The 68,919-nt window shown below is 44.3% G+C and overlaps 3 protein-coding genes across 6 annotated transcripts; 2 read left to right on the forward strand and 1 right to left on the reverse strand.

Annotated features, from left to right (window-relative positions):
• Positions 1 to 1,788: 1,788 nt before the first annotated feature.
• On the forward strand, positions 1,789 to 46,258 carry LOC134338723 (zinc finger protein 850-like). The gene is made up of 3 exons (XM_063034765.1): positions 1,789 to 3,239; positions 34,127 to 34,308; positions 44,200 to 46,258. The coding sequence occupies exons 1-3, from the start codon at positions 2,237 to 2,239 to the stop codon at positions 45,520 to 45,522; spliced, it is 2,508 nt and encodes an 835-aa protein (XP_062890835.1). The 5' UTR covers positions 1,789 to 2,236; the 3' UTR covers positions 45,523 to 46,258.
• Positions 17,203 to 44,257, reverse strand: LOC134339033 (zinc finger protein 239-like). Of its 3 annotated transcripts, none has more exons than XM_063035297.1 (2): positions 43,970 to 44,257; positions 17,203 to 19,876 (listed from the first exon to the last, which is right to left on the reverse strand). In XM_063035297.1, exon 2 carries the CDS (start codon positions 19,056 to 19,058, stop codon positions 18,489 to 18,491), a length of 570 nt encoding a protein of 189 aa, XP_062891367.1. In that variant the 5' UTR covers positions 19,059 to 19,876; positions 43,970 to 44,257; the 3' UTR covers positions 17,203 to 18,488. The 3 variants fall into 3 exon arrangements, with proteins under 3 accessions (XP_062891367.1, XP_062891366.1, XP_062891368.1); XM_063035296.1 differs by lacking the exon at positions 43,970 to 44,257 and adding an exon at positions 29,035 to 29,293; XM_063035298.1 differs by lacking the exon at positions 43,970 to 44,257 and adding an exon at positions 28,515 to 29,023.
• On the forward strand, positions 37,328 to 59,374 carry LOC134339032 (zinc finger protein 420-like). Of its 2 annotated transcripts, none has more exons than XM_063035294.1 (2): positions 37,328 to 37,362; positions 54,637 to 59,374. In XM_063035294.1, exon 2 carries the CDS (start codon positions 55,389 to 55,391, stop codon positions 56,727 to 56,729), a length of 1,341 nt encoding a protein of 446 aa, XP_062891364.1. In that variant the 5' UTR covers positions 37,328 to 37,362; positions 54,637 to 55,388; the 3' UTR covers positions 56,730 to 59,374. The 2 variants fall into 2 exon arrangements, with proteins under 2 accessions (XP_062891364.1, XP_062891363.1); XM_063035293.1 differs by lacking the exon at positions 37,328 to 37,362 and adding an exon at positions 51,999 to 52,053.
• The last annotated feature ends 9,545 nt before the right edge of the window (positions 59,375 to 68,919 follow it).

Raw genomic sequence — 68,919 nt, forward strand, 5'->3', positions numbered from 1 at the left:
AGGCTCCGGCTGAGGGACCATTGCTGTGAGCTCCGGACACACCGCAGCTCCGCATCCCGGGACAGTCCCGGTCCTTGCCCTCTCTCTCAACCCCAGAGCTTTCGGCTGATGAGCGTATCGCTGGGACCTTGGGGTATAAATGAGTTTCTCGTTCGCCGATGTTTCTGGGTAAAGAGGCCGCCCTGGGTTCCTTTTCCAGCGATTTCCCAGCCAGTTCATTGGGCGTGGTGGGGGTGGGTGCGTGGAGAGAGAGGGAGAATGAGAGCGGGTAGATCTCACAAACACTGCCGAGCTCCAAATATCTAAATTCAAGAAATAGGAACTAGGAACAAAATTATAGTTAATCTCGGATGAAGAGTCTACCTCCCAGTCAGTGAAAGTGTTAATCAGTGCTGCATGGGAAAAATAGAACAAAGTTGTGCTATCACCTTTAGTCCTTTATTCCACCTCTTTTGTTTTGGACCTTTCTACCCAGGAGAACTTGTTTTATACCATTCTCTTTGGGTACATACTGATATCAAGCGCCTTTGAGACGGTAGGATGTGGGAGCAGAATTAGGCTAGTTAGCTCATTGAGTTTACTCTGCCATTTATTTTTTTTTCCCAGTTGTGTGTACCAATAATTGGCTGAGCAGGAAATTTTTACTTGGCCTGAAAACTGCATCACTTTAAATGATCAGTATATGAAAAAAAATGTCTACTGCATGGTAACAAAGGCTATGTACGCAGCAGCATTTCAGTTACTTTGTGGCCGCACACCCGTGCAGCCTAGAGGGAACTAATAATACTAGTGGAGAGAATCAAACTGAGCCAAATCACAGATTGAAGATGGACAGAAAGGAAGACTGTCAGAGAATTTGATGGTCAGTCCAGATACTGGCACTGGCCCAGTTACAAGATGACTTCCTCCCTCAACTCGGGTTGAACCTTGCTGTAACAGTGTGATGTTAGAGCTCAGCATAAAAACTAAAATCTTCCTCATGATAGAGGATGAGAAAATTATCACATAAGACTGTAAGATATAAGAGCAGAATTAGGCCATTTGGTCTGTGAAGTCTGCTTTGCCATTTCATCATGGATGATTCATTTTCCCTCTCAGCACCAGCCTTCTGCCTTCTCCCTGTATCCCTTCATGCCCGGCTAACCAAAAATCTAACAACCTCTGCTAAATATACTTAATGACTTGGCCTCCACAGCAGCCTGTGATAATGAATTCCACAGATTCACCACTCTCTGGCTAAATAAATTTTTCCTCACCTCCATTCTAAAAGGACATCCCTTTATTTTGAGGCTGTGTCCTCTGGTCTTGCTTGCCCCCGCCCCCATAGAAAACATCCTTTCCACATCCATTCTATCAAGATCTTTCAATATTCCAACAGTTTCAATGAAGTCCCTCTTCTGAATTTCAGTGAGTAGAGGCCCAGAGCCATCAAACACTCCTCATATGACATGCCTTTCAGACCCAGAATCATTTTGTGTGCTCCTTTGAACTTAATGTTAGCACATCCTTTCTAGATAAGGGGCCCAAAATTTCTCACAGTACTCCAAGTAAGGCCTTACTAGTGCTTTGTAAAGCTTCAGCAATATATCCTTGCTTTTATATTCTGCATTTGTCTTCCTCACCACAGACTTAACCTGCAAGTTAACCTTTAGCGAATCCTACATGAGGACTCCCAAGTGTGAACTCTTTGTGCCTTAGATCTTAGAAATTTCGTCCCATTTGAAAAGTAGTCTGAACTTTTATTTCTTCTACCAATGTTCATGACCGTACACTTACCAAAATAATGTCCTTTACCCATTGATGTCTTTTGTAAATCTTTTTGCAGGTTGGAAATGACAAAAATTGGTGATTTGGAGTCTCAAAGTCAGTGACATGTCAGTTTTACTGTCTCTGTCCAGGTTTTTAAAGAGTGACCAGATACTTATTTTGTGACACTTATATATCGGTTGTTGATCCTTGGAGACAAAGAAGTGTGTCATCTCAGCTGGAAATATGTTTTGAATCTGAAATGAAATTTTCTGTTGTAACTCAGTGAAATCCACTGGAACCAGGGAGCTGAGAACATAGCAGCATTTGTTCACTAGAGATCAGTTCTTCAACTGCATTAATTGATTGTGTGAGGGATTTACTAAGTCTGACTGATTTAGCGAATTGACGGAGAATTGATATTAAACTGTGAAAGGGATTCATTCACTCATCCCACCTACAGACACACCAACGATTTCACACTGAGGAGATGCCGTTCACCTGCTCTGATTGTGGGAAGGGATTTACTCGGTCATCCAACCTACAGAGACACAAACGAATTCATACTGGGAAGAGGCCATTCACTTGTTCAGACTGTGGGAAGGGATTCACTCAATCATCTGCCCTACTGGCACACCAACAAATTCACACTGGGGAGAGGCCATTCACCTGTTCAGTATGTGGAAAGGGATTCACTCAGTCATCTGCCCTACTGGTACACCAGCGAATTCATACTGGAGAGAGGCCATTCACATGCTCTGAATGTGGGAAGAGATTCAATCGGTCATCTGAACTGAAGGTACATCAGCGAATTCACACTGGGGAGAGGCCATTCACCTGCTCAGACTGTGGGAAGGGATTCAGTCAGTCGTCCAACCTGCAGATGCACCAACGAGTTCACACTGGGGAAAGGCCATTCACCTGTTCAGATTGTGGGAAGGGATTCACTCACTTATTCAGCCTACAGAGGCACCAGCGAGTTCACACTGGGGAGAGGCCATTCATCTGCTCAGACTGTGGGAAGGGATTCAGTCAGTCATCCCACTTACAGACACATCAACGAGATCACTTTGGGGCGTGGCCATTTGTCTGCTCAGACTGTGGGAAGGGATTCACTCAGTCATCGCTCCTACAGATGCATCAACGAGTTCACACTGGGGTGAGGCCGTTCATCTGTTCGGCATGTGGGAAGAGATTCAGTCGGTCATCTCACCTACAGACACACCAGTCAGTTCACACTGGGGAGAGGCCATTCACCTGTTCAGTCTGTGGAAAGGGATTCAGTCACTCATCCAGCCTACAGAGACACCAACGAGTTCATACTGGAGAGAGGCCATTCACCTGTTCTGTATGTGGTAAAGGATTCACTCAATCATCTGACCTGCTCGTACACCAGCGAGTTCATACTGGGGAGAGGCCATATACCTGCTCGGACTGTGGGAAGAGATTCACTCAGTCAACCAACCTTGTGGCGCACTACCGAGTTCACACTGGTGAGAAAGTTTAAAGAAACTGCACGCTGGATATTTAACCATCATGGTTGCTGAATCCAGAATTAAGGTCAAAAGTGACTGCTGGTGTCGAACTCTGCAATTATTGCTGTTGCTCATCACATGCAGTTCTGCACCCTGGTCACCGAGCATGGAAGGAGTTTCTTCTGCTGGTGTTGGACAGATCACATTGAGATGCAACATCACAATAGGATTTAAACTTTGGGCACCTGTAGACCAGAGGCAGAACAACTATTCTCTGCATTTGGAGGAGGTTGGTGGAGATAAGATGTGTTGGAATGCCTCATTAATAACTACAGATTTAGCTGATCCTTGGTTGGTGATATTGAGATTTTCCCAGTCCCAAGGTGACAAATCCGGTCCTTGGGTCTTCCTGCTCACCAATCGAGCCAAGACCTAGCCAATTTGGATCTAGAACCTCATTGTGCCGAAAGGGCTGATCGTGTACTCGGGAATTGTTCCCCTTGTTGGGTTTTATTTGTGGCCTCAAATTCTTTTCATGAACTGGATCTTCTGTCTGAAGGGAAAGGAGGAAACCGGCACAAGATGAAGAGAATTCCAGCAACTGTGGAGCAATGTACCAGTTCCTTCTATTCATTTAGGAGGCGATGTTTAGGATTGTCTTAAGGAGGAATGATAGATTAGTTGTTGGGATTTGATGGGGGGACAACTCTGGAAAAATATATGTAATTACTGCTTGGGCCAACTGTCTTTATTGATCCTGGGTCTTTGCTAAGGAGCTGCTCACAGGGTGATGTCAACAAAGTTCGTTTAGTGACCCCTTGGGTCTGTCTGAAGATGGTGCCCAGTGTCCAAATGCAGACCAGGAAACTTGATGCCTTTAATACTCAGGCAGTGTCTGAATCCATCCAGATCTGGAAGTACAAACGGTCTTGTCATCCTGTACTAATCTGATGTTTGTCACGTTTGATTTGGAAGAGAATATTGAACAATTAGTGAGGTTGTGGATGACACCAAAACTGGTGTGTGGTGAAAGTGAGAGTTATCTAAGGTTACAATGGGATGGAGACCAGCTGTGAAAGTGGACCAAGGAATGGCAGGTGGAACTTAACAGGACAAGTACAATATAGAACCATAGAACACTACAGCACAGAAAACAGGCCATTCAGCCCTTCTAGTCTGCGCCGAAACATTATTCCGCTAGTCCCATTGACCTGCATCCAGTCCATAACCTTCCAGTCCTCTCCCATCCATGTACCTATCCAATTTATTCTTAAAACTTAAGAGTGAGCCCGCATTTACCACGTCAGATGGTAGCTTGTTCCACACTCCCACCACTCTCTGAGTGAAGAAGTTCCCCCTAATGTTCCCCCAAACCTTTCCCCTTTCACCCTAAAGCCATGTCCTCTTGTATTTCCAGTCTAAGTGGAAACAGCCTATTCACATCTACTCTGTCTATACTCCTCATAATTTTGTAAACCTCTATCAAATCTCCCGTCATTCTTCTACGCTCCAAGGAATAAAGTCCTAACCTGTTCAGTCTTTCCCTGTAACTCAACTCCTGAAGACCCAGCAACATCCTAGTAAATCTTCTCTGCACTCTTTCAACCTTACTGATATCCTTCCTATAATTAGGTGACCAGAACTGTATACAATACTCCAAATTTGGCCTCACCAATGTCTTATATAACCTCCCCATAACATCTCAACTCCTATACTCAATACTTTGATTTATGAATGCCAGGATGCCAAAAGCCTTCTTTACAACCCTGTCTACCTGTGATGCCACTTTCAGGGAATTATGTATCTGATCTCCCAGATCTCTTTGTTCCTCCGCACTCCTCAGTGCCCTACCATTTACTGTGTATGTCCTACCTTGATTTGTCCTTCCAAAATGCAACACCTCACACTTGTCTGTATTAATTTCCATCTGCCATTTTCTGGCCCATTTTTCCAGTTGGTCCAGATCCCTCTGCAAGCTTTGAAAGCCTTCCTTGCTGTCCACAATGCCTCCAATCTTAGTGTCATCAGCAAACTTGCTGATCCAATTTACCACATTATTAGCTAGATCATTGATATAGACAACAAACAACAATGGTCCCAGCACAGATCCTTGAGGCACACCATTAGTCACAGGCCTCCAGTCTGATAAGCAATCATCCACAACCACTCTCTGTCTTCCCCCACACAGCCAGTTTCAAATCCAGTTTACAACCTCTCCATGGATACTTAGTGTCTGAACCTTCTGAACTAACCTCCCATGTGGGACCCTGTCAAAGGCCTTATTCAAGTCCATGTAGACAACATCCACAGCCTTTCCTTCGTCTACTATTGTCTATCTATGAAGTTAAACCTGAGCAGAACATACAGAGTGAACAAGAGGGCCCAGGAAGAGTTGTGTAACCACCCCTCTTGCCTCAAGGCCATTTTCATCTCAACTATCCTGCGGCCAGAGAGTTGACCCTTCCACCTCTAAACTTGATTCATTTCTAATTTTAAAAGTTACCATTTCTGTGTCGATGGATGTTTATCATCCTGACCAGTTCTGCCTGAAGTTGTTTGGTCTAATTGTTTCTTGGTGAAATTTGACAATGGGTTCTCCTCTGGGTTGGGCCTTCAGGTCCACGTCAGCAGTAGGAACCGACCCAGCTCCAGCTCCAGCTCCAGCTTCGGCCTCAGCTTGGCATTATTCGGAGGTACTGTTCTGGCACTGGAGAGGGCCCAGTCACTGACCTCCCAGGCCACACAGTCAGGTAAACCCCAGTACACACTGGCACTGAGACTTTCCAGAATAGCAGAAGGGTCCTTGTCTAGCACCAGCTGGCTCTGAGACATCCCTGCCCTCCCATGCCAGAATCAGGCTGATTCCCCCAAGCGCCAACAGCTGTTGTTGATATGTGCACACATCATGCTCTCTGGTGGCACCAACCCAGCTCTAGGACCCTGGCCTCTGGTTGGCATAAGCTCATTTGGGGGAATCACCCTTTTGGACCTATTCAGGGGCACTGGTGGTGTAGGGGGGGTTAAGCTTTAGGGAGTGCAGTCACAAATCTTGATTGTGCCTTTATATGATTCCCCAATCTTCGATGTGGACCTATTCACGGCCTCTCTCCACAATTCCCATGGGGCTATCTTTGTTTCTGTGTCTGGCACACCTAGGTAAGGTATATGGGACCCAGTGGCATATTCTGGAGTTAGGATATATAGCAAACATTTACAGCAACCAACATTCAGATCGGAATATGAATTGTAGATTAAATTTAAAATGCAGCCTGTATCAGTAAATTGCATGAGTAGGACTGAGAAGACAGCACTCAAGAGTCAATTGTAGACCAGGAAACAGCCACTTGATTGATATATGACTGCATCTCTATCTATCTATATCTCTCTCTCTATCTATCTCTCTCTCTCTCTCTCTATCTCTCTATCTCTCTATTTCTCTCTCTCTCTATCTCTGACTCTCATCATTCCAAAAGGCTGTCAGTTTACATTTGTGTGTATCAAATAAAAGACTTCTCTATATCTGCAGGCTGCGCCTCTGGTGACTTTGTTCATATTACAACAGCACCTCCCCTGAGTGGCAAGGGCTCATGGCAAAGTTTGAATTCCTTCGGCCCCTGTAATATTCAGCTCTCATTCCTATTCCTAGGAATTCTCTTTCAACCTTCCCTACCGGTTCACACCAAGGAAGCTTCCCAAGTGCCCCTCGCATTTTGAAGCCCACTGGGAGCCTGAGTCGGTCACAACCTCCTGTTGATTTGGCCGATGTACTGAACACAAGGGTGATCTGAATCTGGAACTGAGTGTTCATTCTCTCAATGCTCTGTCCCGATCTGCGCCCTTCAGCAGATCAGGTCGTGCAGGTAAATTGAAACAATAACCGCTACCAGTGTGAGAACCAACTTCCCCGAGTTCCCACTGGGAACTTCAATTAAGGAGCAAGAGCTCTCATCCTATCCACCCAAAGTCACTTCAGGTCTCCTCCGGGGAACGGGGACCGGAGTGATAGTGCTGAGGATGGGGCAGCTGGTATACAACTAGCTGCAGTGTGCAGTGAGACTGAGGAAGGACAGGCAGAGATGATAGGGCAAAATTGCTGTCAGTGGGATGAGATACAGTGTCAAATGGGGACAAAATTGAAAAGGGTGATGAATACAGGACTGTAGGTATTATATTTGAATACACAAAGTATACGGAATAGGATAGATGATCTTACAGCGCAGTTAGAATTTGGCAGGTATGTCATTGTGGGCATCACTGAGTCATTCCCGAAAGAAGATCACAGTTGGAACTTAACATCCAAGAATGCACATTGTATGCACAAGGATATACAGGGAGGCAGAGGGGGTAGGGTGGCTCTGCTGGTAAAAATGAAATCAAATCCTCAGAAAAAGGTGACATAGGATTGGAACATGTAGAACCTTGTGGGTAGTGAGTTATATACAGGCCCCCTAACAGTAGCCAGGATGTGTAATATACATTTCAGCAGGAAATAGAAAAGGAGAAAGTAGGAAAAAGGAAAAACATCATAGGGATAGGATAATAACATTTGGAAACCCATGCCTAATTAGGAAGACACACAAAAAATGCTGGTGAACACAGCAGCCCAGGCAGCATCTATAGGAAGAGGTACAGTCGACGTTTTGAGCCGAGAGCCTTTGTCGGGACTAACAAAGAAAAGATAGTAAGAGATTCGAAAGGGGGAGATCAGAAATGATAGGAGAAGACAGGAGGGGGAGGGATGGAGCTATGAGCTGGAAAGTTGATTGGCAAAAGGGATACAAGGCTGGAGAAGGGAGAGGATCATGGGACAGGAGGCCTAGGGAGAAAGAAAAGGGGAGGGGAGCCCAGAGGATGGGCAAGGAGTTATAGTGAGAGGGACGGGGGAAGAATGAATGAATAAATAAATAAATAAATAAATAAGGGATGGGGTACGAGGGGGAGGAGGGGCATTAACGTAAGTTAGAGAAGTCAACGTTCATGCCATCAGGTTGGAGGCTACCCAGACGGAATATAAGGTGTTCCTCCAACCTGAGCATGGCTTCATCTTGACAGTAGAGCAGGCCGTGGATAGACATATCAGAATGGGAACGGGACGTGGAATTAAAATGTGTGGGTTTTTTTTGCACGTGACAAATAACTATAATCTTTAAAAAAATATTAGAGTTGAAGGCAACAGACAGGATTTAAATATAAGAACATAAGACATATGAGCAGAATTAGGCATTTGGCTCATCAAGCCTGCTGTCTTTTTATCATGGCTGATGCATTTTCCCTCTCAGCCCCTGGCCAATCTCTTGCCTTCTCCCCATATCCCTTCATGCCATGACTAATCAAGAATTTATCAACCTCTGTCTTAACTATACCAAATGACTTGGTCTCCACAGCCACTTGTGCCAATGAATTCCACAGATTCACCACTCTGGTGAAAGAAATCCCTCCTCTTCTCCGTTCTAAAAGGATACCTCTCTATTCTGAGGTTGTGCCCTCTGGTCTTAAGACTCCCCCATAATAGGAAATACCCTCTCTACATCTACTCTATTGACATCTTTTTACATTGAATAGGTCACCCCTCATTCTTCTGAATTCCAGTGAGTGGAGGCCTAGAGCCATCAAATGCTCTTCGTATTACAAGCTTTTCAATCCCATTTTCTTGAACCCCCTTTAAATACTCTCCAATATCAGCACATCCTTTCTGAGATAAGGGGACCAAAACTGCTCACAATACTCCAAGTGAGACCTCACCAATGTTTTATAAAGCCTCAATATAACATCCTTGCTTTTTGTATTCTAGTCCTTTTGAAATGAATGCCAAAGAAGGAAGGAAGAGAGAGTTTTAAAACACAAGAAGTTCTGCAGATCCTAAACACAATAAATTCTACAGATGCTGGAAATCCAGAGAAACATGCACAAAATGCTAGAGGAACTCAGCAGGTCAGGCAGCACATACGGACAGGAGTAAACAGTCAACTTTTCGAACTGAGACCCTTCTTCAAGACTGGAAAAGAAGGGGAAAGATGCCAGAATAAAAAGGTGGGGGAGGAAGAGAAGCTAGAAGGTGATAGATAGGTGAGTGGGGGATGAAGTGAGAAACAGAAAGAGATACTGTGGATGCAAAACCTTTAAGAAACAAGGCAGTATTCGTGTTTTGTAAAGATAGTGAGCAATGTGAGGAAGCTTAGGGGTTAAAAGCTGTGAGAGGAAGCAAGGTAACACCAAGTAATCATATTGAGTGACAGTGGCTTTGGGGAATAATCACATGAGTAGCTCTATACCTATCCATTGACCAAATTAAAAATCAGTTAGTTGGGGGGAAAAGTTATGGATGCTAAATGTTTAAAATGGTTTCATGGCCATGTAAGAACAGATAGCTTATCGGTGTTGATTGCATTTAGATTAGATTATGAGGACACTTAGTCCTCGTTTATTGTCATTTAGAAATGCATGCATTAAGAAATGATACAATGTTCCTCCAGAGTGATATCACAAAACAGGACAAACCAAAGACTAACACTGACAAGACCACATACAGTAATTATAACATATAGTTACAGCAGTGAAAGGCAATACCATAATTTGATAAAGAGCAGACCATGGGCATGGTAAAAAAAAGTCTCAAAATTCCGATCGACGCCCGATAGTCCCGATAGCAGGCGGCAAAAGGGAGAAACTCTCCCTGCCATAAAAACCTCCAGGCACGGACAACTGCCAATGCATTGGAAGCACTCGACCACAGCCGACTCTGAGTCCGTCCGAAAACTTCGAGCCTCCGACAGCGAGCACCATCTCTGCCGAGCGCTTCAACCCCATTCTGGCTGCCGAGCAACAAGCAAAGCCGAGGACTCGGGGCCTTCTCCTCCAGAGATTCTGGATCACACAGCAGCGGCAGCAATGAAGGTATTTCAGGAGTTTCTCCAGATGTTCCTCCATACTCTCACGTCTGTCTCCATCAAATCAGGATTATGCACAGCACCCTACTTGACAGATAACAGACATATTTGACGGGGAGAAAAAAGTTGCTGGATAGTGTTAATTTAAGTGATATGAGTCATATGGTTCAAATCTATGTGCTGTTCATTCATATGTTTTCAGTGCCAGAAGTTCAGTCATGTAGCAGCTGTATGGAGGAGTAAAACACAGTGTGGAGAAGGTTTTAGGCCAAAATGTAGTAATTGTGGAGGGGACATAGAATTGCATATGCATGGGGTCCTGTACATAAGAAAGTTGTAGAAGCGCAGTGTGTTCAGGTAGAAATGGGCGTATCATACACAGAGGCTCTACAGGAAGTGCAGAAGACAATGTCAATGGGACCTATCCAAATAGAGCAACAACCTTAGAATATAAAGCAACACTTTTATATTCTGCCTGGATAACCTCCAACTTGATAGCATGAATATCATTTTTTCCCTCCTCTATTCCCCAACTCCAGCCTCTTACCTCTTCTCACCTGCCTATCACCTCCCATCTGAGTCCCTTCCTCCTTCCCTTTCTTCTATGATCCACTCTCCTCTCCTATCAGATTCCTTTTTTGCCAGCTGTCAACCTTTTCCACCCACTTAGCTTCACCTATCACCTTCTCCTCACCCCTCAACCTTTTTATTCTGGCATCTCTCCCATTCCTTTCCAGTCCTGAAGGGTCTCATCCTGAAACAAGCCTGTTTATTCATTTCCACAGAGACTGCCTGACCTGCTGAGTTCCTCCAGCATTTTATATATGTTGCTCTGGATTTCCAGCATATGAAAACTTTCTGCTGTTTAAGATCAAAGTCAGTGTGTAAAGTGCATGATATTATAAACAAAGGATTCATTAATTTGCATCTGTATTTATGCAGGAGATGGACACAAAATCTATAGAGTGAGGCAAATTGGCAGAGGCGTTGGCTATCCAGAGGCAAAGATTTGCTTTTTAGACTTTTTACTGCATCTGTCGTGCTGTTTTTGTAGTTTAATCACAAATTTTGTGATTCTTTTGATTAGTAAAAGGTTTTACTCATCTCATTAACTCTAATCACTCATTTCTGTCAAATCCACCACATGGTCTTATTTCTAAATCAATAAGAGCCATTTTCTTAGACTTATCCCATACTTTCACATCAGGAGCCACATTTCAATAATACGTAGAATAGTACAGCACTGTACGGGCCCTTCGGCCCACAATGTTGTACCGACCCTTAAACCCTGCCTCCCATATATCCCCCCCACCTTAAATTCCTCCATGTACCTGTCTAGTAGTCTCTTAAATTTCACTAGTGTATCTGCCTCCACCACTGACTCAGGCAGTGCATTCCACGCACCAACCACTCTTGAGTAAAAAAACCTTCCTCTAATATCCCTCTTGAACTTCCCACTCCTTACCTCAAAACCATGTCCTCTTGTATTGAGCAGTGGTGCCCTGGAGAAGAGGCGTTGGCTGTCCACTCTATAGTCATAATCATAGTCATAGTCATACTTTATCGATCCCGGGGGAAATTGGTTTTCGTTACAGTTGCACCATAAATAATAAATAGTAATATGTAAATTATGCCAGTAAATTATGAAATAAGTCCAGGACCAGCCTATCGGCTCAGGGTGTCTGACCCTCCAAGGGAGGAGTTGTAAAGTTTGATGGCCACGGGCAGGAATTACTTCCTATGACGCTCTGTGTTGCATCTCGGTGGAATGAGTCTCTGGCTGAATGTACTCCTGTGCCCACACAGTACATTATGTAGTGGATGGGAGACATTGACCAAGATGGCATGCAACTTCGACAGCATCCTCTTTTCAGACACCACCGTCAGAGAGTCCAGTTCCATCCCCACAACATCACTGGCCTTACAAATGAGTTTGTTGATTCTGTTGGTGTCTGCCACCCTCAGCCTGCTGCCCCAGCACACAACAGCAAACATGATAGCACTGGCCACCACAGACTCATAGAACATCCTCAGCATTGTCCGGCAGATGTTAAAGGACCTCAGTCTCCTCAGGAAATAGAGACGGCTCTGACCCTTCTTGTAGACAGCCTCAGTGTTCTTAGACCAATCCAGTTTATTGTCAATTCGTATCCCCAGGTATTTGTAATCTTCCACCATGTCCATACTGACCCCCTGGATGGAAACAGGGGTCACCGGTACCTTAGCTCTCCTCAGGTCTACCACCAGCTCCTTAGTCTTTTTCACTTTAAGCTGCAGATAATTCTGCTCACACCATGTGACAAAGTTTCCTACCATAGACCTGTACTCAATCTCATCTCCCTTGCTGATGCATCCAACTATGGCAGAGTCATCCGAAATCTGCTGAAGATGACAAGACTCTGTGCAGTAGTTGAAGTCCGAAGTGTAAATGGTGAAGAGAAAGGGAGACAAGACAGTCCCCTGTGGAGACCCAGTGCTGCTGATCACTCTGTCGGACACACAGTGTTGCAAGCACACGTACTGTGGTCTGCCAGTCAGGTAATAAGAATCCATGATACCAGGGAAGCATCCACCTGCATCGCTGTCAGCTAATCTATTCCCCTGCCAGCTATCTATTCCCCTTAATATCTTGTATACCTCTATCATGCCTCCTCTCATCATCCTTCTCTCCGAAGAGTAAAGCCCTAGCTCCCTTAATCTCTGATCATAATGCATACTCTCTAAACCAGGCAGCATCCTGGTAAATTTCCTCTGTACTCTTTCCAATGCTTCCACGTCCTTCCTATAGTGAGGCGACCAGAACTGGACACAGTACTCCAAGTGAGGCCTAACCAGAGTTTTATAGAGCCGCATCATTACCTCATGACTCTTAAGCTCTATCCCTCGACTTATGAAGGCTAACACCCCATCTACCTGTGAGGCAATTTTCAGGGATCTGTGGACATGTACCCCCAGATCCCTCTGCTCCTCCACACTACCAAGTAACCTAACATTTACTTTTTACGCTGCCTTGGAGTTTGTCCTTCCAAAGTGTACCACCTCACACTTCTCCAGGTTGAACTCCATCTGCCACTTCTCAGCCCACTTCTGCATCCTATCAATGTCTCTCTGCAATCTTCGACAATCCTCTACACTATCCACTGTGAGGGGATCCTGGAGTGCCCCTATTAACTGTTTGGAGAGAGACATTTATCATTGATGGTTTGTTTGGAAAGGAGAGAGAGACAGTGTTATTTACCACTGATATGTTGCTTTTGAAAAGAGAGTGAGAGATGAAGATTAACGGTTGGACTGTCACTTCAAGGCATTGGAAGTAACTTTGGATTTTTACTGAGTTTGGTGTTGGAGACAGCACCGAGCAGCTCAAAGGTTGCTATGGTGACCAAAGGCAGATTGTTGATATTTCTTCAAGGACTGGTTGCCTGCTTGTGCACTCCTTTACAGACAAAGGAGGGAGGGACTCTTTGAATGACAGGTGATGCTCAGCCTGGTGAAATAAATGGGAGGTCAGATGATACAGACGTCAGGACACATGATCTGGACACTGAATGAGCATTGTTGTGCCCGCTGGAAAAGTGGGTTTTGGAGGATCGATCAGGTGGATTGATCCAAGTTGCTATTCCAGTTTGAGGAGAAGGGGTTGACTGGTGGAGAGTTATCTATGTGTCCACCCTCACCTGGGTGATAGCTCCACCACAGAAGACTGGTCCTCCTGGTTAAAGTCACAGTCGGTGACTTGTAAAGGATTTCGGAGGACGACGAGAAGATCGACGGCATCAACTCACCTAAAGACTCAACTCACTCTCTCCATCACTACTCAACTAAATACCACGAACTGAACTGAACTGAACTTTACTCAACATCGTAAGACTATATCTTTTTACCCCTAGACTTAAAGAAGCTTGGTTTTTTCATACATATATATTCCACACTTACTTTTATATATAATCATTGCTAACCTGTTTGTTTTATATACATTTATATTACTGTATTGCGTAGTTATTAATAAATATTAGTTTATAGCAATACGAGACTCCAAAGTGTTTTCCATCTCTGCTGGTTTCTTTAACCCCTGTCACGGGGCATATGACACCACAACACCACCATCCTTTGTGTCGTCTGTAAACTTGCCAACCCACCCTTCTACCCCCACATCCAGGTCGTTAATAAAAATCATGAAAAGTAGAGGTCCCAGAACAGATCCTTATGGGACACCACTAGTCACAACCTTCCAATCCAAATGTACTCACTCCACCACGACCCTCTACTTTCTGTAGGCAAGCCAATTCTGAATCCACCTGGCCAAACTTCGCTGGATCCCATGCCTTCTGACTTTCTGAATAAGCCTACTGTGTGGAACCTTGTCAAATGTCTTACTAAAATCCATGTAGATCACATCCACTGCACTACCCTCATCTATATGCCTGGTCACCTCCTCAAAGAACTCTATCAGGCTTGTTAGACATGATCTGCCCTTCACAAAGCCACACTGATTGTTCCTGATCAGACCATGATTCTCTAAATGCCATAGGTCCTATCTCTAAGAATCTTTTCCAACAGCTTTCCCACCACAGACGTAAGGCTCACTGGTCTATAATTACCCAGACTATCCCTACTATCTTTTTTGAACAAGGGGACAACATTCTCCTCCCTCCAATCCTCCATTCCCGTGGACAACGAGGACATAAAGATCCCAGCCAGAGGCTCAGCAATCTCTTCCCTCACCTCATGGAGCAGCCTGGGGAATATTCCATCAGGCCCCGGGGACTTATCCGTTCCAATGTATTTTAACTCCAACACCTCCTCTCCCTTAATATCAACAGGCTCCAGAACATCAACATCACTCATATTGTCCTCACCATCAAGTTCCCTCTCATTTGTGAATACCGAGGAGAAGTATTCATTGAGGGCCTCACTCACTTCCACAGCCTCCAGGCACATCCTCCCACCTTTATCTCTAATCATTCCTACCTTCACTCCTGTCATCCTTTTGTTCTTCACATAATTGAAGAATGCCTTGGGGTTTTCCTTTACCCTACTCGACAAGGCCTTCTCATGCCCCCTTCTTGCTCTCCTCAGCCCCTTCTTAAGCTCCTTTCTTGCTTCCCTATATTCCTCAATAGACCCATCTGATCCTTGCTTCCTAAACCTCAATTATGCTGCCTTCTTCCACCTGACTAGATTTTCCACCTCACTTGTCACCCATGGTTCCTTCACCCTACCATTCTTTATCTTCCTCACCGGGACAAATTTATCCCTAACATCCTGCAACAGATCCCTAAACATCAACCACATGTCCATAGTACATTTCCCTGCAAAAACATCATCCCAATTCACACCCGCAAGTTCTAGCCTTATAGCCTCATAATTTGCCCTTCCCCAATTAATAATTTTCCTGTCCTCTCTGATTCTATCCTTTTCCATGATAATGCTAAAGGCCAGGGAGCAGTGGTCACTGTCCCCCAGATGCTCACCCACCGAGAGATCTGTGACCTGACCCGGTTTGTTACCTAATACTAGATCTAGTATGGCATTCCCCCTCGTCGGCCTGTCAACATACTGTGACAGGAATCCGTTCTGGACACGTTTAACAAACTCTGTCCCGTCTAAACCATTGGAACTAATCAGGTGCCAATCAATATTAGGGAAGTTAAAGTCACCCATGATAACAACCTTGTTATTTTTGCACCCTTCCAAAATCTGCGTCCCAATCTGCTCCTCGGTATCTCTGTTGCTACCAGGGGCTGACAGAATACTCCCAATAGAGTAACTGCTCCCTTCCTGTTCCTGACTTCCACCCATACTGACTCAAGGGGATCCTGCTACATTACCCACCCTTTCTGTAGCTGTAATAGTATCCCTGACCAGTAACGCCACCCCTCCTCCCCTCCCCCCCCATCCCTTTTAAAGCACTGAAATCCAGGAATATTGAGAATCCATTCCTGCCCTGGTGCCAGCCAAGTCTCTGTAATGGCCACTACATCATGATTCCATGTATGTATCCAAGCTCTCAGTTCACCACCTTTGTTCCTGATGCTTCTTGCATTGAAGTACACGCACTTTAGCCCTTCTACCTTTACACCCTTTATTCTGCTTCTCTTTCCTCAAAGCCTCTCTATATGTTAGATCTGGCTTTACTCCATGCATTTCTTCCACTGCTCTATTGCTCTGAGTCCCATCCCCCTTGCAAATTAGGTTAAACCCTCCTGTACCATGCTAGCAAACCTACCTGCAAGGATATTGCTCCCCCTCGAGTTCAGGTGCAACCCACCTTTCCCAGAAGAGATCCCAATGATCCAAAAATCTAAAACCCTGCCCCCTGCACCAACTCCTCAGCCACACATTCAACTGCCATCTCCTCCAATTCTTACCATCACTATCACATAGCACTGGCAGCAATCCTGAGAACACCACCCTTGAGGTCCTGTTCTTCAGCCTTCTGCCCAGTTTCTGAAACTCACATTTCAGGACCTCATCCCTCTTCCTGCCTATGTCGTTGGTGCCAACATGTATCATGACTTCTGGTTGCTTTCCCTCTCGTGCCAGGATGTTGTGCACCCGGTCAGAGACATCCCGGACCCTGGCACCCGGGAGGCAACAAACCATGCGGGTGTCCTTCTCACGTCCACAAAATCTCCTGTCTGCTCCCCTGACTATAGAGTCCTCAATGATGACAGCTCTCCTCTTCTCCATCCCACCCTTCTGTACCACAGGGTCAGACTCAGTGCTGGAGGCCCTGCCACCGTGGCTCACCTCTGGTCAGTCATATCAAAACTATATCATAATCATATCAAATCTATATATCATAATCATATCAAAATTAAACATCTCATTTAAGAGCTCTTAGTATATTTCACAACTTCAGCCATGGTTTTGATCCAATTTTAAATACGTACATATATTTTACTTTAACCATGATCTTGAAATTTTGACAGGTTGTCCTGCAACCAGAACTTGTTCCCCATCCCCACATGGTCTGCTAGTTTGCACAAATTCTTCTATTTTTTTTTAAATCTGTGCTCTACTGCTTGTATGAATTTATTTTTGATGCTCTGCTAGCTTGCATATTTAAATAGCGTCCTACCGGTTTTAGTTTCTTCCCCCACGCCCCAAATGTTTCTGAAAGAGCAACGCAGCAGTCTTCAAACCTGATTTCCATCCAATGATGTAATAGATAGAACTAGATATTTCCTCAAACAATTTGCAACATCAAAGGAAGTTCTTACCTGTTTAGAACCTGAAAATTCCCTTTATCCTGGATTGTTCTGAGCTCCAAATTCTGCTGACTACGCTAATTGACAGATTTTAATGTTTAAATCCAAAGTTCTTTTGGAAGCCATGAATGAGGCATACAACTTGTTGCTTTGCAGTCATTTTATTAAAAGTTGATAGAACAGAAACACAAAATTGACAGGGTCTTACTACTTAAAGAGAGAAACCAAAGATGACATGTTGTACACCAAGGTAAGAAAAATTCCATTCAAATCTATAGATAACAATAAACCAATTGTAAAGTACTTAGTCAATATTTCAGTAAAAAAGTTAACCAATGAGAAAACGCTTAAAGTACAAAGATACGTCCAGATTTATATTTTGTATTGCCAGTACAGGCATATTAAACTGTGATGTATACAAAGGCTACTTAAAATACTATTGTTCAGCTGTATGGAAAATGACAATTACAATTAGATCCAAGTCTCTCAGTACCTACACACTCAATTTGCAGTGATGGTACATTCTGAATATAATTTCTGGGTAAATGTGTCACAATCCAGTCAATATTTTTAGAACTCAGTAGCCAGTTTAACACAGCAAGCTCTCACAAGCATTATTTTTTTCCTGTCAAACAGCTACCAAATGTTGCTACTGTCATTCATTGCCACCCCCACTGCTGTTTCTCTGCTCATTATCTGCTCTTACCCCTACCTTTGTGCAGAGCACCAAACTGTGCCCTATGCTGACCCATCTATGATTTCTCAACCAGCTCCATTGAACATCCAACTAATGTTTCTCTATTTTTTTTAAAGACTTGAAGACAATGGTGTATTGTAGCTCCAAGCTCTGTGAGTCACAGCTCTTTAGAAGCAGTGAAATGACCCATAATGTTGAAATGAACAGGGAATGAGGTGGTTAACTACCAGTGTCAGTCTTTATCAGCCCAGAGATTTGAGGGATGAAGAACAAGTCAGACACCAGAGCATTCAGCTCCTCGTCATCCCGTTGTCTTCAGTCTGCAGAAAGTCATGCAAGAAATTCAAGGGAAACAACTTCACCATTGTGGTGACTGTTTGGAATAATTGCAGAGTTCAACACCTACAGTCACGTTTGAACTTGCCTCTGTATTCAACACTGATGGTTAAATATACAGCATGCAGCCTATTTAAACATGTTCACCAGTGTGAACTCGGTAGTGTGCCAGAAGGATGGAATACTGAGTGAATCCCTTACCACATTGAGAACAGGTGAACGGTCTCTCTCCAGTGTGAAATCGCTGATGCAACTTCAGTAGATATGGTTGAGAGAATCCCTTCCCGCAGTCTGAGCACATGAATGGTTTCTCCCCAGTGTGAATTCGCTGATGTCTCTGTAGATCAGATGACCGAGTGAATTCCTTCCCACAGTCTGAGCAGGCAAATGGCCTCTCCCCAGTGTGAACCCGGTAATGTACCTTCAGTTGAAAAGGCCGAGTGAATCTCTTCCCACATTCTGAGCAGGGGAATGGTTTCCCTTCAGTGTGAACTAACTGGTGTGCCAGTAGGTGATATGATCGAGTGAATCCCTTCCCACAGTCTGAACAGGTGAATGGCCTCTCCCCAGTGCGAATTTGCTGATGGACCTTCAGTTGACATGACTGAGAGAAACCCTTCCCACAGTCTGGGCAGGTGAGTGGCCTCTCCCCAGTGTGAAATCGCTTACGTACCTTCAGTTGAGATGACCGAGTGAATCCCATCCCCAGAGTCTCAGCAGGTGAGCAGTCTCTCCCCGGTGTGAATGCACTGTAATCCCTTCAGTTGAGATGACAGAGCAAATTCCTTCCCACAGTCTGAGTAGATGAATGGCCTCTCCCCAATATGAAGTGATTGGTGTGTCTGGATGTTGCTTAACTGAGTGAATCTCCTCCCACACCGAGAAAAGTTGAATGGTCTCTCTCCCTTGTGAACTCACTGGGTGCGTTTTCGGTCGGCTGAGTGAGTGAATATCTTCCTAGACATGCAACAGGCCTCTCACTGATCAGAATTTTCTGAGATATATTTAACTTGAATGGCAGAAAGAACCCTCTCACTATGGTGTGAACTTGCTGATGTATCTTCAGGATGGATAATCGTTCGACACACAGCAGGTGTATGGCATGTCTCACCAGTAAACTCACTGTGTATCAGCAGGTTGGCTGAGTGAGTGCCCACCCTCACACAAATAGAGCTGATGAATTAAATCTCCCTGTTAGCAATTCATTAAACCAGATGTCAAATATAGTGAATCCCTCACAGAGTCAATACAGTTCAAGAACTTATCTCTAGTGAACAAATGGTGTTTTCTCAGCACCCTGGTTCCAGTAGATTTCACTGAGTTACAACAAAAAAACATTTCAGAGACAAAGAACATTCTCAGCCAGGATGAGATATTGCTTCATCTCCAAGAATCAACAACAGATATATTGGTGTTACAAAGGAAATATCTGGTCACTCCTTAAATATCGGATAGAGACAGCAAAACTGATGCTTTGTTGTGTTTGAGATTCCAGTACACAAATTCTTTGCCGTTTCAAACCTGTAAAAAGATTTACAAAAGACATGAATGGGTGAAGGACATTTCAGGTGAGCTGCTGATCAGACTTGCACAACAAGTGGAGGAATTTTAGTCCATTCCTCCATACAAAACTTTTCAGTTCATCAATGTTTCTGGGATACCTTTCATGACACAGCCCTCTTCAGGTCATGCCACAGCATCTCAATTGGATTAAGGTCTGGACTCTGACTTAGCCATTCAAGAACATGAATTATCTTTTTAAGCCATTCTGTTGTTGATTTACTCTTGTATTTTGGATCATTGTCTTGTTGCATTATCCAACTTCTATTAATCTTCAGGTGAAAGACCGCTACCCTGAAATTCTCCTGTAAAATCCAGTTAAGATGGTGAATCACTAAAAATACCTTGTCTCTGGTAAATTACATTAAATTATGGCTGTAAACAGCAAAGGGGGCAAGGCAAGTTCAGAGGATGAGCCAAGATGGTTTATTGCACGATTGTTGCAACTGGAGTTCCAATGCCCTCACAGCGGCCCAGGAGCAAGATTGGATCGCTCTAGGCGCCGAAAGGAGAAGTCGGGGCCCGGTCAGAGAAGTTCTGAAGCACATTCAACTGGCCTGGATGTGAGGTTGGATCGCCCTGGGTGCCAAGCTGATTTGAAGAGCTTAAGAGTGGCTTCAGGCTGGACAACGGAATCTGAGCCTGGAGCAAGTCTCTGGGCAGCGTGGTCTGGGCCCAGTGCGAGGTGTGTTTCCGTTTAGATAATTTAAGTGCCAGCCCAGATTGGAAGTGAGCCAATTTCACTCACTCTCCACAATGTTGGCTCCTCTCTCTAGGGTGCAGAGCCTTTCGCTGTTGGGTCAGTTTAAACACTGGCCTAGATAGACTGAAAAGACAGGATGTCAGGCAGGACGAGAGCAGATTTCACTCATTCTCTGCTATGGAAATCTTCCTGGTGCTGAGGCTATGAAGACAGCCCCAGCTGCTATGCTCAGTGCCCGCTAATACGATGAACTGATTAGCGAGGCTTTGGCCTACTCTGGGGTTCAGACACCAGGACTGAATTTTGGTTTGTAATGCTGTGGTTTGCTTCAGTTGTTCACATGATTTGTACTTTTTGTCTTTCTCTTGCACTGAGTCTTGAGTGTGAGGGCAGTTTGCTGTTCTCAGTGTCGGATGTGGGAGGCCCTGGAGTCTCCAAGCCTCCCGGACGTCTACATCTGCGCCAAGTGCATCGAGATGCAGCTCCTAAGGGACCATGTTACGGAACTGGAGCTGCAGCTCGATGACCTTTGTCTGGTCAGGGAGAGTGAGGAGTTGATAGAGAGGAGTTGCAGGCAGGTGGTCACACCGGGGCCACGGGAGGCAGACAAGTGGGTCACGGTTAGGAGGGGGAAGGGGAAGAGTCAGGTAATAGAGAGTACCCCGGTGGCTGTGCCCCTTAACAATAGGTACACCTGTTTGAGTACTGTTGTGGGGGACAGCGACAGTGGCCGTGCCTCTGGCACAGAGTCTGGCCCTGTAGCTCAGAAGGGTAGGGCAAGGAAGAGGAGGGCAGTTGTGATAGGGAACTCGATAGTAAGGGGGTCAGATAGGCGATTCTGTGGACGCAGTCCAGAGACCCGGATGGTAGTTTGCCTCCCTGGTGCCAGAGTCCGGGATATTTCTGATCGTGTCCAAGATATCCTGAAGTGGGAGGGTGAGGAGCCAGAGGTCGTGGTACATATGGGTACCAATGACATAGGTAGGAAAAGGGATGAGGTCCTGAAAGGAGAATATAGGGAGCTAGGAAAGGAGTTGAGAAAAAGGACCACAAAGGTAGTAATCTCGGGATTACTGCCTGTGCCACGCGACAGTGAGAGTAGGAATGCGATGAGGTGGAGGATAAATGCGTGGCTGAGGGATTGGAGCAGGGGGCAGGGATTCAAGTTTTTGGATCATTGGGACCTCTTTTGGCGCAGGCGTGACCTGTACAAAAAGGATGGGTTACACTTGAATCCTAGGGGGACCAATATCCTGGCAGGGAGATTAGCGAGGGCTACTGAGGTGACTTTAAACTAGAATGGTTGGGGGGTGGGAATCAAATTAAAGAGGCTAGGCGAGAGGAGGTTAGTTCACAACAGGGGGATGGGAACCAGTGCAGAGAGACAGAGGGGTGTAAAGTGAGAGTAGAAGCAAAAAGTACTAAGGAGAAAAGTAAAAGTGGCAGGCCGACAAATCCAGGGCAAGCATTAAAAAGGGCCACTTTTCAACATAATTGTATAAGAGCTAAGAGAGTTGTAAAAGAGCGCCTGAAGGCTTTGTGTGTCAATGCAAGGAGCATTCGTAATAAGGTGGATGAATTGAAAGTGCAGATTGTTATTAATGAATATGATATAGTTGGGATCACAGTGACATGGCTCCAGGGTGACCAAGGATGGGAGCTCAACGTTCAGGGATATTCAACATTCAGGAGGGATAGACATGAAGGAAGGGGAGGTGGGGTAGCGTTGCTGGTTAAAGAAGAGATTAACGCAATAGAAAGGAAGGACATAAGCCGGAAAGATGTGGAATCGATATGGGTAGAGCTGCGTAACACTAAGGGGCAGAAGACGCTGGTGGGAGTTGTGTACAGGCCACCTAACAGTAGTAGTGAGGTCGGAGATGGTATTAAACAGGAAATTAGAAATGTGTGCAATAAAGGAACAGCAGTTATAATGGGTGACTTCAATCTACATGTAGATTGGGTGAACCAAATTGGTAAAGGTGCTGAGGAAGAGGATTTCTTGGAATGTATGCGGGATGGTTTTTTGAACCAACATGTCAAGGAACCAACTAGAGAGCAGGCTATTCTGGACTGGGTTTTGAGCAATGAGGAAGGGTTAATTAGCAATCTTGTCGTGAGAGGCCCCTTGGGTAAGAGTGACCATAATATGGTGGAATTCTTCATTAAGATGGAGAGTGACATAGTTAATTCTGAAACAAAGGTTCTGAACTTAAAGAGGGGTAACTTTTAAGGTATGAGACGTGAATTAGCTAAGATAGACTGGCAAATGACACTTAAAGGATTGACGGTGGATATGCAATGGCAAGCATTTAAAGGTTGCACGGATGAACTACAACAATTGTTCATCCCAGTTTGGCAAAAGAATAAATCAAGGAAGGTAGTGCACCCGTGGCTGACAAGAGAAATTAGGGACAGTATCAATTCCAAAGAAGAAGCATACAAATTAGCCAGAGAAAGTGGCTCACCTGAGGACTGGGAGAAATTCAGAGTTCAGCAGAGGAGGACAAAGGGCTTAATTAGGAAGGGGAAAAAAGATTATGAGAGAAAACTGGCAGGGAACATAAAAACTGACTGTAAAAGCTTTTATAGATATGTGAAAAGGAAAAGACTGGTAAAGACAAATGTAGGTCCCCTACAGACAGAAACAGGTGAATTGATTATGGGGAGCAAGGACATAGCAGACCAATTGAATAATTACTTTGGTTCTGTCTTCACTAAGGAGGACATAAATAATCTTCCAGAAATAGTAGGGGACAGAGGGTCCAGTGAGATGGAGGAACTGAGCGAAATACATGTTAGTAGGGAAGTGGTGTTAGGTAAATTGAAGGGATTGAAGGCAGATAAATCCCCAGGGCCAGATGGTCTGCATCCTAGAGTGCTTAAAGAAGTAGCCCAAGAAATAGTGGATGCATTAGTGATAATTTTTCAAAACTCGTTAGATTCTGGACTAGTTCCTGAGGATTGGAGGGTGGCTAATGTAACCCCACTTTTTAAAAAAAGGGAGAGAAACCGGGGAATTATAGACCGGTTAGCCTAACGTCAGTGGTGGGGAAACTGCTGGAGTCAGTTATCAAAGATGTGATAACAGCACATTTGGAAAGCGGTGAAATCATCGGACAAAGTCAGCATTGATTTGTGAAAGGAAAATCATGTCTGACGAATCTCATAGAATTTTTTGAGGATGTAACTAGTAGAGTGGATAGGGGAGAGCCAGTGGATGTGGTATATTTGGATTTTTAAAAGGCTTTTGACAAGGTCCCACACAGGAGATTAGTGTGCAAACTTAAAGCATACGGTATTGAGGGTAAGGTATTGATGTGGATGGAGAATTGGTTAGCAGACAGGAAGCAAAGAGTGGGAATAAACGGGACCTTTTCAGAATGGCAGGCGGTGACTAGTGGGGTACCGCAAGGCTCAGTGCTGGGACCCCAGTTGTTTACAATATATATTAATGACTTGGATGGGGGAATTAAATGCAGCATCTCCAAGTTTGCGGATGACACGAAGCTGGGTGGCAGTGTTAGCTGTGAGGAGGATGCTAAGAGGATGCAGGGTGACTTGGATAGGTTGGGTGAGTGGGCAAATTCATGGCAGATGCAATTTAATGTGGATAAATGTGAAGTTATCCACTTTGGTGGCAAAAATAGGAAAACAATTATCTGAATGGTGGCCGATTAGGAAAAGGGGAGGTGCAACGAGACCTGGGTGTCATTATACACTAGTCATTGAAAGTGGGCATGCAAGTACAGCAGGCAGTGAAAAAGGCGAATGGTATGCTGGCATTTATAGCGAGAGGATTCGACTACAGGAGCAGGGAGGTACTACTGCAGTTGTACAAGGCCTTGGTGAGACCACACCTGGAGTATTGTGTGCAGTTTTGGTCCCCTAATCTGAGGAAAGACATCCTTACCATAGAGGGAGTACAAAGAAGGTTCACCAGTTGATTCCTGGGATGGCAGGACTTTCATATGAAGAAAGACTGGATGAACTGGGCTTGTATTCGTTGGAATTTAGAAGATTGAGGGGGGATCTGATTGAAACGTATAAAATCCTAAAGGGATTGGACAGGCTAGATGCAGGAAGATTGTTCCCAATGTTGGGGAAGTCCAGAACGAGGGGTCACAGTTTGAGGATAAAGGGGAAGCCTTTTAGGACCGAGATTAGGAAAAACTTCTTCACACAGAGAGAGGTGAATCTGTGGAATTCTCTGCCACAGGAAACAGTTGAGGCCAGTTCATTGGCTATATTTAAGAGGGAGTTAGATATGGCCCTTGTGGCTACGGGGATCAGGGGGTATGGAGGGAGGGCTGGTGCAGGGTTCTGAGTTGGATGATCAGCCATGATCATAATAAATGGCGGTGCAGGCTCGAAGGGCCGAATGGCCTACTCCTGCACCTATTTTCTATGTTTCTATGTTTTATTTTTATTCTTATTTTTTTTTATTGTTTTCTTTCAGGTTTCTTGCTTTGTGACCACCTGTGAGCAAGCAAATCAAGGCTGTATAATGTATACATTTGTGGTAATAAATGAATCTTGAAACAATTTTAAATTCATTGTTCCCTCAACAATTGCAAACTGTCTAGGCACTGAGGCAGCAAAGTAGCCCCAAACCATGATGCTCCTTCCACTATTCACAGCTGGGATGAGATTCTGGTGTTGGTGTGCAGTGCCCTATTTCCTCCAAACAAAGCAGTGTGCATTTCTGCCAAAAAATTCAACTTCTGTCTCGTGTTCAGAGAACATTGTCCCAGAGGCGCTGTAGAACATCCAGGTGGTCTTTTGCAATCATGAGACATTCAACAATTTTGTTTTGGGAGAGCAGTGGTTTCCTCTGTGGTGTCCTTCCATGAACACCATTCTTGTTTTTAAAAACGCGAACACGAGGAAATCTGCAGATGCTGGAATTTCAAGCAACACACATAAAAGTTGTTGGTGAACACAGCAGGCCAGGCAGCATCTCTAGGAAGAGGTACAGTCAACGTTTCCGGCCAAGACCCTTAGTCAGGACTAACTGAAAGAAGAGCTAGTAAGAGATTTGGAAGTGGGAGGGGGAGATCTGAAATGATAGGAGAAGACAGGAGGGGGAGGGATGAAGCCAAGAGCTGGACAGTTGATTGGCAAAAGGGATATCAGAGGATCATGGGACGGGAAGCCTAGGGAGAAAGAAAGGGGGATGGGGGGGAGCCTAGAGGATGGGCAAGGAGTCATAGTGAGAGGGACAGAGGGAGAAAAAGAATATATATATAAAATAATTAATAAATAACGGATGGGGTATGAGGGGGAGGTGGGGCATTAACGGAAGTTAGAGAAGTCAATGTTCATGCCACACCCAGACGGAATACAAGGTGTTGTTCCTCCAACCAGAGTGTGGCTTCATTCTTGTTTAGTGTTTTTCTTATGGTGGACACTAACAATTGAACAGAGACTTTAGCAAGTTCTAGAGATAGCTGCTGATCTTTTGCTGTTACCTTTTGCAGTTCTTTTTCACTTCCTTTAGCATTGCATGTTGTGCTCTTGGTGTGATCTTTGCAGGATACCCACTCCTCCGGAGAGTAGCAACAGTACTGAGTTTCCGCCATTTGCAGACAATGGTGGACTGATGAACACTCAAGTCTTTAGAAATGCTATTGTAGCCTCTTCCAGCTGCATGCATCTCTACAATTCTTCTAAGGTCTTCTGAAAGTTGTTTTGATCGAGGTATGGTGCACGTAACAGATCTTTGTGTATTTTGTTTTTATAGGACAGGACACTTCTACAATCTAAACCTCCAATCTCATCTCATTGATTAAAGCACTTGACTCCAAGTAGCTTTTGTGGAAAGCATTACCCCAGGTTCACATACTTCTCCTAACAAATATATGTAATATTGGATCATTTTTCTCAGTAAATAAATGAACAAGCATAACGTTTTGGGGTTACTTAATTAATTGGATTCTCTATCTAGCTTTAGGACGCATGAAGATCTGATCACATTTTAGGTCATATTTATGCAGAAATAGAAGAAATTCTACAGGGTTCACAAACTTCCTAGCACCACTGTACAAAGATCCCTGCAGCATCCGATGACCCTGTGATCTGTCTTGGAGGCGAACATCTGACTGTCTTTCAAGAGGGTGAACCCTCACAAGGCAGCAGGGCCCAATGAAGTATACGGTTAGGCTCTGAAAACCTGTGCCAGCCAGCTAGGAGTAGTCAAAGACATTTTCAATCTCTCGCTGCTACAGTCAGAAGTTCCCACCTGCTTCAAAAAGGCAACACTTACACCAGTGCCCAAGAGCAGTGTGAGCTGCCTCAACAACTATTGTCCAGTGGCACTCAAATCCAGTGACGTAATGCTTTGAGAAGTTGATCATGGATAAGAATCAACTCTTGCCTCAGAAAGCACCTGGACCCATTATCATTTGCCTATCACCTCAATAGGTCTGCAGCAGACCTCAATAGCTCTTCATGAAGCCTTGGCTCACCCAGACAATGCAATACCCATGTCAGAATGCAGTTTATTGACTGTAGCTCAGCATTTAACACCACCATTCCTACAGTCCTGATTGAAAAGCCACAGAACCTAGGCATCTGTACCTTCTTCTGCAACTGGATCCTCAATTTCCTAACCGGGAGACCACAATCTGTGCAGATTGGAAATTACATCCTCACCTCACTGACAAGTGACAATGGTGTTTCACAGGGATGTGTGCTTAGCCTAGTGCTCCACTCTCCCTACACCCATGACTGTGTGGCTAGGCATAGCTTAAATGCCATCTATAAATTTGCTGAAGATAGAATTTCAGATGGTGAGGAAAGGGCATACAGGAGCAAGAGATACCAGCTAGTTGAGTGGTGTCACAGCAATAAGCTTGCACTCAGCATCAGGAAGACCAAAGAGCTGTTTGTGGACTTGAGGAAGGGTAAAACAAGAGAATACAAACTAAACCTCAGAGGGATCAGAAGTGAGCAATTTCAAGTCCCTGGGTGTCAATATTTCTGAGGAGCTATGGGATATGTTGCTATAAAGGAGGCAAGACAGCAGCAACATTTCATGAGGAGTTTGAGACAATCTGCTTTGTCAACTAAAACACTGAAAAACTTCTACAAATGCACCATGTAGAGCATTCTGACTGTGCCACTGTCTTGTATTGGGGGCGGGGGGGGGAGAAGAGGGGGCTACTACCCAAGATTTAATGGATATATATACATACATACACACACACAGAATGCAACTCAGCCTTTTCCTCTATATTTATCACATATTTCATTGTACTGCTGCTGTAAAATTAACAAATTTCACAACACATGCCAATGATATTAAATCTGATTCTGATATTGGCACCCTTATCTTTATATTTCCTCTTTTCTCCCATTATAGCATTTTTTGCTGCTTTTGAAAGCTTTCCAATCCTTTAACTTCCCACTAATTTCAGCTGTTATCCCATAGAATCAGAAATCTACAGCACATTACAAGCCCTTCAGCCCACAATGCTGTGCTGACCATGTAACCTACTCTAGAAACTGCCTAGAATTACCCTACTGCATAGCTCTATGTACCTATTTAAGAAGACCCCACTTTATCTGCCTCTACTACTGTTGCTGACATTCCCCTTGTATCTACTTTCAAGCACCTTAAAACTATACCCCCTCGTGTTAGCTATTTTAGCTGGGAAAACCCTCTGGCTATCCACACAATCAAAGTCTCTCATCATCTTATATGCCTCTATCAGATCACCTCATCCTCCATCGCTTCAAGGAGAAAAGGCCAAGGGAACAAAGTACACGCACACACCCACACAACCAAGGGAAAAGTCAATACTATACCCGACACCCTTGACTCTGTGCGGGCACGGCTCTTAAGACATTAGGGACGATACCCACAGCCCTAACCCTATTCAATGCACAACTCACCAACGGCAGGGCGGTCCCTCAGAGTTAGCAAAAAAGAGAAAGGGTCAAGCACACGTGGCTTCCTTTATAGTGCAACAGGAATGATGAATCCAGTCCAGGTGATTCACGGAGAAGCCAATAGCTCGCTGATTACCAAGGCCAATTGCCCGAGGTCAAGTACAAGGCTAATTAAAGGGGTCAATGGTTAGGTGTGCATTGATGGACGAGGAGGGGCCAAACCTTGATTGGCAGGTGGCGTCTTTCGACCAGGTAAATGGGCAGTGCTGTCATGACAGTCACGACCCCTCCAATACACTGTTCTTCTGTTTTAATGTTGTCATTGACTTCTCTTGTCAGTCACGGTTGCCTAATTCTCCCCCTGGGATGTATCTACACCACATTTTCCTTTTTACGTGTTTTTTCGATCTCCTGTTTTAAATTGCAGTTAACATCTGGGGTACCGCTTGGAGGCCTATAGACAATTCCCATCGGGATGCTTTTATCCTTGCAGCTTCTCAGCTTATCGATGAGGGGAACTCACCTGAATCTCTTGGTGAATCCAGCGACTGTTTTACTTGGGCAACAACGTACTCTCTCGTCTCGCTGGCCAGCTTCTCTCCGTCGTGGCGAGTGTCCGAACCTCACTTGCTGCTCGTACCTTTCGTACTCACACAGTCTCTTTCTCAAACGTGCACGGTATTCACTCACTCTCCGTTTAGACCTGACACTGTTCTCACCATCTGATGTTTGTCCTAATAAAGATAAACTAGGCGCACAACCCGATCCCAATGGTAGCTTCCGGTTCCGGGCCTCGCATTGCCTGCTGGGAATACAGCCACAATCATTGACTCTTATTACAGTATCTCATCTTCTCGTTATTTAGGTTCAAGAGGGTTGGGAGCTTCAGAAATCGCCGTCAGTGACCCGGCGATAAAATGGATTGAATTGACTTTATTACTTACATCCTTCACATACATGAGGAGTGAAAATCTTTACGTTACGTCTCCGTCTAAATGTGCAATTTATAGTAATTTGTACTAAATAGTATCAACGTGAATTAATCAGTCTGATGGCCTGGTGGAAGAAGCTGTCCCGGAGCCTGTTGGTCCTGGCTTTTATGCTGTGGTACCGTTTCCCGGAAGGAAGCAGCTGGAACAGTTTGTGGTTGGGGTGACTCGGGTCCCAAATGATCCTTCGGGCCCTTTTTACACACCTGTCTTTGTAAATGTCCTGAATAGTGGGAAGTTCACATCTACAGATGTGCTGGGCTGTCCGCACCACTCTCTGTAGAGTCCTGTGGTTGAGGGAAGTACAGTTCCCTTACCAGGCGGTGATGCAGCCAGTCAGGATGCTCTCAGTTATGCCCCTGCAGAAAGTCCTTAGGATTTGGGGACTCATGCCAAACTCCTTCAACCGTCTGAAATGAAAGAGGCGCTGCTGTGCTTTTTTCACCACACAGCTGGTGTGTACAGATCATGTGAGGTCCTCTGTGATGTTTATGCCAAGGAACTTAAAGCTGTTCACCCTCTCAACCCCAGATCCATTGATGTCAATATGGATTAGCCCACCTCCATTCCTCCTGTAATCCACAACCAGCCTCCTTTGTTTTTGCAACATTGAGGGAGAGGTTTTCTTGACACCACTGTGTCAGGGTGATGATAAATGCACAGGCGTCAGGGTCACTGATGGGCCTGAATATCGTGTATGTGCTCAGTGGAGAAACAGCAGGGAGTAGAAGTGGGGACTTCATCAGTACCGAAGTCCTCACCCCAACTAAGGGACAAATGCTGTGAGCTCAACCCAGACCCACCGTGGCCTCCCAAACCCGGGATAATCCCAATCCTCCCCATCTATCTCGGGCCCTGAGAAGCTTTCTGCTGATGAGTGAAGACGCTGGTGCCATTTCTGTGGCGCATGTGCATCCCTGAAACCATAATGGATAGACAGCTCTATTGTTCGTGGGGGTTTCTGGGTATAGAGGCAGCCACGGGTGTGACACTTCCATGACATTGTCCACCGGTCTGTAAGCAAAGGTCTGATGGACCTCCCAGATACTGCCGAGCTCTAGCTATCTAAATCCAAGGATTGGGAACACGGAACAAAAATATAGTTCCATGTTAATTAGTGCTGCATGAAAAAAGTATAACAAATCCTTCCTTCAAGATTCAAAGTACATTTATTGTCAAAGAATATATAAATTATGCAACCTTGAGATTTGTTTGCTTACAGGCAGTCACAAAGCAAGAAACCCGAAAGAACCAATTTAGAAAAAATAAAAGTCCAACACTCGATGCACAAGGGAAAGTGGGGGGGAAGCACAGATCATGCACACAATTGAGGCAAACAAAAAATTGAGTCTTCAGATCTGAACCCTGGAGTAGGCCCAAAGCCTTGCCTGTTGGTTCAGCTTCAGTTCTTGGGAAAACCACCTTTGTTCCATCTCCTCTTGTTCTGGATCATCTACCCGCATTATTCCTCATTCTCTCTGGGTACATTATGATATCAAGTACCTTCGTCCTAGGCAGCAAGTAACCTGTAGCTCTGACATCACAAAAGTGCCTAACTCAAATGATGCTGCCCTCCCATTGGAACTGCCATTGATAGTTCAACACTGTCAATCACTTGGGGGAGGTCAGAGTAGTTAGAACATCTCAGGGAGCAGCCGTGTGATACCATGCACTCTTTGCAGTGAGTTGTGGTGCAGCCGCCAATTGGAGATTGGAAGAAGTGTAAGAAGACACAGCTAACTCAGGGTTGCCGATTGAGTAGAAAAGGCATCAACTCATGTCAGTTTGATGTTTTGAGCAGCGGACAATCAGCATGCATGACTGATTGGCAAGAACAAATTAAAGTAAGGCAGGGGCAAGTAAAACAGCAATTGTCAGAGTTAGAGGCCTTAGCTCTTTAAGGCTTCAACGAGGAGAGGTTTCAGTCAGAGAAGCCAACAAAAAGTGTGGGTAGAGTTTTTTTTCCTGCCACAGTTTATCTTTTATATTTGCTTAGTAGTGATGCTAGGCAGGAGAGTGGAATGTTCCACTTGTGAGATGTGGGAAGGCAGGGAGACCTCTAGCCTACAGCTGCAAGAAGTGTAACCAGCTGCAGCTTCTAACAATCCGCGTTAAGGAGTTGAAGCTGGAACCGGATGAACTCTGGATCATTTGGGAAGTTGAAGGGGTAATAGATATGATAGTGTAGAGGTTCACACCATGCTTAACAACATGGCAGCTAAGATCAGGGTTCAATTCCCCCTGCTTTCTGTAACAAATCACTACTGTTGGTGTTGGACTCTGCAAGTAACGTTGCTGTTCAGCAAACCCAGTTCTGTACTCTGATCACTGGGCATGGGAGGAGTTTCTTCTGCTGATGTTCACTTGTAATGGGACTGGAGTTTAATATTCTGGATCTGTGACTAATAATTTTTAAACTCTGCATCAGGAACGAATGACACTATTAGTTAACTACCCTATTCCTGCTCATTTCAATGTTATGGCCCTTTTCTATTCTTCTAAAGGGCTGTGTTCCACACTGCTGTGCTGCTAAACTACAACACTGTCCTCCAAAGTCTGAAAGCAGAATGGGGAACCATAAGTTGGATGTTCAGTGGTGCAGGGCTAGAAACCAGAGGTGAGTCAGTACAGGGCAGAGTTTTGGGCTCTGGACAGTGGTAGGGGCTAAGAGCTCATGACAAAGAGTAGGGAAACAGCAAATGGGGGGAGAAACAATGAATGACATAGTATCAACATTTGGAATCTGATTATCCATGTTCTGGCTTCTTCCCCCTTCCTTCCCAGTCCTGATGAAGGGTCTCAACTCAAAGCATCAACCATTTATTCCCCTCCATAGATGTTGCCTGACCTGCTGAGGTCTGACATTTTGTGTGTGTTGCTCTGGATTTGCAGCATCTGCAGAATCTCGTGTTTATGATTCTCCAAGTGTGGCTTCGCCAGTGCCCTAAACAACTGCACTATAACTACCAAACCTTTGTACTCAATGCCCTGATTTATGCAGGTGAGTGTGCCAAAAGCCTTCTCTAGCACCCTGTCAACCTTTGACTCTTGTTTCAGTAAGCCATGCATGTGTACTCCAAGATTTCTCTGTCCTGCAGCACACCCCGAGGCCTTACCATTCATTATGAAAGTCCAACCCAAATTTGACTTTCCAAAATGCAACATCCCAGACTTATCTGAAGTAAACTCTGCTTGCCATTCCTCAGCCTATGTACTCAGCTGACCAAGATTGCTCTGTAATTTTTGATAACCTTTTTCACTGGCCACTATGCCACCCATTTCAGTGTCATCTGCAAATTTACTAACCTTGCCCTGTACGTTCTCATCCAAATCACTGATATTGATGACAAACAATAATGCATTCTGCACCAATTTCCATGGCACAGCGCTAGTTACAGGTCTCCAGTCAGAGAAATAACCTTCCAACTTGAACACCTGCTTTTCACCATCAAGCCAATTGACTAACAGATTAGTCAGCTATCCCCGGATTCCTTGTGATCTGGACTTCCAGAGCAGTCTACCAAAGATCAAAGAACATTTATTATCAAAGTATGTATACTATATACAACCTTGAGATTCGTCTCCTTACAGCCAGCTACAAAACAAAGAAACCCAATAGAACCCAGTAAAAAAAATCAAACACCCAACGTGCAGAAACAAATCTCACAAACAATAACAGTAAGCAAATAACATTCATAACTGAAGTTCACGAAAGTGAGTCCACAGACGTGAAGCCAGCAAGTGATTTAGGAGCCTGTCATTTGCAGACCACAGCCTCCGTTCAGCACAGAGACAAGCAGACCTCACGGAGCAGTGAGCCAAACACTGGCCTGTCCATCGCCTCCACCTCTGACACCCCAACCTTTTCAATCGGGCCTGGTGCTTAAATCATCCAAACATCAACTGTTCCTTGCTCGATTCAGTCCGTACACAACCTTTTCCATTTGGCCCAGTGCTTAAATCAATCAAACTGGGGCTCTTCCCTTGCTCTCAGGCCCGGAATCCGTCTCGACTCTGACAGTGCAGAATACCCCGTGGCTGTACCCCTCAATACGAAATATAATGGATACTGGTGTGGGGAATGACGCACCGGGGGAAGCCATAGCAACCAGGTCTCTGGTACCGTCTGGCTCTGTGGCTCAGAGGGAATTAGGGAGAAGAGGGGTGCAGTAGTGATAGGGAATTCCATGATTAGAGGAGCAGAAAGCAGATTCTGTGGCATGAAAGAGGCACCCAGATGGTATGTTGCCTCCCTGGTGCCAGTGTCAGGGACATCTCGGATGGGGTTCACAGCGTTCTAAAGAAAGAGGGTGAGCAGCCAGAAGTCTTGGTACATATTGGCATCAATGGCATAGGTATCCATTCCAGAGGGCAGAGCTTAGGATGATGGCGCCTAACGACGACTCTTTTGCTTGCATCTTTGGAAACAGCTCTATTTCTATCTTTAATATCTCTCTTTCTTTTCCTTTTCAGGGTTCTTTTGAAGACCCTGACCTGAAGTTACACATTGACTTCGGTTCTTAGCGGGAATGGGACCCACTCTCAGGGATAAGAGATGAGTTCATTAGAGACAAGATTGTTCTTGGGCTACTACACACCAAACTGTCAGAGAGACTGTTGTTGAAGGCAAATCTTACATCGAGAAAGCTATTGCTATGGTCAGGCAGAGTGAGGGTGCTTGTCAGCAACAGGCAGATCTGAAGCATGACAATGATGTTGAGGTAAACGAGGTGCAGTCAGAAAAACTACAGAAAGAAATGACAGTGGAGCTCAGCTCAAACAAAACAGACAAGCGAAACAAAGAGCAGGTAAAATGTTCAAACGCAGGAGATGCGGCAAGTTTCCATTCCCCATCAAAGAGCTCTGTCCAGTGTAGCCCCCTGGTAAGCCTCAGGCTCGCTCAGCTCGCTTTCGTCTGGGGGGAGCAGCCTTCGGCCCCACCAAACTGGGTAATCAAGTTTGAGTGGATGCTGTGTGATGTACCCCACACCACCAAATAACAGACAATGCACCATATGTGATTGAATGATTACACTTTATAGATCTTACTAGAACTACGTAATTAATAGAGATAAAATATAAAAGGAAAGTATAAGGTGCCAAACTTATCAAAGTTCAACCACTTCGTACACACAGTTGCAGCTCAAGTAACGGAGTCCTCTTTCCACCATTCGATCCCTTCCGACCCCCTCGACCCACTGCCTGGGACCAACCACAGTGGTCGACCAGAGTGTGTCCAGTCCTCTTTGGTTCTCCTCCCCAAAACCCTGGGCCTCGGACTCCCACTCGGGGTCCGTCCCGTCGCCCAGCTTATAGCATCACGTCTCACTGTCCCCATCCGCCTTCTGCTCCAAAGACCGCAAAACACAATAGCTTACAGACACACAAAAAAGAATAACATCTATCCCAATTGGTTCATTGTTCCTCTTATCAATAATATAACCCAAACAAGCAGAGAGAGAGAGAGAGAACTCCTTACATCACAGTTATTATTACAGAAAAGCCGTTTTAATTATAACATAACCAAGAAGCCATTTTGTTAGCCTTCACAGTAACATAAAAGAAGAAACCCCTTTCACCAGCAAAATAAGTGAAAATCCACAAATGCAATAGAGTTGGCCATCAAAAAGCTAGTGTCACTCAAGAAACAGTTCTTCAGGAGGCCAAAGAAGACCATGATTCAGATAAAGAGAGAGCTTTCCTTGGGGCTCTAGATTCAAATAGATTAGGCTGATGGAACACACACCAATCCTCATAGAGGGATCAGAAGTGGAGTTAGTGAGCAGCTTCCTGGGTGTCAAGATCTCTGAGGATCTAACCTGGTCCCAACATACCAATGTAGTTATAAAGAAGGCAAGACAGTGGCTATACTTTATTAGGAGTCTGAAAAGATTTGGCATGTCAACAAGTACACTCAAAAACTTCTATAGTTGTACTATGGAGAGCATTCTGACAGGCTGCATCACCGTCTGGTATGGAGGAGCTACTGCACAGGACCGAAAGAAGCTGCAGAAGGTTGTAAATCTAGTCAGCTCCATCTTGGGCACTAGCCTACAAAGTACCCTGGTCATCGTGTGGATAATCAGAGGCTTTTTCCCAGGGCTAAAGTGGCTAGCATAAGAGAGCACAGTTTTAAGGTGCTTGGAAGTAGCTACAGAGGAGATGTCAGGGTTAAGTTTTTTACGCAGAGAGCGGTGAGTGCGTGGAATGGGCTGCCGGTGACGGTGGTGGAGGCAGATATGTAAGTGTCTTTTAAGAGACTCCTGGATAGGTACATGGAGCTTAGAAAAATAGAGGGCTATGGGTAACCCTAGGTAATTTCTAAGGTAAGGACATGTTTGGCTTGGCTTTGTGGGCCGAAGGGCCTCTATGTTTCTATCTTTAGGGAGCAGTATCTCAGAAAGGCAGTGTCCATTATTAAGGCCCTCAGTACCCAGGGCATGCCCTTTTCTCACTGTTACTACCAGGTAGGAGGTACAGAAGCCTGAAGGCACACACTTAGTGATTCAGGAACAGTTTCTTCCCCTCTGGCATCCAGTTCCTAAATGGATATTGAATCTTTGGACACTACCTCACTTTTTTAAAATATACAGTATTTCTGTTTTTGCATGTTTTTAAAAATCTATTCAATATACATAATTGATTTACTTGCAAACAACAGGAATTCTGCAGATGCTGGAAATTCAAGCAACATACATCAAAGTTGCTGGTGAACGCAGCAGGCCAGGCAGCATCTATAGGAAGAGGCGCAGTCGACGTTTCAGGCCGAGACCCTTCGTCAGGACTAACTGAAGGAAGAGTGAGTAAGGGATTTGAAAGCCCTTATTTGAAAGCTTTCAAATCCCTTACTCACTCTTCCTTCAGTTAGTCCTGACGAAGGGTCTCGGCCTGAAACGTCGACTGCGCCTCTTCCTATAGATGCTGCCTGGCCTGCTGCGTTCACCAGCAACTTTGATGTATGTTAATTGATTTACTTGTTTATTTATTATTATTTTTATTTATTGTTATTTTTTCTCTCCCTGCTAGATTATGTATTACATTGAACTGCTGCTGCTAACTTGATAAATTTCACGTCACATGCCGGTGATAACAAACCCGATTCTGAATTAGGGGATCGCTGCATTGAACACCTTTGCACCATCCTCCACAAGCGGGACTTCCCGGTGGCCAAGCATTTTAATTCCGATACCGACTCATGTTCAGACAAGTCAATCCACAGCCTCCTCTTGTGCCAAGACGAGGCCACACAGGGTGGAGGAGCAACACTTCATATTCTGTCTTGGTAGCCTCCACCCTGATGGCTTGAATATTGATTTCTCCTTCCGGAAAACAAATCCCACAGTCCTTCCTCTGTCCTGACGAAGGGTCTCGGCCTGAAACGTCGACTATACCTCTTCCTAGAGATGCTGCCTGACCTGCTGCGTTCACCAGCAACTTTGATGTGTTTTGCTTGAATTTCCAGCATCTGCAGAATTCCTCGTGTTTGCGTCCTTCCTCTATTCCCCACTCTGAGCTTTGACTTCTTCTCACCTGCCTATTACTTTCCCCGAGTCCCCTCCTCCTTCCCTCTCTCCTATGGTCTTTCTTTCCCACCCACCTGGCTCCACCTAGCTTCTTTCTCTCTTCCCCCCTCTTATGTTTTTATTCTGGCATTTTCCCCCTTCCTGCTTAGTCCTGATGAAGGGTATCGGTCCGAAATGTAGACTGCTCATTCTTCTCCATCGTGCTGCCGAGCTCCTGCGTGATTTCCTCGCATGCGCGCACATCGGGGCGGCCGTGTTCCGGGAAATCGCGCATGCGTTCAGCGAACAAAGGGCTCGGTGAATCGGCGACGCGCGCGAAATGCTGGACGAACTTAGCAGGTCAGACAGAGCAGAGAGTCGACGTTTCATCTGCAGATCTTCTCTAGTTTGTGACTGGAGAATCGGCAGTGAGTCTTTGGGCGGGGGTTCATCGGTACCGGCGGCAGAGCCGCGACTGAGGGATAGTGACTGTGAGCTCCGGCCACACCGTGCCTCCGACCCCGGGGACAGGCCAGGGCCTTTCCCTCTCTGTCTGCCCCCATCCGATCCGTCCCCGGGCCCCATTTCAGTAGCGTATGCGCATCGCTGGGACCGTGGAGGGGAGATGGGTGTCTCATTCGCGGGGATTTCTGGGTAAAGGGGCACCCATGGGTGTCATTACCAGCGTAATTTTTTCCGCCAGTCCAGGGGAGGGAATGAGAGCAGTTGGATCTCTCAGACACTGCCGAACTCCAGATATCTAAATCCATGGATTGGGAACTTGGAACAAATATATAGTTCTAACTGAATCTCTGATGAAGAAAAGACCTTACATAAGACGATGACATGTAGGAGCAGAATTTGGCCCGTCGAGTCTGCGCCACCATTTCATCATGGCTGATCCATTTTCCCTCTCAGCTCCTTTTCTCTCTCTCTCCTTCCCCCCCCCCCCCCATCCATTCATTCCTTCTCATCTCTGTTCTAAAAGGATACCCCTCTATTCTGAAACTGTGCCTTCTGGTCATAGACTCTCCCACTATAGGAATCATCCTCTCCACATCCACTCTATCAAGGCCTTTCACCATTCAATAGGTTTCAATTAGATCACCCCTCATTCTTCTGAATTCCAGTGAATACGGGCCCAGAGCCACCAGATACTCTTCATCTGGCAAGCCATTCAATCCTGGAATCATTTTTGTGAACTTCCTTTGAACCCTCTTCAGTTTCAGCACATTCTTTCTAAGATAAGGGGCCCAAAGCAGCACAAAATCCTCCAAGTGAGGCCTCACCAGTGCTTTGTAAATCCTCAACAATACATCACTTGTTTTTTAACTTTGTCCTCTTGAAATGAATGCTAACATTGCATTGCCTTCCTCACCACAGACTCAAGCTGCAAATTATTTTTTATGGAATCCTGCACGAGGCCTCTCAAATCTCTTTGCCTATCAGCATTTTGTATTTTCTTCCCAGTCAGTCCTTTCATTTCTACAAGCAAAGTGCATGACTGTACACTTCCCAACACTGTATTCCAGCTGCTACTTTGGCCATTCTCCTAATCTGTCTGAGTCAGTCCTTCTGTAGCCTCCCTATTTCCTTAAAACTACCTGCCCCTTCACCTATCTTTGTATCATCTGCAAACTTTACAACAAAGCCATCAATTCCATCATCTAAATCATCGAGATGTAATGTAAAAAGAATTAGTCTCACCACAGACCCTTGTGGAAAACCACTAGTGAGTGGCAGCCAACCAAAAGAGGCTCCCTTTATTCCCACTCTTTGCCTCCTGCCAATCAACCACTGCTTTATCCTTCCGGTCACTGAAAATGTGAATTAGTGCTGCAAGGAAAAAAAGAACAAAATCCTTCCATCTGCTTTAGTTCTTGGAGAAAATCTCCTTTATTCTATCAATGGTTGTTTTGGACTTTTTTACTCATGAGAACATGTTTAGTACCATTCTCTTTGGGTACATAATAATATCAAGCACCTTTGTCCGGGGTAACAACTGACCTGTAGATTTCACATCACAAATATGTCACACTCCAATGAGAAAGACTACGGCCCTGCCCTTCATATTCATGGCATTGTCATTAGTGAGTTCACCACTGTCAGTCACCTGTGTTGAAGGGTCAGAGTAATTGGACAATTTCCAGGATTAGCCATGTAATATCACATGCTCTTTGTAGCGCTGTGGGACATGACCAGAACTTGAAATAATACTGATGTTCCCTCCTTTTTAAAAAAAAAAGCTGCATGGATCAACCGTTGGTCTGAACAGTAACTTTTTACACAGCCTGAAAACTGCACAGCACTTTAAGTTAGCATGATATGAAAGAGAATTCCAGCCACGCACCAACAAAGCCTCAGTTACCGTGTGGCTGCGAAGCTTAGAGCGAACAGTGAATAATAAAAACATAGGAAACCTACAGCACAATACAGGCCCTTCAGTCCATAAAGCTGTGCCAAACATGTCCTTACCTTAGAAATTACCTAGGGTTACCAATACTGGGGAATCAAACTGAGCCAAGTCACAGACTGAAGATGGGCAGAAATGTCCCATTTTATACAGACAGGAATTCTGTCAGAAAATTTGATGGTCAATCCAGGATCCAGCCCAATAACCAGTTAGAAGGCCGGTGACCAGTGGTGTGCCTCAGGGATCTGTTCTGGGACACCTACTCTTCATGGTTTCTATAAATGACCTGGATGAGGAAGTGGAGAGATAGGTTAGTAAATTTGCTGATGACACAAAGGTTGGGGGTGTTGTGGATAATGTGGAGGGCTGTCAGAGGTTACAGCGGGACATTGATAGGATGCAAAACTGGCCTGTGAAGTGGCAGATGGAGTTCAACCCAGATAAGTGTGAGGTGGTTCATTTTGGTAGGTCAAATATGAAGACAGACTATAGCATTAATGGCAAGATTCTTGGCGGTGTGGAAGATCAGAGGGATCTTGGGGGTCCGAGTTCATAGGACACTCAAAGCTGCTGTGCAGGTTGACTCTGTGGTTAAGAAGGCATACAGTGCACTGGCCATCAATTGGACTGAGTTTAAGAGCCGAGAGGTAATGTTGCAGCTACATAGGACCCTGGTCAGACCCCACTTGGCGTACTGTGCTCAGTTGTGGTCGCCTCACTACAGGAAGGATGTAGAAACCACAGAAAGGGTGCAGAGGAGATTTACAAGGATGTTGCCTGGATTGGGGAGCATGCCTTATGAGAAGGTTGAGTGAACTCGGCCTTTTTTCCTTGGAGCGAAGGATGATGAGAGGTGTACAAGATAATGAGAGGCATTGATCGTGTGGATAGTCAGAGGCTTTTTCCCAGGGCTGAAATGGCTAGCACGAGAGGGCATAGTTTTAGGGTGCTTGGAAGTAGGTATAGAGGAGATGTCAGAGGCAAGTTTTTTATACAGAGAGGGGTGAGTGTGTGGAATGGGCTGCCAGTGGCAGTAGTGGAGGCGGAAACGATAGGGTCTTTTAAGAGACCCTTGGACGGATACATGGAGCTTAGAAAAATAGAGGGCTATGGGTAAGCCTAGGTAGTTCTAAACTAAGGACATGTTCGGCACAGCTTTGTGGGCCAAAGGGCCTGTATTGTGCTGTAGGTTTTCTACGTTTCTCATCTCCAACTTGTGTTGAACCTTGCTGTAACAGTGATGTCGGAGTTCAGCATAGAAAATTATCTCATACAGAACGAGAAAATTATCTCATAAGGCCATTGGGTAGAGGAGCAAAATGAGGCCATTTGGCCCATCGAGTCAGCTCTGTCATTTCACCATAGCTGATCCATTTTCCCCTAGCACTATCAGTACCCTCTAATATTGCACAGAAATAGGCCCTTCAGCCCATCTAGTCCATACCAAAGCAATTTAAACTGCCTATTCCAAGGAACCTGGCCCAGGACCGTAGCCCTCCTCACCCTTACTATCCAAACTTCTCTGAAACCTTGAAATTGAGCTCATATGCACCACTTGAGTTGGTGGTTCTTTCCACACTCTGGTGACCCTCTGAGGCAAGAAGTTTCCTTTCATGCTCCTCTTAAACCTCGCACCTTTCTCCCTTAACGTATGACCTCTGGTTTTAGTCCCACCCACCCTGAATGGCAAAAGCCCTCATAATTTTGTACACCTGAAACCCCGTTTTTATTGGGCGTCTCTGGAAATGCAGCTTGTTAGCCCCTTGCTAACAGCCACTGTACTCTGAGGCGAGAAACCACCCTTCTCAGGTTTCATACGTCTAGGATATATACGACTTTGATCCCGCCAAACCCCTGAGATTGGGATGTCTCGCACACCCAAACCCCGGTTTGTGTGAATGCTGTGTAATTTACTACCCCCCAGCAATCACACGTCTGCACTGCATACATAACAGATCGTACACTGCACAGAATTATAAAGAAATATGCTTAAGAATGCTAACTTAATCAAACAGTAATTAAAGGAAAGAAAGAAAAAAAAAACAAAAAGGGTCCATTATTCTTAAACAGTAAAATGTGCACTTAAGTTGGACCTCGCTTGAACTTGTCTGTCCCTCATATGCTGGACCGTCGGTCTGCATGAAAGCCCACACCATCTTCCAAATGCCGCTTGAAATCCATCTTGAACAAACAGGTCTCCCACAGGAATATTGGTCCTTCCTCCTTGAAGACATTCACCTGTAAGAAGCACCTTGTGCATCAGGGATGGCATCCTCAGCCATCTTCCCTCCTGTCTTCTTCCAGCTTCCTCTAAAGAAGACCTTGACCTAGATCAGTCTCCCTCACAAAAACTTCTCCACTCAGTACTCTCCAGCAGCTTCCCCCAATTCCACCATCCTGATTGGCTGACACCACATTCCTAAGTTGAACAACAAAGCCGTTTATCTCAGATCAAACCCAAACAGGCTGAAAGCAGAACAGACTGCTCTTACTGAACTGCTAAAATGAAATAGCTACCGCATAGCAGTAAAAATCCTAACCAGAGCATTTCACACCTCTTTCAAATCTCCTCTCAGTCTTCTATATTCTAAAGAATACAGTCATAACCTATTCAATCTTTCCTTATAACTCAGGTCCTCCAGATCTGGCAACATCCTTGTAAATTTTCTCTGTACTCTTTCAACTTTGTTTACATCTTTCCTGTAAGTCGGTGACCAAAACTGCACACAATACTCCAAATTAGGCCTCACCAATGTTTAAAACTTCAATATAACATTCCATCTCCTGTACTCAATACATTGATTTGTGAAGGGAAATCTGCCAAAAGCTTTCTTAATAACCCCATCTTCTTGTGTAAGACCTACTTTGGTTGGTCCTACTGGTGCAAAAATTTGCAGTTGCCTGCATTAAATTCAATCTGCCATGCAGAGCCATGATAACATTCCTCACTGTCCACTACAACTTCATCTTGGTGCCATCGGCAAATTTGCTGATCCAGTGAACCACGTTATCATCCAGATCATTGACATAGATGACAAAGGAACCAGCACCAATCCCTGCAGCACATCACTAGTGAAAGGCCTCCATTCAAATAGGCAAATCTCTACTGCCATCTCTGGCTTTTCCCACAAACCCAATATCTAATTTTATCCTGAATGCCAAGCAACTGAAGCTTCTTGACCAGCCTCCCATGCAGGACATTGTCAAATGGCTTACTAAAGTCCACGTAGGCAACATCGACTTTCATCGAAAGCTTCATCAACTTTCCTGGCAACTTCCACAAAGAACGCTATAAGATTGGTTAGACATGACCTACCACGCACGAAGCCTTGTCTATGCAGACAGTTATATATCCAGTCTCTAAAAATATATTCCAATAGCCTTCCCACAATGGATGTCAGACTCACCAGCCTATAATTTCCTGGTTTATCTCCTGCCTTCTCCCCATATCCCCTCATACCCTGATTGATAAAGTATCCATTAACCTCTGACTTAAAAATCCCAAAGACTTGTCCTCCACAACCGCCTGTGGCAATAAATTACGCAGATTCACCACTCTCTGGCTAAGGAAATTCCTCCTCATCCCCATTCTAAAAGGACATCCCTCTATTTTGAGGCTATGTCCTCTGATATCTTGGACTGCCCCACCACAGGAAATATCCACTGTATTGAGACCTTGCAACATTTGATAGGTTTCAATGAGGTTCCCTCTCATTCTTCTGAATTCAAGTGAGTAGAGACCCAGAGCCTTCAAACATTCCACATATGACAAGCCTTTGCATCCTGGAATCATTTTCGTGAACCTCCTTTGAACCCTCTTCGGTGTCAGCACATCCCTTCTTAGATAAGGGGCCCAAAACTGCTCACAGTACTCCAAGTGAGGCCTCATCAGTGCTTTGGAAATCCTCAACAATACATCACTTGCTTTTTTATTTTAGTCCTCTCAGATTGAATGCTAATATTGCCTTTGGCTTCCTCGCCACCACCTCAAACTTAAAATTAACCTTCAGGAAATCCTACATGAGGACTCACAAGTCTCTTTGCACCTCAGATCTTAGTATTTTCTCTCCACTTAGAAAATACTCTATGCTTTTATTTCTTCTACCAAAGTGCATGATCATACACTTCCTGAAATGCTGTCCTTCACCTATTGATGTCTTTTGTAAATCTTTTTACAGGTTAGAAACAACAAAGCATTTGTGTTTGGGAATCTCAAACACAATAACACGTCAGTTTTGCTGTCTCTGTCCAGGTATTTAAGGAGTGACCTGCTACTTCCTTTGTAACACCAATACGTCTGTTGATCCTTGGCAATGAAGAAGTATCTCATCCCAACTGGAAACATGCTTTGTCTCTGAAATGAAGTTTTCTGTAGTAACTCTGTGAAATTCACTGGAACCGGGGTGCTGAGAAAACACCACCGTTTGTTCACTGGAGATCAGTTTTTCAGCTGCATTGATTTTGTGAGGGATTCACTACATCTGCCATCTGACTTGATGAATTGACAGACAATTGATAGAGAACTGTGGGAAGGGATTCACTCACTCATCTCACCTGTAGCCACAACAGCGAGTCCACCCTGTGGAGATGCCATTCACCTGCTCAGACTATGGGAAGGTATTCACTCGTTCATTCAGCCTACAGACACATCAGTCAGTTCACATCAGGGAAATGCTGCTCACCTGCTGAGACTGTGGGAAGAAATTCACTCGGTCACGTGAACTGAAGGTACATCAGCAAATTCACACTGGGGAGAGGCTGCTTACTTGCTCAGACTAGGGTAGGGGTTTATTTGGTCATCTGAACTGAAGGTACACCAGCGAGTTCACACAAGGGAGATGCCATTTATCTGCTGTGATTGTGGGAAGGGATTCACCCACTCATGCCACCTACGGAGACACCAACGAGTTCACACTGGGGAGAGGCCATTCATCTGTTCAGACTGTGGGAAAGGATTCACTCAGTCATCCAGCCTACTGACTCACCAGTCAGTTCACACTGGGGCAAGGCCATTCTTGTGCTCTGATTGTGGGAAGGGATTCACTCGGTCATCATACCTACGGAGCCACCAATATGTTCACACTGGGGAGTGGCCGTTCACCTGCTCAGACTGTGGGAAGGGGTTTACTTGGTCATCTGAACTGAAGGTACATCAGCGAATTCACACTGGGGAGAGACTATTCACCTGCTCAGATTGTGGGAAGAGGTGTACTCGGTCATCTGAACTGAAGGTACATCAGCGAGTTCACACTGGGGAGAGGCCATTCACCTGCTCAGACTGTGGGAAGGGGTTTACTCAGTCATCGGAACTTAAAGTACATCAGCGAATTCACACTGGGGAGAGGCCGTTTACCTGCTCATACTGTGGGAAGGGTTTTACTCGGTCATCTGAACTAATGGCACACCAACGAGTTCACACTGGGGAGAGACCATTCACCTGCTCAGACTGTGGGAAGGGATTCAGTCAGTCATCCAACCTACGGAAACACCAACGAGTTCACACTGGGGAGAGACCATTCACCTGCTCACACTGTGGAAAGGGATTCACTTTGTCATTTGAACTGAATTTACATCAGCGAATTCACACTGGGGAGTGGCCGTTCACCTGCTCAGACTGTGGGAAAGGGTTCAGTCAGTCATCCGACCTACTGACACACCAGCCAGTTCACACTGGGGAATGGCCATTCACCTGCTCAGACTGTGGGAAGGGGTTTACTCGGTCGTCTGAACTGAAGATACATCAGCGAATTCACACTGGGGAGAGGCCATTTACCTGCTCATACTGTGAGAAGGGGTTTACTCGGTCATTTGAACTGAAGGCTCATCAGCGAATTCACACAGGGGAGAGGCCATTCACCTGCTCAGACTGTGGGAAGGGATTCATTCACACATCCAGCCTACAGACTCACCAGCGGGTTCACACTGGGGAAAGGCCATTCTCCTGCTCTGAATGTGGGAAGAGATTCACTCAGTCATCTACCCTACAGAGACACCAGCAAGTTCACACTGGGGAGAGACCGTTCATTTGTTCAGACTGTGGGAAAAGATTCAGTCAGGCATCCAACCTTTTGGCGCACTTCCGGTTTCACACTGGGGAGAAAATTTAAATAAGCTGCATGCTGGATATTTAACTATCACATTTGCTGAATCCAGAGTTAAGTTCCAAACTGACTGTTGGTGTTGAACTCTGCAGTTATTGCTGCTGTTCTTCAAACCCAGTTCTGCACCCTGGTCATTGGGCATGGGAGGAGTTTCTTCTGCTGGTGTTCACCTTTAATGGGACCGGAGTTTAATATTCTGGATCTGTGACTAATAAATCAGTTCTATTTTAAGCTCTGTATCGGGTACTTAGTTAATTTACAACACACACCCAGTGTACAGGAAAAAGTCCTCTCAGTCCCGCTGGTTCCTGCCAGTTTTTCTATTCCACAACTATCCTTTTAAATCCATCCTTGCTGTCAATTGATCACACTCTCTGCGGTGATGGATTCCAAACATTCACTGCAATGTGGGTGAAGAGTTTCCCTTTGAATTTTCTGCATGTCATTCTGCAGACTGAAGAAGACAAGCTGACTGCAGTGATGCAACCATATTGCAATCACTGCCTCCTAAGAGTTCCTTTATCTTAAGCTTCCTAATCGCCTCCAGTTCATTACTTAACACCCGATCCAGTATAGCTGATCCCCTAGTAGGCTCAATGACAAACTGCTCTAAAAAGTCATCTCATAGGCATATAACAAATTTACTCTCTTGAGATCCATTGCCAACCTGATTTTTCCAATCTAATTGCATGTTAAAATCTCCCATGACTATCATAACATTGCCCTTTTGACACATCTTTTCTATTTCCTGTTGTAATCTGTAGTCCACATCCCAGTTACTGTTTGGAGGCCTGTGTATAACTGCAATCAGGGTCCTTTCATCCTTGTGGTTTCTTAACTCAACCCACAAGGTTTCAACCATCTTCTGATCCTATGTCACATCTTTCTAATTTTTTGATACCATTCTTTACCAGCAGACCCACACCACACCCTCTGCCTACCTATTTGATTATATCCTCCTTTATGTTTGGCCTTTCCAGGAAAAGACAATATTTTTATGTTCAGAACAACAAAGAAGAGGGACTGTGAGGGCATATTCTGGAATTAGTGTACATAGCAAACAATAACTTCAGCAACCAACCTTCAGATCTGAATATGGATTGTAGATTGAATTTAAGATACATCTCGGACCAGTAAATTGCATGAATAGGACTCAGACGACAGCACTCAGAGTAAATTGCAGATTCAGAAACAGCCACTTCATTGATATATGTCTGCATATGTATGAGTGCAATCAACACCCCATTACTGTTGTTTTCATGCAACTAACGCTTATTTTGGGTGTGTTGGTGGAAAGATCCAGGCATTTGAAAACTACATGTACCTCGAAATAAGCATTATGAGGGCATTGTAACTATAGAAGTTAGAGAACCTTTGTTCTCTAACATATAAAATGTGCTGTAATGTTGGGTCATGAGGGTCCCCCCTCCCCCCCCAAAAAAGGGAGATGAATTCAGGACAAGAGGAAATCTGCAGATTCTGGAAATCAAGTAATGCAAATGCTGGAGGAGCTCAGCTGCTATGGAAAAGAGTAAACAGCCAACATTTCGGGCCAAGACCCTACATCAGGACTGAAACAAAGAGATTAGAAGTCAGGGTGGAAGGTGGAGGGAGGAGAGGAAGAAGGACAAGGTTGGATGAACTCCGGATCATTCGGGAGGCTGAAAGAGGTGACAGATAGGACATATAGAGAGGTAGTTACACCCAAGGTGCAGAACACGGGAAACTGGGTGACAGGAAGGGGAACGGGGTTAAGGGGCCAGTGCAGAGCACCCCTGTGGCCCTCCCCCTCAACAACAGGTACATCACTTTAGATACTGTTGGGAAGTATGACCTTACAGAGGAAAGTTGCAGTGGGTGAGTCTCTGGCACTGTGTCTCCCTCTGTGTAGGGAAGAGGAGGGGGAAGAAGAGGCACGCTGTGGTGAGAGGGGATTCATTAGTTCGGGGAATGGACAGGTGGTTCTGTGGGCGAGAACAAGATTCCCAGGTGCCAGGGTCCAGGATATCTTGGATCGAGTCCTCAGCATTGGGAGGGTGAACAGCCAGAAGTTGTGGTCCATCTAGGTACCAGTGACATGGGTGGGATGAGTTACCATGTTCTGTTAAGGGAGTTCAAAGAATTGGGTGCTAAGTTAAAGGGCAGGACCTCCAGGGTTGTTATCTCAGGATTGCTACCTGTACCACGTGCTAGTAAAGCTAGAACTAGGAAGATTATACAGTTTGGTACGTGGCCAAAGAGTTGGTATAGGAGGGAGAGCATAAGATTTTTGGATCATGGGGCTCTCTTCCACAGAAGGTGGGACCTGTACAGAAAGGGGTGGTTTACACCTGAACTAGGGAGAGACCAATATCCTAGCAGGAAGACTTGTTAACTCTGCATGGTCGGTTTTAAACTAGAGATGCAGGGAGATGGGAACCAGAGTGCCAAAACTGTTAGTGAAGAGGTTATGGAGGCAGATTTTGCCAAGACCTCAGACAAAGTTAAGAATCAAAAGGTTGAACACGGTGTGACTAAAGTCCAGAGCTGCCTCTATTTCAATGCAATAAGTATCAGAGGAAAGATGGATAATAGAGCTGAAGATGAGGTAGCTGGTTTACAAACAGAGGCAATGTGTAGTTGGGAGAGGCTGATGGTAGGACAAAAGTGCAGACAACAGGACAAGTTGCAATGTAAAAGGCAGACAAAATCAAAAAGGGTGAATACAGGACTGAAGGTGGTGTATCTGAATGTGTGCAGAATACAGAATAAGGTAGATGAACTTGCAGCACAGTTGCAAACTGGCAGATATAATGTAGGCATCACTGAATCATGGCTGAAAGATTACAGTTGGGAGTTTAATGTCCAAGGACACATTATATTGAATGGACAGACAAACAGACAGAGGAGTGGCATTGCTCTGTTGGTTAAAAAACAAAATCAAATCATTAGAAGGAGGTGACATGGGGTTAGAAGGTGTTGAATCATTGTGGATGGAGCAAAGGAACTGCGAGGGTAAAAAGACCCCCCCCCCCATTCAAAATAGTAGTAAGGATGTGGACTACAAATTACAACGCAAGATAGAAAATGCATGCCAAAAGGGCAATGTTACAATGGTCATGGGGGCCTTCATAATACAAGTAGATTGGGAAAATCAGGTTACTGCTGGATTACAGGAGGGGGAATTTCTAGAGTGCCTATGCGATGCCTTTTTAGAGCAGCTTGTGGATGAGCCCACTGGGGGACCAGCTATTCGGGGTTGCATGCTGTGCAATGAACCAGAACCGATTAGAGCTTAAGGTAAAAGAACCCTTAGGGGAAAGTTACCATAATATGATCGAATTCATCCTGAAATTTGAAAAGGAGAAGCTAAATCAGATGTATCAGTATCACAGTCTGGTAAAAGGAATTACAGATGCATGTGAGAGTAGCTGGCCATAATTGATTGGAAAAGAACACTGGCAGGGATGACGGCAGAGCAGCAGCGGTTGGCATTTCTGGAAGCAATTTGGAAGGTACAGGATATATACATCCCAAAGTGGAAGAAGTGTTCTAGAGGAAAGATGACACAACTGTGGCTAACAAGAGAAGCCAAAGCCAATGTAAAAGCCTAAGAGAGGGCATTTAATATAGCAAGAATTAGTGGGAAGTTAGAGGCTTGGAAGCTTTTAAAAACCAACCTAAGGCAATTTGAAAAAGCAATTTAGAAGGTAAAGATGGCATACAAGAGTAAGCCTGTCAATAATATTAAAGAGGATATCAAAAATTTCTTCAGATACATAAAGTGTAAAAGAGAGGCAAGAGTGGCCAAGACTGCTGGAAGCCGATGCTGGAGAGGCAGCAACGGGGGAGCAACAAAATAGTGGACGAACTGAATAAACATCTTGTATCAGTCTTCTCTGTGGAAAACACTAGCAGTGTGATGTCAGGGGGCATGAACTGTGTGAAGTTACCATAACTAAAAAGGAGGTTCTTCAGAAACTGAATGGTCTGAAGGTAGATAGGTCACCTAGACCAGATGGTGTACACCCGAGAGTCCTGAAAGAGGTGGCCGAAGAGATCATGGAGGCATTAGTAATGATCTTTCACAATCACTAGGTTCTGGAAGACTGGGAACTGCAAATATCTCTTCACTGTTCAAGAAGGGAGAGAGGCAGAAGAAAGGAAACTATAGGCCAGTTAGTCTGACCTCAATGGTTGGGAAGATGTTGGAGTTGATTATTAAGGATGAGGTCTCAGGGTACTTGGGGTGCATGATAAAATAGGCTGTAGTCAGCATGGTTTCCTCAAGGGAAAATCTTGCCTGACAAATCTGTTGGAATTCTTTAAGGAAATAACAGGCAGGATACACAAAGGAGAATCAGTTGATGTTGTGTACTTAGATATTTGGAAGGCCTTTAACAGGTTACCCAAGCCACAAGCCCATGGTATTACCGTAAAGATTTTAGCATGGATAAAGCAGTGGCTGATTGATGGGAGGCAGAGAGTGTGAATAAAGGGAGCCTTTTCTGGTTGGCCGCTAGTGACTAGTGGTGTTCCACAGGGCTCTGTGTTGGGCTCGGTTCTTTTTACGTTATATGTCAATTAATTTGGATGATGGAATTGGTGGTTTTGTTGAAAAGTTTGCTGACAATATGAAGATAGGTGGATGGGCAGGTAGTTTTGAGGAAGTAGGCTACAGAAGGACTTAGACAGATTTGGAGAATGGGCAGATAAATGGCATATGGAATACAGTGTTGGGAAGTGGTGGAGCAGACTCAATGGGCTGAATAGCCTAATTCTTCTCCTATGTCTTAGGAACTTCAGGGAGTGGAATGCTTGCATTTACCCTATCTATACTCCTCATAATTTTGTATGCCTCTATCAAATCTTCTCACAATCTTCTTCATTCTAAAGAATATAATCCCAACCTATTCAATCTTTCCTTTTAACTCAGGTCCACCAGACCCAGCAACATCCTTGTAACCTTTCTCTGCACTCTTTCAAACGTGTTTACATCTTTCCAGTAGGTAGGTGACTAAAACTGCACACAATACTCTTAAGTCTTATACAACTTCAACATGTCATCTGATCAGCAGCTACAGGAAATGTTTGATAGAGGATATGGCTACTAAAGGAGGTTCTACCAGTTATTACATATAAGGGTTCACATACTTTTTCCAGTCTGTTTATTCCTCTGGTTAGATGCTGCCTGACCTCCTGAGTTCCTCCAGCACTTTGTGTGTGTTGCTCTATATTTCCAGCATCTACAGAATCTTGTGTGTTATATCTGTATTTTTTAAATGGGTTGGACTTTGACATTTGGCACACAAAGTGGCTGCTGGAGTCACAGAAAAATACAGCACAGAAACAAGAACATCTAGTCTGTGCCAAGCCATTTAAAATGAATAGACCCATCGATTTGCACACGGACCCTACATTCATATCCCCACCAACCATGCACCTATCCAAACTTCTCTTAAAACATTGTGATTGAGCTTGCATGCACCACTTCTGCTGACTGTTCCACATTCTCCCCACCCTCTGATTGAATAAGTTTGTCTTATTGACTTTTAATGGTGGCTGGCAGTCCAACTTAAAGGTGCATTACCGTCACCAACTGGATTGGAGTGTGGTGTAGAGATTTGGGAACTAAAACCTGTATGACTACTTTTTTCCAAATGAAAGTTAAATTACCCCAGAAGTCCTAAAGTAATAAAAGACAACACTGTAAATTAAATTAACGTCACTCCTGTCACTTAATATTTTTTAAAACTATCAACCCCAAAGAATGTAATGAAGCCTGCATTTGATTTTTTCAACTAGTATGCTTCACACTGTAATAGTATATGCGCAACTGTTTCATAATGATGACAGACCTACTCAATCCAGAATTATGTTTTCCAACAATACATAAAAAATAATTAAGCATAGTATGCCCAATTCTAAATCGCGTCAATAAAATTCCTTCCCTTCTTGTTTCACCTTTCTCCCATAAACCCAGCAGTTTTATGTATTTTATAAAGCTGCCTCCCCTTATGCCCATTATCCCACAAGTCTTGCTATAAGCCCCCAATTCTTAACCCGGCAAACCTCTCGGCTTCTGATTTGCTAAGTGGAAGAGTTGTATCTAGTTTTGTTTTTAGCTATACCATCAACCTGCTCATTCCCATCAACACCTCTATGCGCAGGAACACATACGAAGCAGGCATACAAACCAATACTGCAAATATGATGAGCATGTAGCAACCAATCTGACCAACTACTAGAATGTCGATTTTAAGACTTACCGAAACTGAAAGAGGGTGGGGGGGGGTAACATTTCACCTTTCACCGTTAACCCATAACCTCTAGTTGTAGACTCACCCAATCTCACCAGAAAAAAAGCCTGCTTGCATTTACCCTGTCTATACTCCTCATCATTTTGTATACTTCCATCAACTCTCCCCTCAATATTCTACGTTCCACGGAATAAAGTCCTAACCAAATTAAATATTTCTTAGATCAAGTGCGCAGGCGTAAGGGTAGAACATCGCGCATGCGCTCCATGGGCGAAAGGCTCGGGAGAACTGGTAACAGGTAGGAGCGGATCTCTAGGTGGGCGTTTCATCGGTACCCGCGTTCGCACCTCGACAGAGGGACAATTACTATGAGCCCGGACACACTGTGGGCTCGCAAAACCGGATAGTACCGGTCCATTCCCTCTGTCAGCCCCATGGTTTGGATCCGGGCCCCGGGGAGCTTGCTGCTGATTAGTGAACGTACTGGCGCCGTTTCTGTGGCGCATGCGCATCGTGGGGACTGTGGTCCGAGGTGTCTCGATCGTAGGGGTTTCTGGGTAAAGAGGCAGCCATGGGTGACATTTACACCACTTTCCCCGCGGTCCATAGGGAATGTTTGGAAGCGCGGACGGAGGGAATCGGAGCGGATGAATCGCCCAGACACTGTCGTGCTCCAGCTATCTTAATCCAAAAATATAGTTCCGAGTTTATCTCGGATGAAGAGTACCTTACAGTCGATGAAAATGTCGCTTAGTGCTGCATGGAAAAGAAGAACAAAATCCTTCCATTAGCTTTAATCACTTCTCTTCTATCTCCTCTTGTTCGGGACCTTTGTACCCGTGAGAATATAAGAGCAGAATTAAGCCAACTGGCTCATCATGTCTGCTCTGCCATTCAATCATGGCTGATCCTTTTTTACCTTCCTCAACCCCATTCCCCGGCCTTTCCCCCGTAACTTTTGATGCCGTGTCCAATCAAGAACATTTCAATTTCTGCCTTAAATACACCCAATGACCTGGCCTTCACAACTGCCTGTGGTAACAAATTCCACAAATTCATCACCCTCTGGCGAAATAAATTTCTCTGCATCTCTGTTTTAAATAGATGAGCCTCTATCCCGAGGCTGCGCCCTCTTGTCCTAGACTCTCCCACCACGGGAAACGTCCTTTTGACATCTACTCTGTCTAGGGCTTTCAACATTCAAAAGGTTTCATTGAGATCCTGCCTCATCATTCCAAATTCCAGCGAGTACAGACGCAGAGCCATCAAACATTTCTCTTATGATAACCCTTTCATTCCTGGAATCATCCTTAAGAATTGCTTCTGGACCTTCTCCAATGCCAGCACATCTTTTCTCAGATAATGAACCCAAACTGCTCACAATACTGAATGTGAGGTCTCACCAGTGTCTTATAAAGCCTCAGCATCACACCCCTACTCTTATATTCTAGACCTCTTGAAATGAATGCTAACGTTGGATTTGCTTTCCTCACCACTGATTCATCCTGCAAGTTAACCTTTAGGGTGTTCTGCACAAGAAGTTCCAAGTCCCTTTGCATCTCAGATTTTTGGATTTTCTCCCCGTTTGGAAAATAGTCGGCACATTTATTTCTACTACCAAAGTGCATAATCATGCACTTCCCAACATTGTATTTTATTTGCCACATTCTTGCCCATTCTTTTAATCTGTATTAAGTCTTTCTGCAGCCTTCCTGATTCCTCAACACCAGCTACCCCCCACCAATCTTCGTATCATCTGCAAACTTGCTAACAAACCCATCTATTCCATCATCTACATCATTGATATACATCATAAAAAGCAATCCCAACACCAACCCCTGCGGAACACCACTATTCACTGGCAGACAATCAGACAAAGATCCTTTTATTCCCACTTGCTGCCTCCTACCAATCAGCCAATGCTCTAACCATGTTAGTAAATTTCCTGTAGTACCTTGGGCTCTTGGTAAGCAGCCTCATGTGTGGCACCTTTTCAAAGGCCTTCTGCAAGTCAGAATATACAACATCCACTGCATCCCCTTTTATCTTTCCTATTTGTAATCTCAAAGAATTCCAACAGGTTCGTCAGGCAAGATTTTCCTTTAAGGAAACTATGCTGACTTTGTCTTATCTTGTCCTGTGTCGCCAAGAGTTCCATAACCTCATCCTTAATAATTGACTCCAACATCTTCCCAACCACTGAGGTCAGGCTAATTGGTCTATAATTTCCCTCCTGCTGCCTTCCTCCTTTCTTAAAGAGTGGAGTGACATTTGCAATTTTGCAGTCCTCTGGTACCATGCCAGAGTTCAATGATTTTTGAAAGATAATTGCTAATGCATGCACAATCTCTAACACTACCTTTTTCAGAAACCTAGGGTGAAGTTCATCTGATCTGGGTGACTTGTGCATCTTTGGGTCTTACAGCTTTTTGAGCACCTTGTCCCTTGTAATAGTAACTGCACTCACTTCTCTTCCTTCCACACTACAACATTTGGCACATTGCTAGTGTCTTCCACAGTGAAGACTGATGCAAAATACTCATTTAGTTCATCTGCCACTTCCTTGTTCCCTGTTATTATTTTGTACCATTCTGTCTGGTTACGGGAACATATCGAACACAGTTGCCCTCGGTAACAAGTAACCTGTAGCTCTCAAGCACAAAAGTGCCACACTCCAATGAGAAAGACTTCTGCCCTCCCCTTCATATTCATTGGCATTGCCATCAATAAGTTCACCACCGTCAATCACTGGGGGTAGGGGAGTGGTCAGAGGAATTAGATAGTGTCTAGGATCAGCCATGTAATATCAAGTGCCTTTTGTAGCGCTGTGGAACATGACCAGAATTTAAAATAATACCACTGTTTCATCTATTTTTTTCAGAGTGGTACAAACCAACCATTGGCCTGAGCAGGAAATTTTTTACACGGCCTGAAAACTGTGCAGCATTTTAAATTGATATTATATTTGAAAAAAACATCCAGCTTGCAGCAACAAAACCTATGTGCATGGGAACATTTCAGTTACTGTGTGGTCTCACACCCGTGCACCTTAGAGGCAACAGTGAATAATACTAATGGAGAGAGTCGAACTGAGCCAAGTCACAGGTTGAAGATAGGCTGAAGCTGTCTGTCGTGATGCAGACAGGAAGACTGTCAGAGCATTTGATGGTCAGTCCAGATGCCTGATTTGTGCTCAGTTAGAAGATGACTTCTTCCCCTAACTTGAGCTGAACCTTGCTGTAACAGTGTGATGTCAGAGGTTTGCTGTCTCTGTCCAGATATTTAAGGAGTGACCAGATATTTCCTTTGTGACACCAATATATCAGTTGTTGATCCTTGAGGTGAGGAAGTATCTCATCCCAGCCGGAAACGGGCTTTGTCCCTGAAATGAAGTTTTCTGTTGTAATTCAGTGAAATCCACTGGAACTGGGGTGCTGAGAACACACCAGCATTTGTTCACCGGAGATCAGTTCTTCAACTGCATTGACTGTGTGAGGGATTTACTATACCTGACAATGAATTGCCAGAGAATTGATAGAGAACTGTGAGAAAGGATTCACCCACTCATCCCACCTGCAAACACACCAGCAAGATCACACTGAGGAGAGGCCTTTCACCTGTTCTGATTGTGGGATGGGATTCACTCAATCATCCAAAGTACAGAGACAACAACAAGTTCACACTGAGGAGAGGCCATTCACCTGTTCTGTGTGTGAGAAGGGATTCACTCACTCATCTCAACTACTGGCACACCAGTCAGTTCACACTGGGGAGAGGCCGTTCACCTGTTCAGACTGTGGGAAGGGATTCACTCGGTTGTCTCAACTGAAGGTACATCAGCGAGTTCACACTGGGGAGAGGCCGTTCACCTGCTCAGACTGTGGGAAGGGATTCACTCAGTCATCTCAACTACTAGCTCACCAGTCAGTTCACAATGGTGAGACACCATTCACCTGTTCAGACTGTGGGAAGGGATTCACTCGGTCATTTCTACTGAAGGTACATCAACGAATTCACACCGGGGAGAAGCCATTCACCTGCTTAGACTGTGGGAAGGGATTCACTCAGTCATCCCAACTACAGAGACACCAGTCAGCTCACACTGGGAAGAGACCATTCACCTGCTCAGACTGTAGGAAGGGATTCACTCAGACATCTGACCTCCTGGCACACCAGCGGGTTCACACTGGAGAGAGGCCATTCACTTGCTCTGAATGTGGGAAGGGATTCACTCACTCATCCAGCCTACAGAGACACCAGCGAGTTCACACTGGAGAGAGGCCATTCACCTGCTCAGACTGTGGGAAGGGATTCAGTCATTCGTCCAGCCTACAGACACACCAGCGAGTTCACACTGGGGAAAGGCCTTTCACCTGTTCAGACTGTGGGAAGGGATTCACTTGGTCATCTCTACTGAAGGCACATCAGCGAATTCACACTGGAGAGAAGCCGTTCATCTGCTCAGACTGTGGGAAAGGATTCACTCATTCGTCTGACCTGCTGGCGCACCAGCGAGTTCACACTGGGGAGAGACCATTTATCTGTTCACAATGTGGGAAGGGATTCACTCAGTTATCCAACCTACACAGACACCAACGAGTTCACACTGGGGAGAGGCCATTCACCTGCCCACACTGTGGGAAGGGATTTATTCAGTCAACTCAACTTCTGGCACACCAGTCAGTTCACACTGGGGAGAGGCCATTCATGTGTTCAGACTGTGGGAAGGGATTCACTCAGTCATCTCAACTGAAGGTACATCAGCGAATTCACACTGGGGAGAAGCCTTTCACCTGCTCAGACTGTGGGAAGGGATTCACTCAATTATCCACCATACAGAGACACCAGCGAGTTCACACTGGGGAGCGACCGTTCACCTGTTCTGTGTGTGGGAAGGGATTCACTCAGTCATCCAGTCTACAAAGACACCAGTCAGTTCACTCTGGGGAGAGGCCATTTACCAGCTTTGAGTGAGGGAAAGGATTTACTCAGACATCTCAACTACAGGCACATCAATGAATTCACACTGGGGAATGTGTGTTCACCTGCTCAGACTGTGGGAAGGGATTTACTCATTCAACCTACAGAGACACCAGTGAGTTCATACTGGGGAGAGGCTGTTCACCTGTTCTGCTTGTCAAAAGGGATTCACTCAGTCATTTGAACTGAAGCTACATCAGTGAGTTTACACTGGGGAGAGGCCATTCACCTGCTCTGAATGTGGGAAGGGATTCACTCACCCATCCCACTTTGTGAAACTACCGAGATCACACTAGCAAAAGTTTAAGATGCATACTGGATATTTAACCATCACATATGCTGAATCCAGAGTTAAGTTCAAATCTGTTGGTGTCGAACTCTGCAATTATTGCTGCTGTTCATCAAACCCAGTTCTGCATCCTGGTCACTGGGCATGGGAGGAGTTTCTTCTGCTGGTGTTCACCTTTAATGGGACCAGAGTTTAATATTCTGGATCTGTGACTAATAAATTGGTTCTATTTTAAATTTTGTCTCAGATGTTTAGTGAATCTACAACACACCCAGTGTACAGTAGAGAGTCAAACGTACACTCCAGCTGGACTAATAGAATATACCAAAGTATGAAAGCAGAATTGAATTGAATTGAATGATCTTTATTGTCATTATACATAGGTACAATGAAACTCTGTTTGGCTTCCTCTCAGGCAATTAAATAAAGCAGTAGATAAAAACAAGACAGTAATAGAAAAACAGTATTAAATAGATAAGTAGCAGACAATAATTTGTAGCAGCACCAGAATATCACAGTAATGCACAAAGTGCTGTTAGTGCAATTATTTGAGTCCTTGTGTGTGGTCACCGTTTCAGTCATTGTTCTGTGGGAGTGGTGTGATGGAGGCCACAGCTCTGGGATAGAAGCTGTTCCTCAGTCTACTTGTTCTGGCTTTTAGTGTCCTGAACCTTTTGCTGGACGGCAGTGGGTCAAACAGGGAGTGGCCGGGGTGTGTGGTGTCTCTGGTTATGCTGATTGCTTTCCTCCTGACTCTGCTGGAATAGATGGTGTTCTGTCCTGACAATTCGCTGGGCCGCCTTCACCACGCGATGTAGGTCTTGTCACTCAGCGGCTGTGCAGCTGGCATACCACACTGTGGTGATGTTGGTCGGGATGGTTTCAATTGTGCTTCCGTAGAAGTTAAGCAACAGCTTTTGTGGAAGTTTGGCCTGTTTCAGCTTTCTGAGGAAGAAGAGTCTTTGTTGTGCCTTTTTTACAAGCAGCGAGGCGTTGGTGGTCCATGTCAGCTGTTTTGACAACATAACTCCAAGGAACTTTTGGTTTTCCACACTTTCCACTACCTCTCCATGTATATGGAGGGGTGTGTGTACTCTGTCCTTTGATCTCCTGAAGTCAATGATAATCTCTTCTGTTTTAGAAGTGTTAAGGACCAGGTCGTTGTCCTTACACCACTCCGTCCGATGATCCACCTCAAGCCTGTAGGCTGATTCATCCTCGTCCAAGATCAGGCCAACCGCTGTGGTATCGTCCACAAATTTAATTACGGAGTTGGGGGTGCAGTCATGTGTAAAGAGTGTGTAGAGCATAGGGCTCAGCACACAGCCCTGCGGGGTGCCTATTTTTAAGATGAGAGTGGTGGAGGTGTGCTTACCAATTCTGACTTGGTGTGGTCGGTCTGTGAGAAAGTTCATGACCCATGAGCACAGGGAGGAACCAAGGCCAAGAGTGTTCAGTTTGCTGACCAGTTTATTGGGGGTGACTGTGTTAAATGCAGAACTGAAGTCCACAAGTAACATCCTCACATAATGAAGAACAATTAGTTGGATGTTCAATGGAGCAGAGTCAGAAACCAGAGACAGGTCAGCATGGGCAGAGTTTGGGGCTCTGCATGGAGGTAGGGGTAAGAACGGATGATGATGAGCAGGGAAACAACAGGGATGTAGTAAGGAATGACAGAGTAGCAACATTTGGAAGCTGATTGACAGAGAAAAAAAGTTTGATTTTGACTGCTAACATTAAGTATATTGCTTGTGAGAGCTTATGTTGCATAATTAAGGATAATAAGATGATTTGGTCATTGAATACGTGGCTGAGGAACTGGTGCAGAGGGCATGACCGGTGATTCTAGCCATGACCAACCTGTCAAAGCATTTCATCACCATAGAATAACTATCAAGACGAAACTGTAAGAAATGTGCTTACCAAAGGAATACGTGACTGCCAGCACCCGTTGTACTGAACATCGTACAAGAATAACGATGTAGCGGAGATGAGTTGATCACAGACGGCAGACTGCAACAAATGAGTCGGTTGATGATTGGAAGGACTGAGTTCGCTGGAAATAGTAAACTTGCCCTGTTCTTTATGTACAAAAAGAATGCTTTGTAAATAGCGTATTGGATGTCTCCCACCATCCCTGGCGAAAGTGAATGTAAACTTCCTTTTGCAAGGAATAAAGGCGCTTGACAAAGATTCACTGAATTGGTATTGTGTTTTGTGAAACTTAGTAGAGAGATAACAGATTTTTGAGGTTCCACCAAGATTTTTGGTTGAGGTGTGGTAGCGATGTTTGGAATTCCATATGACTGAACTGCTATATGGAAATTCCCTGGGAGTAGCGATCAACATAAAGTAAGTTTCTCCTTGCTCCTTTGGACTTTCCCTCCTGGAGCCGGACTTGGGGGTTTCTGTTTCGCTGCTGTCCGATGCACTGCAGTTGATACTGGATCAGATTGTTTCCTCGGCGTTCTGACGCTTTCAGAGTGCTGACTGAAACTGACTAATAAGACAAGGTGTAAGAGCCAGAATACATGAAAAGGATCAGACCAGCGTCTGGGAAGCTAGGGTTCAGGGAACCATATACTAATGAAGTAAGTGACACTTATACAGTGGCATGCAAAAGTTTGGGCACCCCGGTCAAAATTTCTGTTACTGTGAATAGATAAGCGAGTAAAATATGAACTGATTTCCAAAAGGCATAAAGTTTGAGATAACACATTTCTTTAATATTTTAAGCAAAATTACTTTTTTATTTCCATCTTTTACAGTTTCAAAATAACAAAAAAGGAAAAAGCCCCAAAGCAAATGTTTGGGCACTCTGCATGGTCAGCACTTAGTAACACCCCCTTTGGCAAGTATTACAGCTGTCTGTAGCCAGATAAGAGTCTATCTGAAAAGTTCAAAGGAACATCTAAACAAGCCTGATGCATTTTGGAAACAAGTCCTATGGACTGATGAAATTAAAATAGAACTTTTTGGCTGCAATGAGAAAAGGTATGTTTGGAGAAAAAAGGGTGCAGAATTTCATGAAAAGAACCCCTCTCCAACTGTTAAGCACAGGGGTGGACCGATCATGCTTTGGGCTTGTGTTGCAGCCAGTGGCACAGGGAATATTTACTGGTAGAGGGAAGAATGAATTCAATTAAATACCAACAAATTCTGGAAGCAAACATCACACCGTCTGTAAAAAAGCCAAAGATGAAAAGAGGATGGCTTCTACAACAGGATAATGATCCTAAACACACCTCAAAATCCACAATGGACTACCTCAAGAGGTGCAAGCTAAAGGTTTTGCCATGGCCCTCACAGTCCCCCGACCTAAACGTCATCAAAAATCTATGGATAGACCTCAAAAGAGCGGTGAATGCAAGACGGCCCAAGAATCTCACAGAACTAGAAGCCTTTTGCAAGGAAGATTGGGCAAAAATCCCCCAAACAAGAATTGAAAGACTCTTAGCTGGCTACAAAAAGCGTTTACAAGCTGTGATACTTGCCAAAGGGGGTGTTACTAAGTACTGCCATGCAGGGTGCCCAAACTTTTGCTTCGGACCCTTTTCCTTTTTTGTTATTTTGAAACTGTAAAAGATGGAAATAAAAAAGTTTTCTAGCTTAAAATATTAAAGAAATGTGTCATCTTTAACTTTATGCCTTTTGGAAATCAGTTCATCTTTTACTCGCCTACTTATTCACAGTAACAGAAATTTTGACCAGGGGTGCCCAAACTTTTGCATGCCACTGTAGGTCTGGACGCATAAAATGCTGATAGCTAAAACAGGAGAAATTAGACTAAAGAAACAGGTAAGGTAATAGTGTGGCCAATTAAACCTACAGGATGCTGTAGTGAAAACTGGTAGGTTGATAGAACAAAACAAGACGGAGCAAGGTGCGTCTTTTCCTGATCCAGAAAGAGAAATCACCACATGTAAAGAAAAGTAACACTGGAAATCATACAATGTGTTTAAATCATACAGAAAAGCTGCAGAGACAACTTGCTGCACAGAGAGGAATAATATGTGTTTTTGGATCTGAGAGAGGGGAAGAGAATGAACATGGATTGAAATGAGCCTCAGGGTAGAGGTGGCACCCTTTCAAAACGGCGATGCAGAGAAATTTCTTCAGCCAAATGGTCGTAAATTTGTTACCACATGCAGCTGTGGAGGCCAGGTCATTGGGTGTATTTAAGGCAGAGATTGATAGGTTCTTGATTGGACATGGCATCAAAGGGTATGGGGATGACTGGAAGAATTGGATCAGCCCATGATTGAATGGCGGAGCAGACCTGATGGGCCGAATGGCCTACTTTTGCTCCTATATCTTACGGTCTAATCATTTTCCTAAGTACCCATGCCTCAGTATGTGTAGGGTCACTAAGATCAAACAGTTCCAACATCTTTCCAGATTTGTCGCTGCTATGAGACACTAATGTTCTTAACCATCTATTTGTGAGTTCTGGCTCTAAATGATTGCAATCTAATGTTGATCCATACACCCCTTGGAACACCATCCACAAATAGAACACAAATGCAGCAGGTTGTTCTCCTCTTCTCTGATAACATTTGGCTAGTGTGTCTACCAGGTCCTCTCTGTTAATACCCATAACCTTCAATATTGCATTCTTTAATTCCTCATTTATTTCCCAAATATGTTGCTGTGCTTCTGGCAAAGTGGAGTGTATGTTCCGATACAACCATATTATAACCAATCTCGTTTCCTCATTTATCATTTAAACTGTGTATTGCTCTCTGGTAACTAATTACTTGGAACAACTCTCTAGAAGCATCTGTGTCACATATGTCCCGATATTATAAGACATAGGACAGAATTAGGCCATCTAGCCCATTTGCAATTTTCCAGTCATCTGGTACAATGCCAGAATCTATCGATTCTTGAAAGATCATTCTTAATGCCTCCACAATCTCTCCAGCTACTTCCTTCAGAACCCGAGGGTGCATTCCATCAGGTCCAGGAGATTTATCCACCCTCAGACCATTAAGCTTCCTGAGCACCTTTTCAGTCATAATTTTCACTGCACAAACTTCACTTCCCTGACACTCTTGAATGTCTATATACTGCAGATGTCTTCCACTGTGAAGACTGATGCAAAATACGCATTCAGTTCCTCTGCCATCTCTGCATCTCTCATTACAATATCTCCAGCACCATTTTGTATTGGTCCTATATCTACTCTCAACCCTATTTTACTGTTTATATACTTAAAAAAGCTTTTAGTATCTTCTTTGATATTAGTCACCAGCTTCCTCTCATAATTCATCTTTTCCTTCCTAATGACCTAATTAGTTTCCTTCTGCAAGTCTTTAAAAGCTTCCCAATCTTCCCAATAGCTCTGGTTTCCTTGTATGCCCTCTCTTTTCCTTTTAATTTGGCTCTGACTTCACTTGTCAGCCATGGTAGTGTCCTTCTTCCCTTTGAAAATTTCTTCCTATTTGGAATATATCTGTCTGGCACTTCCCTTGTTTTTCACAGGAACTCCAGCCATTGATGCTCTGCTGTCCTAACTGCAAATGTCCCTTTCCAGTCAACTTCAGCCAGTTCCCCTCTCATGCCATTGTAATTTCCTTTATTCTGAAATGCTGAAATACCAACACATTGGATTTTATTTTTTCCTCTCATATTTCAACCTGAACGATCATATTGTGATTAGAGCATGGGCAAAGTAAGTGCAGGAGTTGGGTTTTAACTCACAGGCAGCTAAAGTGATTTCCCTCTGATAAAATATATGCGATATCATGTGGGAAATGCAGGTCGGGGTAGAAGTCAGCAAAAGGATTATAGAAGAGAAGTAACACAGTGCTCAGTGTTTACTTGTGTATGAGGAATAACTTACAAAACTTCTTTGCTTCAAAGTACAGTATTAACATATTTTTCCTCATTTTTTTCTGATTCTGAGTATTTTGTTAACAGTTTAACCCTTCAGAACAAGAGATTTTCTGAAATGGTTTAAAGTGTGAATAGCTTGTATAGTTTGTGTTAAGTGTGGCCACATGTGAGTTCACTGGAGAGGTAGAGAGTGTGTGTGTGAGAGAGGGAGAGAGCAAATATTGTTTTGTGTTTGCTCAATTGATACTGGGAATTTCAAATTTCTTGTGCTCTAGACAAAAGTGAAATGTTTTACTCTGGAGTAAATTCACTTTTGTATTTTAGACAGTGTTCATTTGTCAGATCCCCATGTAGCAACTTTCCCCCTTCTTTGGTACTTTGCAGGATGTGTGAATGTTTTTATGGTGAGAATTAGTTGTTTATTCTAAGTTTAGCAGTTACTTAAAAGGAAGAACAGTACAAGTATGGATTTTTGTTTTGTCTTGTCTGTGTTTTTAGTTTGTGTTTCTTTATTTTTTTTTCTTGAAATTAGCCAAGTGAAATCTGGGTTAAGTAAACTGGAAATTTATGCACCTGTATTCCAGATATGATACGCCCACATTTCTGAGGGAAATGGGCAATTGGGGGAAATTACTCATTGGTAGATAATCAAATTGGGAATTTGAAAGATTCAAATATTTTTTAGAGCAATTTTAAAAGTTGCTTTACTAATAAGGCTGATTTATTTTATAGAACATAAAAGATGTTGCCTGAGACCTTCGACATATTGATTTTAAGTTTGAGATTCCTTGGAAAATAGTTTTGATGCAAAGTGTTTTATCATGCAAATTGCATATGGGAGAAGGTAAGGGGTTTCTCTAGGGCTCGACTCTAATACTGCATGTGGATGACATCCTGTTGACCTTCTCAAGCAAGGGAACCTGTGAGCAGGGCTCCCTTTATTTACTGCACAAATTAGCTGCAAAAGGACATAAGTCTCAAAATAAAAGTTGCAATTTGTGCCATCAGAAAATGCGCAAAAGTACCAGTTGGAGGCTGGTACGAGTGAGAAATGAAAATGGGAAAAGATGGGTTGCCAGCAACATAAAGGCTTGTGGCTGCACCTGGATGGACGTGTGGTTACCCCAGGAGAATTGATACCATAGATTCCACAACTGTGTTCACAAGTTCACACATACGGGAAAAAGGAGGATGATTGATTTACACCACACGCTGCATCCATAAAGCAAACAGCATTATGAAGGACCCCACGCACCCCTCATACAAACTCTTCCCCCTCCTGCCATCTGGCAAAAGGCACCGAAGCATTCGGGCTCTCACAACCAGACCATGTAACAGTTTCTTCCCCCAAGTCATCAGACTCCTCAATACCCAGAGGCTGGACTGACACCAACCTACTGCCCTCTACTGTGCCTATTGTCTCGTTTATTATTTATTGTAATGCCTGCACTGTTTTGTGCACTTTATGCAGTCCTGGGTGGGTCTGTAGTCTAGTGTAGCTTTGTGTTGTTTTACATAGTTCAGTGTAGTTTTTGTATTGTTCATGTAGCACCATGGTCCTGAAAAACATTGGCTCGTTTTTACTGTGTACTGTACCAGCAGTTATGGTCGAAATGACAATAAAAAGTGACTTGACTTGACTTGATCAAGTAGATCAGACCTGGTATGCTCCACGCATTTCCCAACAGCAGGATAAATATGTAAGGAATGTATGATATGTGTCTTACAAAATCCTGGAAAGTTGGTACAGGTTACAGGAGCCTACACCCCGATGGCAGATGGGCTGTTTGTGCATTTCCCAATGGACTTTATTGAACTATCGCTATGTGAAGGATATAGGTATATATTTGTTACTACTGTTGTATTTTTGTGGTGGGTTGAAGCATTTCCTTCTAGGAAAAATGATGCAGTTACAATGGCCAATGTTGGTTAAAGGAAATAATCTTAAAATTTGGGATTCCTTGGAAACTATCCAGTTACAATGGTACCCATTTTACTGGTAAGGTAATTAAGGAAGAATGTAAACACGAGGAATTCTGCAGATGCTGGAAATTCAAGCAACACACATCAAAGTTGCTGGTGAATGCAGCGGGCCAAGCAGCATCTATAGGAAGAGGTATAGTCGACATTTTGGGCCAAGAAAGGTCTCGGCCCGAAACGTCAACTGTACCTCTTCCTATAGATGCTGCCTGGCCTGCTGCATTCACCAGCAACTTTGATGTGTGTTGTAAGGAAGAATGTGAAGCTGATTCATTGCAACTGCAATCCTCAGTCAGCAGGTTTAGTAGAAAAGTGGCTTGAACAATTAAGAACAAACTGAGAAAATTCTGTCTATCCCTACATGAAATTATAATGAGCTGATCTTTGCACTTGCCATCTAATGCACCCCTGGCAATGAAGCAATTGGGTGTACATAATCTGGATGAGAATATGCTGAATTATTGTATAGCCTTAACAAAGAGCCTTACTAAATATCATCAGCAGGTGAAAGAAGCCCAGCAGCCTACAGCAGACATTAACTGGCACAATATTGAGTCTGGAGGCCATGTAGTGCTACAGACATTTAAAAGAAAGAGCTGCCTGGATCCTTGCTTTGAGGGGCCGGTTCAGGTGCTGTTTGTCACCAATACGGCCATGAGGGTAAGAGGGAGACTGACCTGGATCTATGCCTCTCACTGTAAGAAGATGCCTGATGATGTAATATCACAATGAGGCAGTTAACTATGTTATTGGCAATGGTGGTTATCCGCTACCTGACAGAGGGATACACCTGGAATACCGTATAGTGCAAGGCATATGAATATACCATCAGAACTAATGTATGAAGCTGCTGGCGGTCCCAGTACATGCAGAGATGGGTGTACCCTTTCTACTGGTATCACTTCATAAGGAGGAGCAGAAGCTTATAACTCCTTCATGCTGCCATCATTCAGCCCCTCATTCTTTGGAAAACAGTGGAATTGTTCAGAGGCCCCAATATCACCAGACTCTTTAAGAGGTAATGAGGGAAATTAAACCAAGTGAACAGATTGCTGAATGATATTGAGGGGCCTATTTCTACGTGGAAAAACACTTTTGTTGGTGCTCCCCAAATATAATCTGACTAAAGTAAGACCCCTGAATTGCGTGTTTTCCTGCTGCCAGTTTCTCAGTGCTGCTGTAAGAAAATGGGAGTCAGTTCATGGGCCAGAGTTAACGTGATAACCAAAGTACTGAATGGACGGCTGGTAAAAGAGCTTCGCAAGGGGTGCCTTGAGCATTAAATGACCAATACTGGATGTGTGGTGACTGAGTGTATCTGTGGCTCCCTCGGAGTTGGATGGGCTGCTGTTATTCAGGGTATGTGGTACCCTTCCTGCATCATATGTATGGTTTGGGACACCAATAGCATCATATACAAAGGAGGAAATGGCACATTACTGAAGCCAGAAGGTTCTGGATGATAGCGTTCCCTCAATATGGGATGGGAAAAGCTGTCAGGAATTGATTAATTTGGCTTCTCCCCTTGCGAAATTGGCAAACAATACGCTGACTCCCATGAGGTACAACCATCCCTGGTAGGAGTGGTGGTGAATTACCACTTGCAAGTAATAAAGGTGTTTGATAGAGATGCACTCAGTGTTGGTATTGTGTTTTGTGTGACTTAGCGGAGAGATACTCGATATTGGAACGATGTTGAAGCCAATTGTTAAGGATGTGGCTTCGGGGTACTTGGAGGAACATGCTAAATAGGCCATAGTCAGCATGGTTTCCTGAAGGGAAGATCTTGCCTGACTAATCTGTTGGAATTATTTGAAGAAATAACAAGCAGGATGGACAAAGGAGATGGTGGATGTTGTGTACTTGGATTTTCAGAAGGCTTTTGACAAGATACTACACAAGAGGCTGCTTGACAACCTATGAGTCCATAGTGTGAAAGGAAAGATACTGGCATGGATAAAGCAGTGGCCAATTGGCAGGAGAGACAGTGGGAATAAAGGGAACCTTTCCAGGCTGGCTACCGGTGACTATAGAAACCATAGAAACTACAGCACAGAAACAGGCCTTTTGGCCCTTCTTGGCTGTGCCGAACCATTTTCTGCCTAGTCCCACTGATCTGCACACGGACCATATCCCTCCATACACCTCCCATCCATGTATCTGTCCAATTTATTCTTAAATGTTAAAAAAGAACCCGCATTTACCACCTCGTCTGGCAGCTCATTCCATACTCCCACCACTCTCTGTGTGAAGAAGCCCCACCCCCAATGTTCCCTTTAAACTTTTTCCCCCTCACCCTTAACCCATGTCCTCTGGTTTTTTTCTCCCCTTGCCTCAGTGGAAAAAGCCTGCTTGCATTCACTCTATCAATACCCATCATAATTTTATATACCTCTATCAAATCTCCCCTCATTCTTCTACGCTCCAGGGAATAAAGTCCTAACCTATTCAACCTTTCTCTGTAACTGAGTTTCTCAAGTCCCGGCAACATCCTTGTAAACTTTCTCTGCACTCTTTCAACCTTACTTATATCCTTCCTGTAATTTGGTGACCAAAACTGAACACAATACTCCAGATTCGGCCTCACCAATGCCTTATACAACCTCATCATAACATTCCAGCTCTTATACTCAATACTTTGATTAATAAAGGCCAATGGACCAAAAGCTCTCTTTACGACCCTATCTACCTGTGACGCCACGTTTAGGGAATTTTGTATCTGTATTCCCAGATCCCTCTGTTCCACTGCACTCCTCAGTGCCTTACCATTAACCCTGTATGTTCTACCTTGGTTTGCCCTTCCAACATGCAATACCTCACACTTGTCTGTATTAAACTCCATCTGCCATTTTTCAGCCCATTTTTCCAGCTGGTCCAAGTCCCTCTGCAGGCTCTGAAAACCTTCCTCACTGTCTACTACACCTCCAATCTTTGTATCATCAGCAAATTTGCTGATCCAATTTACCACATTATCATCCAGATCATTGATTATAGATGACAAATAACAATGGACCCAGCACTGATCCCTGTGGCACACCACTAGTCACTGGCCTCCACTCGGAGAAGCAATTCTCTACTACCACTCTTTGGCTTCTTCCATTGAGCCAATGTCTAATCCAATTTACCACCTCTCCATGTATACCTAGCAAATGAATTTTCCTAACTAACCTCCCATGCGGGACCTTGTCAAAGGCCTTACTGAAGTCCATGTAGACAATATCAACTGCCTTCCCTTCATCCACTTTCCTGGTAACCTCCTCGAAAAACTTCAATAGATTGGTCAAACATGACCTACCATGCACAAAGCCATGTTGACTCTCCCTACTAAGTCCCTGTCTATCCAAATGCTTGTAGATTCTGTCTCTTAGTACTCCCTCCAATAACTTACCTACTACTGACGTTAAACTTACTAGCCTATAATTTCCCGGATTACTTTTCGATCCTTTTTTAAACAATGGGACAACATGAGCCATTCTCCAATCCTCCGGCACCTCACCTATAGACAGTGACATTTTAAATATTTCTGCCAGGGCCCCTGCAATTTCAACACTAGTCTCCTTCAAGGTCCAAGGGAACACCCTGTCAGGTCCCGGAGATTTATCCACTTTAATTTTCCTCAAGACAGCAAGGACCTCCTCCTTTTTGATCTGTACAGTTTCCATGATCTCACTATTTGTTTCCCTTAATTCCATAGACTTCATGCCAGTTTCCTTAGTAAATACAGACGCAAAAAACCTGTTTAAGATCTCCCCCATTTCCTTTGGTTCTGCACATATGACCACTCTGATCTTCAAGAGGACCAATTTTATCCCTTACAATCCTTTTGCTCTTAATATACCTGTAAAAGCTCTTTGGATTATCCTTCACTTTGACTGCCAAGGCAACCTCATGTCTTCTTTTAGCCCTCCTGATTTCTTTCTTAAGTATTTTCTTGCACTTCTTATACTCCTCAAGCACCTTATTTACTCCCTGCTTCCTATACATGTCATACAACTCCCTCTTCTTCTTTATCAGAGTTGCAATATCCCTTGAGAACCAAGGTTCCTTATTCCTATTCACTTTGCCTTTAATCCT

The sequence above is a fragment of the Mobula hypostoma genome, chromosome 28 (assembly GCF_963921235.1).
Source record: "Mobula hypostoma chromosome 28, sMobHyp1.1, whole genome shotgun sequence".
NCBI lineage: Eukaryota > Metazoa > Chordata > Chondrichthyes > Myliobatiformes > Myliobatidae > Mobula > Mobula hypostoma.

What these genes read in the sequence shown, in the direction of transcription:
- LOC134338723 (XM_063034765.1), top strand. Translation starts at nt 2,237, where the DNA reads ATGCCGTTCACCTGCTCTGATTGTGGGAAGGGATTTACTCGGTCATCC. An exon ending in GCACTACCGAGTTCACACTG is followed by an intron (nt 3,240 to 34,126) that starts GTGAGAAAGTTT and finishes CTGTTGTTGAAG; the next exon opens with GCAAATCTTACATCGAGAAA. An exon ending in ACAAGCGAAACAAAGAGCAG is followed by an intron (nt 34,309 to 44,199) that starts GTAAAATGTTCA and finishes AGACTAGGGTAG; the next exon opens with GGGTTTATTTGGTCATCTGA.
- LOC134339033 (XM_063035297.1), bottom strand. Translation starts at nt 19,058, where the DNA reads ATGGGATTCACTCGGTCATCTCAACTGAAGGTACGTAAGCGATTTCAC.
- LOC134339032 (XM_063035294.1), top strand. Translation starts at nt 55,389, where the DNA reads ATGGGATTCACTCAATCATCCAAAGTACAGAGACAACAACAAGTTCAC.